Below are 72,089 nucleotides of genomic sequence, written 5' to 3' on the forward strand. Positions count from 1 at the left end.
AATTTTGAGCATTAAACCCAGGATTTTTCAGCTATTTGCGTGAAACTGTATCATCTGTGTCATCTCCTTTTTCACAGTTACTTGTCTGTTGGGCCAATGGCGTCTCCCTTAAATGAATGCCTCACAATCTCAAGGTCGCCAGTTCAAGCCTCACTTGATGCAGACTTAATTTAAGTTGAATTGCAAACAACATGACTGTATCAATGAATACATGTGCAAATGGTAAAGATAACCTGAAATGCTTATTTGAGAGTACGTTTTTTCAACGTATGACATACTTCATTCTGAAAATAGCTGATCTACAATCTCACAATTTTTCATGGTTTGTGAGCTTGTAGATCGGCTACTTTCACTAGTTTTGGTTCTGAGGAGATGTACAATTTCTTCATTGGTAAATGGTTTGTGAACGAGTGATCTTAGTGTTAGTGAAACAGGGGCTTGCTTCATGAAAGAAGGCAAGAGTTTATGATCTTGCCTTGAACTGCCTGTTAATGGCAGTAGGTTGAGATGTCCAATCAAACCATTATTATTTCCATCTCTCTCTCTCATCAATCTATTGTTTCCATGTCACTCTCTCTCTCTTCAATCTATTCCGTTTCCATGTCTCTCTCTCTCTCTCTATTCACTGGCCCCGTATTATCGCTGCTTGCAGCTATATTATGTTAGTTATAATGTGAAGGTTTGAAGATCATCTGTACAATGTTCTCCCTGAGACCCAATGTCAGTGGATTTGACTGTCATTATCAATAATAGTTTAATTTGTGTGGGTCCGGTGGTTACTGGTTACTCTCAACTCACCAGGCAAGTCCTGGCATTTTTTAACAGAGCAGTACGTTTGTAGCTGAGAGCACTGGAGAAGACGGAGAAATCTGCACCAGCCAGCTCTTGGAAATAGGCTCTGCAGTTCGCCGGTGGCATCCCATCATAGCCCATAAGCCGTTGGTTCTCAAAGTGGGGTCCGGGGACCCCCAGGGGTACTTGAGGGGGTTCCAGGGGGTCCCCAGCAAAATGTGTTAATATAGCATCACAATAATTATGACCTTTTATACTTTGGCTATTCCTCCTCAGCGTCGCAACGTTTTTCCTTCTTTTTAGTATTTTTAAGCCTTTTATTTTTTTACATGTACTTAAAAGACGTATGAAAAAATTGCCTTTCCCTGTTCTCAAGTAAAATATTGATATGCGATTAAAATGTGATTAATTGTGATTAATTCATTACAAAGCCTCTAATTAATTTGATAAATGTTTTTAATCGAGTCCCAGCCCTAGTTCTTATTGTATATATTTATAATGTTCTTACCCTTCATCACAGACACCTGTAGCAGAGTCTCCAAACTTTGATCCGGTGTACACAAACTGACCGTTGGAGATTTCCCCAGCAGAGCCACATGACTTCCCTGTGGAAGAGAAAGAAATATCCTTCAATACACTGGTATGAAATATCCAGTGGTGTAAAGTAACTAAGTACATTTACTAAAGTACTGTACTTAAGTACAATTAGAAGGTACTTTTACTTTACTGGAGTATTTCCAATTGTCTATACTTTTACTTACATCTCAGAGGCAAATATTGTACTGTTACTCCACTACAATTATTTGAAAACTTTAGTTACTAGTTATTGTAGATATAAATTATTATATTATAAAAACATACATTAACCACTTGCCTTTCCCAGATGTACAACCACAAGGACGCACGCACGTACGCACGCACACGCCACTAACCTGTACAACACTCGGGTCCAGATTGACAAAGGTATCCAGGTCCATGTTGACATTGGAGGCAGCGGCACTTCTCACATAGGAAAGAGTTGCACCACCTACAGGTCATAAAGAAAATACTGAATTTATCCATCTCTGAAGTGTGTGTGTGTGTGTGTGTGTGTGTGTGTGTGTGTGTGTGTGTGTGTGTGTGTGTGTGTGTGTGTGTGTGTGTGTGTGTGTGTGTGTGTGTGTGTGTGTGTGTGTGCGTGCGTGCGTGCGTGCGTGCGTGCGTGAGACATTTGAGACATTGTGAGGATCAGGCCCGGAGCCAGGATGAAATGACTGAGGGGGCAGTTGAAAATTGTGGGGGGGCACACCAGTCGCGCAGCATGCACGCGCGCGCATCGCGCGTGCATGTCGCGGGACCCGTGCGCAAAATTTTGCGGTTAATTGCGCGGATTGTGGACGTTTTTGGGCGTTTTTTTGTTACTTTATTTCGGGTTTAGGGTTAGGGTTAGGGTTAGGTTAAGCTTATGTTATTTAATTCTTATTTTTGCCTGATTTCACCGATTTTTTTATCAAAAAAATAATTATAAAAAAATACATTTTCATTTTTTTTTCTCCCCAAAATAAATTGAGGGGGCACAATTTGAAACTGAGGGGGCCATGCCCCCTCAGGCCCCCCCGTGGCGCCGGGCCTGGTGAGGATTTTTGAGTTAGGCTATTATCACTGGTATACAGTACAGTAGAGACAGTTGTGTATGAACTTGGGGTCCTTGACATGGAAATGTTTGAGAACCACTGCAATATACAGTATGTGTTTGTACGCATGTACATGTGAATGAATGCTTGCTTACCCAAAAATGGCTCTGTATTCTGGAAGCTGGTAGTGCTGATAGCTGTAGTGCGGCTGAGTCCAGAGAAGGCTTTTTCTGCGATGTTAAAGAGCACTTTCTTCTTCTCCAGCGTACAGCTGGACACTACCAGCAAACTGGAATTACTGGAAACACCAGGAGACACACAGCACACATCTCAAAAGAGTGCTACCACATTTTCAACCACAAATGTAATGTATTCAGTCTCTAAAATTCAGTCCCTTACATATCTTATTTACCTTTTGGCTAATATGTCATGGAATCACACACATCACTCTTTTATAATTTGTTGTACGATGTTGCTTGTAGAAATGTATGCTAATTTTACTACTTTCTTTTTTATTTGTGAAAATGCGTGAATTATTATTATTTGGACTTTTATTTCTATAAAATAATAATTGATTCTTATTTTTGCCAGCCCAAAATACGGATGCCAGGGTTAATTAGGTTAAAAATAGTTTTGGGTGGGGCGCCCGTTGGCCTAGCGGTCCAGGCGCATACCATATATAGGCTCTAATACAGTCTGACAGAGTGTCGCGAGTTTGAATCCCAGTCCCGACAACCTTTGCTGCATGTCATTCCCCATCTCTCTCTCCCTGTTTCCTGTCTCGCTCTACTATACACTGTCAATAAAGCCCACAAATATTCCCAATTTATTTTTTATAATAATAGTTTTTTGGATTAATGTCGATGTTCAAGTGTGTGCAAGTAGTGAAGAAATACTAAAGTAAACATGATTTACGATACTACTGGCTCCCTCCCCAACACCCCTCACCTGAGGGTGTCCTCTGAGATGGTCTGTAGGACACTGGTATCCAGGGAACACAGGTTGGGTCCCTTGACACAACTGAGCTCTGCACTGCCAAGACTGTTGCCCGCCTTAGTCAGATACTTGGAAATGATGGCCTTGGCCTTGATGGTGACAAAAAAATGTGTTAGTGCCATATACATGTACTGCACACATTTACGAACACACATGCAAAAACATGTAAATATAATCACAACGCATTATGTTTTCTCACTTTTACACTGATTACACTGCCTGCCAGCCAGCCTGCCAGCCAGCCAGACAGACAGACAGACAGACAGACAGACAGACAGACAGACAGACAAACAGACAGACGCTCTACCTCCTGAGCCACTGCCGCCCCCATGTATATTTGTCAATAACACCATCAATCAATCAAAGATCATTTGTATACTTACCAGAGCTGAATCCCACTCCCCATCTGAAGAGTCCATTAAAGAACACAGTGTGTCAATCTGTGTGATGTTCCACATGCTGATGTCATCAGTAGTGGCGTTGCGTGACGCAGGCCCTAGCTCCTGGACTTTCTCTTCTGGGATGAACGACTCACTGACATAGGCCTGACGTTGTGGATAGAGACATATTAGTGGATAGAGACATATTAGATGGGACACCAGATCAGAAATGCAACTGGAATCACTTTATTTGCGATACCTGTTCATTCATGCAATACATTTACAAGACTTTTATCTTGGTGGTAATGTGGTCAGACAATATTAAATATTATGGTAAAAGGACAACAGCCTCACATGCAAGAATACAATGCAAAATACATTGGAAACAGACTTTCCAAATGTCTTCATGAAGTTATCATTTAATTGGATGAAATACGCCAGGCGCACAAGAAAATACCAATTGTTGACCTCGGGGTTGTTGGGGGGCAATATTTATATACAATATATATTTTTTTTACATTCATGGTGTAGCCCCTTTAAAATGTAAGCCATTTAACATCATCACAACACACTCACATGACTTGGTAGACATCACAGGGTGGCTTAACCTAAGAAATAAAATAAAAGTCCATGCATTATAATAATAATAATAATTATTATAATTACTATTATATTTTGCTGTACGTTTTTTAAGCTGTCATAAGACGCTCTACAGATGAGGTTACCTCTCTAGCGAGCAGAACCAGGTGGTGCAGGAACTCAGGAAAGTCTCCTTGAGACTGTGTCAGATGGTCAAACACTGCATGGATGATGACGTCTTTCTCTGGAGGAGTAGGCACCAGCAGCATCTCTGCAGTCTGCTTCGGAGTCAGGAGGAACCTCCATCTGGACACGTTTAAGACAAGAGACAGACAGACAGGACATAATGGGAGAGGGCAGGATATGAGATTTAACCACTGAAGCCCTATTTTATACGTAATCGAATTATAATGTCACACTCGCAAATCAGCTATTACGTTTTTGAAAATCTTGCAATCCTGTGATGACATGCCCAAAATATACGCCAGGTTGAAAGGTTATTAAGTTACTGAAATTGAAGTGTCAAGTACAAACAATCAAATCAATGTTTTCAGTAAAAATGTTCAGATTATCCACACTCACTCCAGAGAAGTCACGGTTGAGGTCATAGAAGTCTGTGATGGGGGCGAACATGGAGAAGAATCCAAAGTTCTCCTCCAGCCATTCTGCACTATGGCTGGATGAGGAGACACACTGAGGATCTGAAGATAAATACACAAGTCAGTGTAGGCTATAATAGTATAGTATTAGAATAGAGTAATATTTTACTCAAAAATGTACCCTGAAAGCAACAGAAATTCCTGTACATCTGCAGACAAATGGTCCTCTGAGCTTGTCTCTAGCTATGGCTACTTGGTTCACTTACCGGACGTGTTGTGATGTAGCAAGAAGGAATGGATGAAGTGTTCGTACATCACTGGGCTGTGGTTGTGATCAGGATCCATGAGACGCATATAATGACTCAGGTCTTTTACTCTGGACCCAGCAATGCAAAGAAATGTATCATTATTCCGGGACTATTTTGTGTATTTCGACTATAAGTGTTTTCCAAACGTAGGGTCTTACTCTTGACCCATTTTTGGGTCACAGACCAGGTTTTATGAATTAAAGTAAGGTAAAGTAAATATCCTGCTTGTTTTTTGTTTTTTTAAAAATAAACAAAGTCCCACAATCTTTTTTTTTTTAAATCAACAGATTTTCAGAAATTAAAGAAAAGGAAAAGGAATACAAAAGATTTTCAGAAGATTTTAAGAAATACATTTTTTAAATATGCATACTTTATAATTCATAATGATTTTTCTTAAAAGTTTAGGTCTATGGACGTATTATGTGGCGTGTACATGCCAGCCAGCTCAGCTAGGGTCCAGTTCAGCAGGGTCTGGGTCAGAGTCATGCTTCCCATCTCGGATACATTTCTCTGGAGAGCAACAGATAGTTAGGAATGTCAGGGTCATGTCAGGTTAGCAGATGTAATATGCATAATCATAATAAACTAGTCATATAAAAACAAGTAATTGGCTTCTCATATATGCATATAGTATATGTATGTACGCTGTATGTACCTCACGTGTGAGAGACACAAACTCACTGACGAGGCTCCCAACAGGTCTGAAAGCTCCCATCAACCCATTCACCACCTGCAAGTGTTTCAAAAAGAACAAAATAATATTGTTTAAGGTTATGAAGATTACCATCAACAATCTGGTAAAAGTTTAATTGGATGAAAGAAATGTATAATATTTAAAGCTATGCAACCTCTCTGAAGCTATTCTGTGGTGGTGATGGTGGTGAGTAGGGGCTATGTGAGGTGTATGTGTATCCGGGGGTGGAGGTGGGGGTGGGCCCAGGACCACCGGTCATCAAGCTGTGGAAGACCAGGCTGAGGGTCCCGTTGTCCAGGCCTGCAACCTCAGGCCTCAGTAGCAGCTCAGCCTTCTGTTCTGGAGACAGCAGGTGAAGAACCTCCAACTGCAACCCGGAAGACACGGAGAGAAGGAAGGTCAATTCATAGACAGTGTAGGGGAAGTTACTTTTAATTATTACACATGGCTTTCAATTAAAAGTAATCATCGTCTTCACTTGGACCACAATAACAAAGGGTGGGTGTAAAAATCTATCTGTCACCCCCCAGACGTTACGTTTCGCGTCCGGAGGAGCAAGCCGGAAATTCAAATTATACCGTTGATGTTTAATTGTTTTGTTTTAGTTTTTTTTATCCCAAGAGAACAGTCGAATAATGACAGTTATTGACCCTTATTTTTTTTTTAACTCTATGCTCTTCATCAATCATTATGGACGTATTAAACATTAAATTAAACGTGTGTTCCGATGCTCAATAATATAATTTTCCATTATTAACTGTCTTGGTTGATGGGGTATGATTTGGGAATCATGACATTTTGCTAAACATTTGTGGTAAAATATATACCATACAAATAAAAGGCCCTGTTACAATGTTGAGCAGAAACAGGAGCACATCTAGCATAAGACTGAACTAGAATTTTCACAATTCAGGGCAATTGCAAAGTGTGGTTGCGCCGACGCAGAGTTCTGGGTTGCGGCCATGGGGGTCCAAGGAATCCATCGTCACATAGTAGTTCACAGTCCAGTCCCCAGTGGTGTTGAAGATCTCAAAATAAATTATTGTTAAAGCAAACTTGCCTGTTTTTTTTACCTTATTGTTCTGATTTGAGATATTGAGGAGACAATACCCTGTGTATATAGAGTAAATGGCATATCTGCTATTTGCAAACAAGTTGTAAATACTCAGAAGACATTTCACGTTTTCCTTATATTATGATGTCATGTTTTGTGAGTATAAGATTCAACACCTATTTTCCCCAGCCTGATAATAGATATTAAATACCTTGTAATGTACTTGGGAATGTCTTACCATATAATACATGTGGAACCATTACGATTCATGTCGACCTGGCTAGTAGCTGGGTTGAAGCCATACCATTTTGTATATTGTAAAACAGATACTCCCCAACATATCAGGCACATCAATGTTACTGAATGGCGTCAATACCACAATGAAAAAATATTGTTTAGCCTACATTGTGACAGGCTTGTCATCACCAGGCAGGAGTTTTGGTTAAGCTCTAATGTCCATGTAGATTGCTTCACAGTTTTACACACAGTAGAGGGATTGAAGTCCATTTTGTCCAGCAGGCAGAGATTATAGTCTGACAACACTTTCAATTACAAGCTTTGACTCTTGCATGGATCAAACCGTTAAGTGGATAAGTTGGTCAAATAAATTAAAACACCAGATTGTAGAAGGCAAAAATTATTGTCAGTTAAACAACTTTTGTGTATTATGTTCATATGTGTATGGGCTTAGGTATTAAGAGATGTTACATTCCAAAGTTTCACTTTTTGTTCAGCTTTAGTAGTGAAGAACCCTTCTGATTATGAATAGTAATTCCAAAAAAAATAAACACACATCTGTATTCATTGTAAATGTTAAATACATGTGACTAAATACATTACCAAACATATAGATTCACTTTTCAAACACATGGTAAAAAGAATAATAAGTAGAGACAAAGCAGAGCAGATATAGTTTAAAGTATTTATTAACACAATTGTATTATTGGTACCTTTACTGTAAGCAACACCATCAATATATTTGGTATAATGTCCTATCAATTATTGTTATTATAGTTGTTGTTACTATGATTATATATGTAATAATAGTATGGTTATATTTTATGATTCTATATATAGGTTAATTATAGTTATTAGTGATAATTATACAATTATATATTATGGTAACTATTACAATGCCTGTAAACAGTTCATTATTGACAGATATATTGTTGATGCTATAATGATTATTATTACTACTATTACTGTTATTATCCAAAATTATATTCTAACTTTTAAGTAAATTCAATATTTTCCAGGGTGAAGCAAAAAACCCGCCTCCTATTTCAGCCAATTTAGGAGTGCACGGGGAAAAAATTCTTGCACCGACCCATTTGCTAAAAAAGGGGATCAAGCAAGCTCCTGGTAAATATATTAATATATTATTAAACATTCTGTAACATTCTGAAAAATAGGTACAAATTGTAGGGCTGCAACTATATTGATTAAGTTAATTATCTCAAAGTGTATTTTGTAGATATCTAATTTTGTATTTATCAATGAATCAATGTGTAACATTTTCCATAATTATTTTGGGATTACATTTATTAGTTTAATTAAGAAATTAAGTCCTATTTTAATAAGTGTATATTGGCTGTTTGAATAAAAAGAAATGTTTTTGTCAAAATGAATTAAAAAATAATTTAGTCCTAATAAGTGTTACAGTCTTACAGCCCTAAAAACAAATGGTGAGTTAAACATTTACAACATGCACATGTAAATATAAGGTAGTGGGTCATGAAAAGGCAGTATACAATCCAAAATAGTTTGTTATGCATTTGTTAGAATTGATTATTTCATGTGTGAGTTTGTTATTAAATTCAGGGATGGCCAATATTGTGTTATAGAAATTGGGTACTACCGGTTCACGAGCCACAACATAAATGGAATGCAATTATCTTAGAAATATGACAATTATTCACAAAGAACATTCCTGAAAAGTAGAAAAAGGTTAAAGGCAAAAAAAAATGTCAGTGCTGGACGGCTTCTGAAAAACAGGGAAACAAGTGTTAGTGTTCTTTTCAAACAAATGCTTCACAATCAATAGTTATGAAATAAGGCAAAACAATGCTACAATATGAATAATACTGTGATTTATGCCTTGATTTCATGGATTTATTTTTGTTTTTGTGGCATTCCTAAGACAAAGATTTGATGACCGTGTGTATTTCCGGTAGGAGACACAAATAATATACTTTGTGTCTCCTACCGGATACATTAGCTGGTAGGAGACGGGAATCAAATTATTGGCTTAGGAATGCGACAAAAACAAAAAATAATCCATGGATTCAAGGCTTCATAGGGTGTGCAATTGATAGAAAATAAGTAATTTTTTGGGTGAACTCCTCCTTTAAACACTGGCCCTGGAATGACCCAAAGACACGTAGGCACACAGAAGTGAGCATGTTTGTATGCCAGGTACTTATTAAAGCATACTTTCAAATGGAAACGAATATACTAAATAATACATTGCATCCACGACGTGAAAACACAGCAACTATACCAGTTAACTACACCACTGTACCAGTATGCAAACACAGTCTTACTTAAGTAGGGGTGCGACTGCTATTATACTGCTTCTGGGTGAATACAGTAACTGCCTTTAAAACTAAATTGTGATTTTGAGAGACCAATTTCATCCAATCAGGAGAGAGAACTCATACAGGACACATCCTATACAATCAAGTTGTTGATTATGGTTGGATGAAATTGCCAACACACCCTTAATTTTCTGTTTAAAAAGGACCTGTAGAGACAGGCTGTTCCCTGTTACTAAACAAACACAAAGCAATGATGGCTATCAGCATATAGCTTTCTATAAACTGGACAATAGCAAAGAAACAGTGCCAAGATCCATCTTGAAAACTGTCATATTGTGCTGAAATATTGGCCACATATGGATAACCACACCTCTAATCACCCCCCTATTATCACCTTTCAGTCAGCTGACTCGTCCACGCCTTTATCTCCTCCAGGCTGGATTACTGCAATGCACTACTCATCGGGATCCCTAACAAGAGCCTCCAAAGGCTCCAATACATCCAAAACAGCGCTGCTAGGGTCCTGATGAGAGTGCGAAAATATGACCATATCACACCCACCCTCCGCTCACTTCACTGGCTCCCCATCTCCTTCAGGACCGAATACAAGATTTCCCTTCTCACCCATCAGTGCATTTACGGCAACGCCCCCCCCCCCCCCCCCTACCTCAAAGAACTCCTCACCCCAAAACCTGCCACCCGAAGCCTCCGCTCCAACAACACCAACCCTCTTGTCGTGCCTGACACCAACCTCCGCACCATGGGCGACCGGGCCTTCTGCCACACAGCCCCATGTCTGTGGAATGCCCTCCCAGACCACCTGAGAGCGCCACAGTCCACTGATGCTTTTAAAAATGGACTAAAAACCTACCTTTTAAAAAAAGCATTTTTCTAATTTTTCATGGACTTTGTTTGTTTTTTCGTATTGAGTTTTAATTTCTAAATGTTGGCCCTTTAGTTTAGCCTGGTTGGGTCTATTGTAATTGTTTTGTTGCCTATGCTGTTTTTATGCTCTGCTTTTAATCTGTAGCACTCTGACATCCGTGAGAATGTAAAGTGCGTTATAAATAAAATGTATTATTATTATTATTATTATTAGCTGACAACTATAGAAAATCTAAGCAACATATACTTGTCACCTGAATACCAGTGGTTCTCAAACTATTGTAGTGTCAAAGAGCTTCCATTTTTTAGCCTATGCATTAAACCACAGACCCCCACAACCTAGTATTTGACCCCAAGACAATGTCAATAAGCCAACATTAGATAGTTACACACCTTGCAGTAGGTCTGGGATGGTGTGACTGTCACCTGGGTCCGCAGCAGGAGCTGTAAAAAAAAGAAATACAATATTTTAGACACAAAGCTATGAAAGTACATGCATATCAATAGACAATAGCAGATCTACAAGCTCACAAGTGTCCAACAAGCTGACAAGTGAGCTTGTAAGCCTACAAGCTCACAACATGTTGCATTGTGAGCTTGTAGATCTGCCATTTTCAAATAGCCAAAGTTTAAATGGGGCTGAAGTGGTTAATGTACCCTATGTTTTTTTAAACAATAACCAAAATCTACAAAGTAACTAAAGTTTTCTAACAATTGTAGTGGATTAAAAGTACAATATTTGCCTCTGAGCTGTAGTGGATAGAAGTACAAGTACAGTATTTTTCTATGCAAACTGATACAGTAAAAATCACTGTTTTTGCTGGCAGCAGTGGCACGCTATTACACTGTTCATATGGCAGTCAAAGAGTTAAGCTACAGAGTATATATATTGGCAATGCCTCCTTAAAAACGGACAATGGACTGACCACAAGAAAATGTCCATATGCTAACATTAGATAGTTAGATCTAAAAGGTTTTGATTTACACATGTGTCATGTTATGTTAAACAAACCTTGCAGTAGTGCAGTCTGGGACGGTCCCCTCAGTCCACAGCTGTGTTGGCCAAGATATCAGATCCGGTGTACAGCCACGCCACAGCTGAAAATTTCAAGCAAAAATACTGTATTTTAGACACAAATATATATTTGTCACTATATAAATATAGTGACAATAGCAGATCTACAAGCTCACAAGTTATCTACAAGCTGACAAGTGAGCTTGTCGATCGGCTATTTAAAATAAGGCAACAAGTTTACAGTGAGCTTGTAGATCTGCTATTTTTCAAACATTAAACTCACAGTGAGCTTGTAGATATGGAGAGAAGGAGAGAAGGGGAGAGGAGAGGAGGGGAGGGGAGAATAGGGGAGAGGAGAGGAAAGGAGGTTAGAAGAGGGGAGAGGAGGGGTGAGTCCAGGGGCGTCAATTGGGTATGGCAGGCTATTGCAGCTGCCATACCCTGGCTCCAGGGGAGAAAAAAAAAAGAAGTACTTTTTTGATAATAAATCGGGAAAATCAGGCAAAAATAAGAATTAAATAACATAACCCTAACCTAACCCGAATCCTAACCCTAAAACCGAAATAAAGTATACAAAAACTGGAAAAAAACGAACCCAACCCGCCCAGAACCGCACAAAAATTTCGGGGGTGACCTCATGCATGTTGCCATACCCTAGCTTTTGCTGAACTGACGCCACTGGGTGAGTCGGGCAGGCGTTAGTGTCAACCCTTGGGTGACTTTACAAGGGATTGCACGTTTGTCAATCACAATGAAGTACTTCATTGTGAATCACACTCTTCTGGATACCCACAGCAAGCAGATAGGGTTGAAGGCTCTCTGTGATGCTGTCCAGATGCCCATGGACACTGGTCCCAGTCTGTGAAAAGAGAACTTTATTAGTCTTTCTATTAAAATTAGTCACCGTTTGCAAACAGTTTAGAGCCGGATCGCAATGGGATGTTTTGGTCACGATTAGGTAACCTCCAGAATCACTTTTATTGCCACAATATGCAAGATGAACCATAAGGACATTTTCTGCTGTATAATTTATATTCTGCAAAATGTAAAGGACCCCCCAAAATGATATGAATTTGGCCGCGGACCCCCGTCTCAAAATATTTTGTTCCATGGACCCCCAGAAGCAAAGATTTGAGTTATTGTTCGCTTTAAAAGAATATATATTTTCAAAAAATAGCAGATCTACAAGCTCATAGCGCGGCACTCGGTGCCGCGCTATGAGCTTGTAGATCTGCTATTTTTGAATAGTCAAAGTGTAAAATAATGCTTTTTAGCTCAAATGAAAAAGTGACACAGACGCTTCCTCAGGTCTTAGTGGGTTAATGCAAGTCAGTTGAAGAGCCACATACATACATACATACAGCCATATACAATGGCCTCACGACACTGGGTTTCTGTGGTTAGCTGGTTTTCCTCACAGACGGGAGCTCTGTCGCCAGCATTTGGACCACCTGTAACAGTGTAGAAACCACATATACTGCTGTAGCGGCTACCGCGGCCACCGCCTGCTTCTGTTGCTGCTGCTGTTGCTGCTGGTAATATGTGGAGGCAGCAGAGTACACGGCAGCCTCGTAGCCCGAGTAAGACGTACCTATGGAGCAGGAATAGGGGCAGTGATGAAGAAATGCATTTCAATAAAATATATTTTTTAAAGATACCAATAGGCTCTATTCACAGCAGCCATATCATGAAGACATTCACAGGTGTTACCAATGATACTAATGAAAGCTCTGTTCCATTCTGGTCAAACAGAGTCAGGGTGCTGATATTGTGCATGTTGGCTCACTGGAAACACTCTGTTACACCAGTGGGTCTACAGTTGGGGTCCAGGGACCCTCATGGGCTTCCAAATGGCCCCTTGCAGGTGTGTAACTCTGAGAGTGTACAAATGTATGTAAATTTGTACACTCTCAGAGTTATGGGGGTTGTGGGAAACCACTGTGCTACACTAAATGGAACGGAGCCTTCATTAGTATCATTGGTAACACCTATGAAAGAAGTGATAATATGGCTGCTGTGCATAGAGCCTATTCTAAGTCTACAAGCCACAGCATCTCAGAAAGAAATCAAATGCGGCACGAAGTGATGACTGTGAGATTGTACATCTGCTATTTTTTAACATTTATTGAGAGATCTTTTAAGTGTTCTTAAAACGTGTTTTGCTATACAGCTAAAATCTAAAATGACAGATGCTTTCCCGGTTTTAATGGGTTATTATAACGATGGCACCCAGATCAATTAAATGTGTTTCTGCAGCTCACATTCTACTATATTGCTCGACTACGTTTGGGTTTAGCGTGTGGGTAACTTGTATGTGTGGGTGACGGCCGGGCATTTCCTTACCAGAATATGTGACAGCGTTGGTGCTGTAGGTCGGGCTCTGGGAGTACGACGGCACTACGGATGCTCCAGCAGAGGGTACGGGCTGCACGGTGGACGACACCGGGCAGATGGAGAAGGTGGAGGTGGCCTGGCTGGGCGTGGCCGGTTTGATGGCAGTCACCTGGCGCGTCTGCTGGGTCTGGGTGTACGGCGTCATACATTGCGTGTACGCTGGTTTGGGGGCTATGTGGGGAAATAGAGAATAGTACAAAACGATGACTTTTTTTTTTAAAGGTTGCACAAAACACAAAACATATCCATTATCCAAAAACCATGTGGGATATAAACAACACATGTTTTTGTTGTTCTCTTGTCCTTAATAAACTGGTTTGGCATCAGCAGCCATGAGTGTGCCGTGACTCTTTGATGTTTTAAGAAATAAATGTTTGTTGTGGTCGGGTCATTGTGAAACATTTTCAAAAGTAGCCGAGTATACAAGCGTTGTGAGAACCACACTTATTGACCTTTTTTTGTACAAATGGAAGCAAATGGACCCTAATGCAGTGGTGGGGTCCAGGGACCCTCAGGGATCCTTGAGGTGGTTCCAAATGGACACGTACAGGTCTGGAACTTTTGAGAGTGTACAAATGGAACCAAATGGACCCGTACGGGTCCATTTGGTTCCATTTGTACACTCTCAGAGTTATGAGCGGTCATTGAAATTAAAAAGTTTGAGCACCACTGGCCTAATGCACACCAAACTGGAGGTCATCAAAGTTTTTAAAAAGCTTTGAGAATGACAGCTCTAGGAGGACTTTTCTTCACCATGACGAGTCCAGTCAGTGGCGAGTTGAACGTACCTGTCTGATAGTAGGACTCTGCCACTGTGGGCTGGGGCTGTGCTGCGGCCACAGCTGCTGGTAGTATTGCTTGGGGTCATAAGCGACAGCCGAGGCTGTAGACCGCACATACGAATATGTGTCCTGCAGAAGACAAACACCACAAGCAATGTTTATAGTATAGGCCATTTGAAAACCATACCTGCGCTGCTAGATTTCATAGCACAGTCAAACAATCAATTTATTATTATTTTCAGAACAAACAATATTGGACACAAAATCAATAGCTGAATGGCAGCTTTTCCCTTGCTGTTGATTTTATTGTTATCTTGTTCCAAGCAGCGATCCGCCTCATGACAAAAGAGAGACGGCCGTTACCATACCACTTGAGAAAGAGGTACTCTAACCCACCGTTTCCCAAACAGTGTGTTGGGACCCATATGTGGGTCGTGTTGTATGGGTCACGCGAGTAATATGTTTATTTTGTGTTTCCTAACTTCCTAATTTTTGTATTATTTCAAAAGATTATCAAAACATTCCCAACAAAAAACTTTTTTTTCGAAAGCATACTGTTGATGTCTTGTGACATTATCTATGCATAATTTACTAATAAAGCTGTGTATTATAAGACAGCCCTGTGCCTAACAGAGAGTTAAAGGTTGAGGCCTGACAGGATAGTCAGAGGTTGAACCTGAGGAGAACAACAGTGACTTAGCAATTCTTACTCAGGGCTATTACGGTCCAGCAGGTTGTCAACGTGACGTCACTGCTTAACACATTGACTGCCTAGATCGAGTTATCTCGATATTAAGAATCCAGCGCTTGACTGCCTAGATCGAGTTAACTCGATATTAGGTCTTTTCATTGGTATAAGGTAGATTGCAATCTTCCACAACCTGTGTATTAATATTAAGCTTCTACGACAAAAGAAAAGTCACATGATCGCAAAAGTCACATGATCTGAGCAAAACACTACAAATCCGGGTGCAGAACAACAGTCCCTGTGGCATTCTAAACAAACAGTGAGCAGAGACGGACGGACAGAGAAATAGAGTGAGAGAGAGCGAGAGACAGCGACTGAGAGACAGAGAAAGAGCAAGCGATCGTTAGTTAGTTAGTTAGTTTGGTAAAGTTAGGAGAGGTGCAAGATATATATATATAGGTGAGAGTAAGACGTTTATATAGTATAGTAGTACATAGATATATAGGTGAGAGTTAGGTGTACATATTTATAGGTGGGAGTCGGACTCGGGAGTATAGTTTTTAGGCGAGATGCGAAGAAAAAGCAAGGCCAAATGGCCTCGGAGAGACCCGACCCAAAGAACTATTTTGGAGACAATGTCCTTCACTGCTCCCCCGGGACCCCCATCACCACCGGGACCACCATCACGACCTGTGGAGGAACCACCACGACCTGAGAAGAAGCCGTCGGCGGTGGCGTCTTTCACCGCTCCCCCGCGACCACCTTCGCCACTAGCTGGGGGCTCCAAGGAGGTGAAGCAGGCGGCGTCTCTCACTACCCCCGAGGGATCTGTTGACGTGAAGCCATCTCTATCGGTGAAAGATACCTATGTCTTCACGTCAGCAGAACCCTCGTGGCGACCACCTCCGCCGCGACCACCTCCGCCGCGACCACCTCCGCCATTGGAGGGATCCGAGGAGGCGAAGACTGCTCCCCAGGGATCTGAGGAGACATCGGTGTCTTCGACCGTCCCCCGGCGCGGGCGGCAACGACCACGGAGGCCTAAGAAGCAACCACCCCCCCCACCACCTCCCCCACCACCTGCGGAGGTATCTGAGCCTGAGGAGGACACGAACCCACCGGTACCAGACCCCGATCCCGGGCACCGATTGCGTCGTAGCAAAAGACCGACTCCGAGGACCGTGTCATATCGCCCAGAACCAGACACTACTGACGGTGAAGAGAGCTCCGATTCGGATTGTTCTGGCAGCTGGGAGCCAAGCGAGCCAAGCCCAAGGAAACATTGTCTGGATCCGTTTACCAGTGGTAAGAATATCCTATATATATATATATCTTTTTTTTTATCATATTTTACCTTTTGGTTGTACTCTGAAAATAGCAGATCTACAAGCTCACAACGCCTCGCGCTGCGACGCGTTGTGAGATTGTAAATCGGCTATGTTTTACCTGATATTTGTATAAAGTCTGTGGGGCACTACTTACTTATATCAACATATAAAATGGCACCAAACCATTCAATCGCATCACAACGTAGTGCTTTTATCTTGTTATGATCATTGAATGGTGCCATTTTATATTTTGATGAATTGAATACCTATGAATGGTTTCATCCTTTTTAGACAAATTGTTTGACTGGGCCTCTAACAACTGGAGGTGTGTGTAACACCTTATTTATATATGGACAATGTAGAAGCCCGGTGTGGATTTCTAGGATATTGCACTCTGGGTCAGCCAGTTATAAAATATGTATTTATTTTATTCTGTATCTATTTATATGCATGTGATTTATTTGAATATGTTGACGATGTAGCCTATGAATTTGTTGACTTGTAGATCTGGGGTTTTTTTTTGGGGGGGGGGGGGTGGCATACTTCAAAGGGAAGAGGTCATGTCATGTCATGACAACAAATGTTTTGATTTTGTTGGGGGTCGACATGAGGCCATGTCAACAAAGTCTTTTGTAGTGTTGTGGGTCACATGAGGACATGTCAACAATGATTTTCAAATCCCTTTGATGGCTTTAGTTTTTGGGGTGGAGGCCAGGTGCACCGAGGCCCCCACCATCATAATAAATTTCATCAAAGGTCCCCTTATGTCCACAACATCAACAGTGTTTGATCTTGTTTACTTTCAGACGACGAAGATGAGTCTGATGAAGCAATGGCGTCGTCATCTCATCATAGGCCTACACAGTCTGCTAGGAATGGTAAGTCTGTTTCAAACATTTTCATTAGACAGTTGGTTTTTATAGATGCCATTTTCTTCATCACGTGTCCATTTGGTTCCATTTGTACACATCGTACTGTAATGGTAGCCTTGCCTAACCAGGCTACTGTATTTGGTCATTTAGGGCTAAACTCTGTTTGTGTTTGACACAGTGTCATACATATAATCTGGTCATACAATATAGACAAACACATACAGAGCCAGCCCTGGCTAAAAACCACACTCTGCAATGATACATGTCATTCATTCTAAGTTGCACAAAGTAATGCACCACCACCAGTGAATATAATTGTATATCTTATTTACCAAACTATTTTATGTTTTACTGTGATTTCAGACATGATGGATGTCGAGGAAGCAGGACCATCATGTTCAACCGCAGTACCAAGTGTCCGCCGTGAAAGAGGTGAGACAGTTTTCACAGCTGTACCACACAACAGGATTTTGACAGTACATCATACAACAAACACATACAGAGCCAGCCCATGTCATTCATGACATGATACATGTCATTCATTCTAAAGTTGCCATGCTGGCAGTGAATATAATTGTATATCTTATTTACCAAACTATTTTATGTTTTACTATGATTTCAGGCATGATGGATGTGGAGGAAACGGGACCATCACCTTCAACCGCAGTACCACGTGACGGGCGTAAAAGAGGTGAGACAGTTTTCACAGCTGTACCACACAACATGATTTTGACAGTACATTTTGATTCAGTTTTAGTCATAGTCTGTTGAATACAATTCCACATAGTGTCATAATCTGGACATACAATATAGACAAACACATACAGAGCCAGCCCTCGCTAAAACCCCACTCTGCAATGATAAATGTCACAAAATCATGTACCACAACAACATGATTTTGACAGTACATTTTGATTCAGTTTTAGTCATAGTCTGTTGAATAAAAGTCCATTTAGTTTTAGTCATATTTTCATATAAATCAACACTGCCACACAAACAAAAAAGATGTATTTTATGGTAATTGTGTATTTCTGTAATTCACAGGACATGGTGGGAGGCCGTCAGCTGTAGAGCCTGTGTGGAAGGACACAGATTGGGAACCTAGGGAGGACATCCCTTTCACTGCTAGTCCGGGTCCTAGAAATGCTGCGGCGGAGCTACATTCCACCATGCCTGTAGACTTTCTTTCACTTTTCCTCACTGATGAGCTGCTAGGGATGATAGTAGAGCAGACCAACCACTATGCTGACGTGTTCATCCAGGCCAGGAGTGAAGAAGAAGTGGCGCAGCATCCACAAAGCAGGGTGAAGGACTGGAAAGCGGTTTCAGTGGGGGAGCTGAAAAACTTTTTGGCCCTGTTGTTCCTCACTGGCCTTGTTCGAAAGCCTGTACTAGAGTACTATTGGTCGACCGATGACCCTGTACTCACTTCGTTCTTCGGCAAAAAGATGCCACGCAACAGGTTCCAGATCATCTGGCGGTTTCTCCACTTCACCAACAATGAGGCTGACGCTGCCGCTCACGCCGCCGCCGCTGCCGCCGCCGAAGCTGCTGGTGAGGTTGCTGTTGTCGACAGGCTTTGTAAAATCAACCCGGTCTTGCTGTACCTGACAGACAAATTCAAGCAGATGTTTGTTCCAGGTCGTAACATCAGCATCGATGAGGGGATGCTTTTGTGGAGGGGACGCCTATCCTTCAGAGTGTACAACCCAATGAAGCCCACCAAGTATGGAATAAAGTCCTACATTCTGTGCGATTCTGGAACGGGGTACTGCTACTCAATGAAGCCATATTCTGGACAGTACTCTTCCCTACCAGACACAGTCATCTTTCTGTTGCAGGGTCTTACAGGGTACGGGTTTTCGTTGTTCATGGACAACTATTATAACTCCGTGAAGCTGTATGAACTCCTCCTTGAGAAGAACACCCATGCCTGTGGTACCATGAGGCTAAAAAGAGGAGAACCACAAGCCATGAGGGATGTGACGATGTCCAGCCTGAAAGTGGGACAACGTAAGATGCTTCACAATGGCAAAGTGATGTTATTGGCCTGGCGAGACAAACGCATCGTTCGATTGATCACAACCCAGCACAAGGATGAGATGGGCACCCAGATGGTGAGGCAGAAAAAAACACAGCGACAAAGTGCCACAGGAGAAGCCAGTTTGTGTCCTTGAATACAACAAGAGTATGAATGCAGTTGACCGACTAGACCAAAACCTAAGCTATTATCCCTTCATCAGGAAGACAGCCAAGTGGAGCAGCAAGTTTGTGGTCTATTTATTCCAAATCGCAATGTACAACGCATTCGTACTCTACAAGACAAGGAATCCAGGTGGCGACTGTAAGTGCATGTATGACTTCATCCTCAGCGTTGTCAAGTCTTGGACCGCTGTGAGACATGCCCCTGTCCCAGCAGACCCGCCTGTCCCCCCCCCGGCCGCCTGTCAGCAGCAACCTCACCAGCAGCAACCTCACCAGCAGCAGCCTCACCAGCAGCCTCATCCTGCCCGCCCCTGCCGTCCCCCGGCCTCTCCGCCCCCCCCTGCCCCCCCCCTGCGTCCTTATGCACCAAGAAGTCGCGAACCTTGTGACCGATTGAGTGGCGATATGAAAGTCCATGAGCTTGTCTATTGTCCCCCCACTGCCAAAAACAAGCACCCAACAAAATGGTGCAGAGTTTGCACCAGGAGGGGAGGGCGGAGTGAGACAAGGTATCAGTGCAAAAGCTGTTTGGTACCCCTCCATGTTATTGATTGCTACCTTGATTACCATACTAAGGAGAAGTATTATTGAATCATTTTGATTGTATTTGTTTGTTTTATTTTCATTTTGTATTTATTTTGACTTTGATTTATTATGCTCTGAGCCAGCCAACAGTTGGCAGTGAATGTGCTGCTAATGTTTCTCACTGCCCCAAGGGATCTGAGTGCGTGATGCCATCTTTGTCGGTGAAAGACATCTATGCCATCACGTCCTCAGACCCTCACGGGGACCACCTCCACCCTGAGCGATCTGAGGAGACATTGATGTGCTGGCCAGCAAAACACACAATGATGATATATTGTATTTTTTGTATGTTTTTTGTATGTTGTACTTTGTATGTTGTACTCCACTTGAAAGACATATAAAGTGTTCAAATGTGTCTGCCTGAGTCGTTTCAAACTTTTTCTGTAGACTGTTGGTTTTATATCATAGATATACAATGGCAAACTAGCAGGTCTTGTGTGCACAAATGGAACCAGTGAAATCAGTATCCTAATCTGAAGAAAACCTGGACATAGAATATAGACAGACACATACATAGCTAGCCCTATTTGACCATTACTGTCAACCCTACGGGTCCATTTAGTTCCATTTGCACACAATCAAGAGTTATGGGGGACTGATATTCAGTAATTGGGTTCTGTAGACTGTTGGTTTTATATCATAGATATACAATTGAAAACTAGCAGGTCTTGTGTGCACAAATGGAACCAGTGAAATCAGTATCCTAATCTGAAGAAAACCTGGACATAGAATATAGAAAGACACATACATAGCTAGCCCTATTTGACCATTACTGTCAACCCTATGGGTCCATTTAGTTCCATTTGCACACAATCAAGAGTTATGGGGGACTGATATTCAGTAATTGGGTGTTGTGATAAAAATAAGGCTGTATATAAAACTGTTTCACTATCTAAAAAGTCAAACATTTTCTGATTTTGCTTGGTTTTATGTCATAGATGCTATCTGGATCTCAGTGCTTGTCTGCATGGCATTCACAGAAAATAATTCCTCCTCACTTACCTTGCATACAGTCTATATGTCTATATGGTTTCTATCAGGGGGCATCAATATGTCTGTATTGGATGGATGGATGTGTCACAATGTAGGGATTTATTTTGACCACCAGAGGGGGACAGTGCAAAATCTCTCCCTGTGTGTGCGTGTGTGTGTGTGTGTGTGTGTGTGTGTGTGTGTGTGTGAAATTATAATGGTGTGTAAAACAAACTCAAACAATTGGCACAGATAATGCCAAGTCTTGACACACACACACACACACACACACACACACACACACACACACACACACACACACACACACACACACACACACACACACACACACACACACACACACACACACACACACACACACACACACACACACACACACTTCTTTTGATCTTATAACTTTGAAAAGAAAAACGTTGAAATGAGCTTGAGATTTGTTTATCAACAAGACACATGTTGATAAACGTTGATGTGAAAAAGCTATATAAAAGTATATTCAAAAGCACTTTCTCAGTGTTGTTAGTTTGAAAACAACAACTGTGCAGATGTCTGATGTCAGTAATGTGTCACTGAAGGTGAAAATATAAGGGTCTAATCACTGTTCTGCCTGAGAGAGAATGTTTCACAAAAGCCTCATTATCTCAGCTTCTAGATCCAGATAGCTGATTTTGGTGAAACCAAGCTATATTCAACTGCCAATAGCTAAAGAACAGAACATGCTAGGAACTCACTTTTTTTCCTGGCGAAAGTAGAGATTCTGATCTTTGTTTTGAGGTATTCCATGTGTTCATAGTCCTAGCACAAAATGTTCTGTGGGCCTAGATAGACTGGCCAGAAAGCTCAAAAATGGCTGGCACAGGCAGCTATGGCTGGTGTTTTAACTCTGGCAGTCAATGTGTTAATGACTATAACAGCTTTAACCAGCACTGGGAAGGCATCCCTAAGTTTCGCACAAAGCATCACACACAAACAGACCATTTACACACTCAGCAATTTGGCACCGTGCAAAGAAAAAATTGATAAAATTAGCAGATTGATGTAAAAAATCAATTGGTTAATCAAAAATCAATAACTTGGCACCGCGCCAACTTTCTAAAAAACAAAATATATATATATATAGTATCAGGATATTTATCATAACACCCACTTGGGGTAATTTACCCACCCAAAAATCTGGTAAAAAAAATATTTTCTAAAGTGTTAAAAGTAAGTCTGACACATAGATGCTCTGTAATTTCATAAATAAGGCATTACTGCCATTTTCGGGACATTTAGAGCAAAAACACAAGTTTTATCAGCATTTATTGATAAAAGGAACGAGCCTGCTATCTGCAGAAATCAAGCAATCAAGCTGCTCTCTAGGTCTGACATTCCATGTTTATAAGTTATACAATGTCACCATCTGATGGACAAAGTTAGGAACTGCACACCTAACATTGGCAATATGGTCACTGAACCAATATAAAGGCAAAGTGTTACATGTTACAACTGCTTATAGCTAAAATGAAAATATGCAAAATACAGATAACAATGTACTCTTCAAGCAGTAAACCATTGGGTTTGGGTGCCCATCTTTTAAGGACATACAACACGTCCCAAATAGTGTGGAAAGGTCATCATATACAAATTATGCTTCTGGCTAACAGGTTGGGGCTATGGTAGTAAATCCCGTGTGAGGATAATATTTTTACATAGGTTGACAAACATAGTCTGTATATAAAAAACTGTTAACCGCTTGTTCAAAAATAAATAAATAAATAAATCAGGTAATGATTAATAAGAAATGTAAAATAAACTGAGTAATTGTCCTACATTTAAGAAACAATGTTATAAATTAATAATAAATGTATATTCTGGATCAAGCTAAGTGTGACAAAAATGTGTAGATATTGCAAGAGTGTAATGTTTAAGCTTTAAAAATGTTTTAACGACCAAACTTACATGCATGAGACATTCCTAAGTATATATGTGACATTCCTAAGTAAAAAGAAATACATAAATATTATAAATATTTCCTGCCCATAGAATAAGAAAGGAATAATCTAATGTTCTAACATTATTGCCAATAATGCAGGAAAAAGGGGCTGACCACTTTTTGTAAAAGACACAACTCGACCACATAAGTGCACATTAAAGGTCGTGAGTATAAACAGACAGCAAAATAATAAAAGAAATTAAGATAAATAAAATTAAAATATGTGTATTTTCACCTACAGGGTCGGGGGTAGCTGGCATCTGAAATAGGCAAGAAAGAAATACCATCCCACATCGCAACCACAACAGCTAAGTTACACACACATAAAACGTTAAGATAACTTCAAATGTATGCATTTGACTCTTGTAAAAAATACCCACAAAAAAGTCTGTCAGGGGTACGGTGTTGGAAGTGTCTAAAAATAGGCCATACATTAAAAAATTGTAGGAAAAGAATCACACCAGTACAGGACACCAAAGCTAGATGGGAATCTAAAGGTTTCCCTCAAAAAAGTGTTACGTCACAACCGGCTCAATGGGAGTCTACATTTTTTCCTCAAAAAATTGATACGTCACAACCAGATACAAAGTGCTGCTGCAGCTGTAGGGAGGCAAATTGGGAAATTCATCGGAATAAGCCAAATATAATAATAGGGGATGTAAATGTTCTAAATATAACGACCCCAAAAGATTTTGGAAACGTTCAAATCCAAGCGTTTATTGGAATTACGTTCCAAAAACTTGTAGAACTGTTAAAAAACACTAGAATAGATCCTAACGCAGAAACAGTTGTGCTATCAGTAGGAATTCATGATCGTAACGAATCAGCCACACTCATTTGGGCACATATAGACGATGCTCACCGCCAGGCGAGAAACGTCTATATAAATGCTGTAATATATATCCCAGTAATTAATTACAGTAACGCATTGTCACCAAAGGTTAAAAACACACTGGATCAGATCAATTTTCATATACAAAGCCATTACCGATATCTCACTCAACTGCCCACAAGTGAAGTGATAACAAAGCCAGATAACATTACGTGGACCCATTCGACGGCAATACAAATTTTCATACATTGGGGTCGTCAGATCAATGCTCTAAGATTTTCTTTTAACCCCGTTTAAAGTATGCCTCACCACAGGGATAGGACAGGCAAATCTCGTAGAAAAAGAAAACATGTACAGCAAACAACAGCCAATTGGGATCAAATTGTAAGTGAAGTCTATACATTATGGGGGAATGAGGAAAATGTTCATCTACAAGACTATTGCTGTGCAGAAAGGTTTCTTGAAGCAAATATGGCCAAGCCCACCACTAACGGTGAAACCAATACGGTTGATTCCACCACCAGCTGTAACTGTCAAATACCAGAGGGTTCTGAACTTCAGGACAGTCTGCAAAATGAAAACTTTGTAGAGCAGTATGCTGACAAACTTAGTGATGTTAATATCATATCATATCATTCAGCAGCTGATGTTATGAAACAAGAAAGGGGGGTAATGCTCGTGGCAAGCACAGACGGGTCGGAGAAAAAAGCAGTGATGTTCAGGGAATTATGACAACACATCAACTGTTCAATACATGCGACTACATGATAGCCAACTGCGTGACAGAAACAAGAGATTAGAAGCAATAATTAACTGTTGAAATGTATACATTTGTGTAAATCTCCCCAGATTATAAAGACCCTTGAAGAACAAAGAAAGAAAAAGACAGCGTCTTCTAAACAGTAAATTACCCCAAGTGTCTCTGTTAAAAATGGAATGGGTGTTATGTCGCAAAGCAAATTTTGACTTATATTGCTGGTACTGTGGCGAAAGGGGGCATATACAAAGGAATTGTCGGAGCAGGAAGCCTCCTAAAGTAGATAAAAAGGGGGGTCTGAAATGTATTGAAACTAGAAAATCTGGTATCATTGATTGGAATGTGGTGGGTCCTATGGGAATATTATCCGTCAAATACATACCTCTAAATGACAAATTAAAGTTACAACCAGGTTTGTGTCAGCAGGAAGCATTAGAAAGCATGAAACGGTTAATGGATAAAAAATAGAGAAAAGTAGGAATACCTTGCGATACCATACAGGTACCGGAGGAAGAACAGTCATCAGTGGACTCTACTGAATGTAAGAAAGTCCATAAACAGTAGGATCAATGATCGTAGATACTGTTTAAATCCCAGTAAGGTTTATAAATACAGAGGCCACCACACAGCACATTAACACTGTTTAGGTAAAAGGTATAATGACTAAAAGGTAAAATAATACAAGAAATGCATGCATCGGCGTTAGTCCCTGATAGATATATAGGCAATAGGATAATTAAATCAGACTAAAAATATCAGTTATAACTTAATTAGTTATAAAGGAGGGATATTAAGGTAAAACATTTTGTTAAATACTCATTCATGGAGCACATTAGCTGCAGAACTTAAACCAGGGCTCAATAAGGGGGATGCATTCATCTGAATGCCCTTGGTTGGCGGACATAAAATGTCATGCTGCTAGTGTAAGTTAGAGATATTTGTTTGTTTGTTTTTTGATTTATGTTTTAAGAAGTGTTCATAGTAAGGTATTTCCGGGAACTTTGCCACATAACAAGGCTAAGTATAATAAGCAAGCCCAGGAACATTAACACCTCAATGGTATTTCCGGGAGCACAGCCAAAAGACATAAGATACCGAAGAGATATATATATATATACAAGCGTGAATAGACGATAGAATTGTAAAATGCATTGATGTATTTGACTGAAAACTGTTAATATTAATTGAAAATGGTATAACATAATGTTAGTAACTCTTTCTTTGTCCTCTAGAAAATCTGGGTCAGAGGGACGGTACAAAATGACTAAGTGAAAAATTATTGGTGTCCAATACAACATTTTGAGAAATATTTAAATAAGAATAGAGACTAACAATGTTTGTGATTTGTTTAGGAAATCATCATATGGGAGAGGAGCTGTAAAACCAACAGACAGACAGGAAACACAATATTCACCAGGAATAAGTAATATCCAATTAAGCAAATCAAATACAGAAGGTATATTAATTAAAATAGGATAATGGATCTCTCTTTCTCTCTCTCCCTTGTGTTGTTTTTGTTTCTAGATGGTGTCCATACCTCTAATGTGCCACGAATCCTCAAACAGCCCCAGAATGTCAAGGCTTCCCAAGGCTTCCACAAAAGTAGGATAAATATTTACACCCAATATTGGAAGCATTCAATGCACACAGAATAGCGTAATATTTAAGGAATATATATTATGATATTTAATGAATTTGGAAAGGTTGTGAGTCAAACGCCAGTTTTCCACCTGCTGCCTATAGGTTTTCAAACTATGAAAATCAGACTGCCTGAAGAAATGTAAAGCTGTCTACTACCCAGCGGTCAAGGCCACGTGCAATGACCCGGGAAGCACATCAGCAAATCACGTGCTGTTATAGGCATCCGACGGAGGAGGTTCGTTTTTAGCCAAGTTCCGTCAAAAGGGGGGCTGCCAACATAGCAAGTCCGTCACTCAAGGAGAGAGTGGTTGCACGGGTGGGGAGGAAGAAAGGCCCAAATGATACGGGGGAGGGGGAAGAGGAGGGTAATGCACAATGCAGGGTTCCCTGGATCACGAGGACTATATTGTCCCACGTGATCATGCCCAGATTCCCGCCTCTGGCCAGACATACCTGCACAGCCACATGGTATCCATTACACTTGCTCAAAGCCGGCCTATATAGACAGGTTGATTCTCAGGCAACAGACAACCCACTGTCATGGTTTGGGCAGTTTGACAGAAAACTGGCATTTTGAAAACACCATATGGTAAAGAAAAATGATGTGTTTTTCGTGAAATAAAAAGCATTGACCAGGAGGGTACCCAATTGACACTAGGAGGGTGCAAAGTATTGATAAAGATATTTAGGATTATTGCGGAATTGTGTGTGCATTGATAGCAGTGGTGTAAAGTAACTAAGTACATTTACTTAAGTACTGTACTTAAGTACAATTTTGAGGTATTTGTACTTTACTTGAGTATTTCCAATTTCCAATACTTTTACTTCTACTCCACTACATCTCAGAGGCAAATATTGTACTTTTACTCCACTACATTTACTTGAAAACTTTAGTTACTAGTTATTTTTCAGATTTAAATTATGATATAATGAAACATACATTAACCACTTTAAACCTATTTCATACCTAGGCTATTTGAAAATAGCCGATCTACAAGCTCACAACGCGTCGCATCGCGACGCGTTGTGAGCTTGTAGATCTGCTATTTTCAAATATTTAGTACTTTTACTTTAAGTACTTTAAGTACATTTTGATGCCAATACTTTTGTACTTTTACTCAAGTACATTTTGAATTCTGGACTTTTACTTGTAACAGAGTATTTATTATTTTGCAGTATTGGTACTTTTACTTAAGTAAAGAATTTGAATACTTTTTCCACCACTGATTGATAGGGGGCCAGAGTTATAAATAATATGATAACATTAGGTAAACATCTGTGGAATGGCACACGAGCTATTGGGTTGGATTAAGGGGAGGATGGGAGAGCAAACTAAGAAAGCAAGAGAAAACCTAGAAGAAAAAAAAGAAAAACAAATAATAATAATAATAATCAATATATATATATGGGACATTAGCTTGTAACATAAATAATGTTTTTGTTGTTTTTCTTTAGTTTTCAGTCAAAAGCTCACAACGCGTCGCAGCGGGACGCGTTGTGAGCTTGTAGATCTGATATTTTCGACATGTGCGACAGTGAAACGTGTCTGGGCGGAAACAATTGCTTGACAGTTTGGTTCCGCATCGACAGTTTCTCCACAATTTAGAGGCAAATGTGGACACATAATCATAAATATGATGATCCTAATATGCAATTGAGAGTGGCGCGCATGCGCGACCGACACGGTACGACCGACCGTGTACCGTCTACTCTCATTACGGTCCTTTTCAACCCCAAAACAAGCCCCAAAAGAAGCGCGACCATCCGCTTACAATAAGCGGACATGGCAGTTGCCAGGTTCAGCGAGAGAAACAACAACAAACAACAAAGCCACGGCGTCCTCTAACATTAGTCAACCCAGTACAATGCTCGGTGCAGATAAACACTTGTTGAACCAAACAGTGCGTCAAATGAATGTCTATTTACTGCTAGTAAAACAGTCAAATTACAACAGCATCTCCTTCTAGAGTTAAACTCATGTTACTCTATACTGAGTCAAAGTCACGTTGTTTGCCATTGTCTCAGTAAAGTCCACCAACATATAAAATATAATTGTTCTGTCTCCTGTACTATGTCTACTGGTCTTGTATGGTATTAATACAACCGTTTTTGTATGGATAGTTATATCAGCACTTTTAACAGCCTGCTCAGGGACTACAGATGAAAGCTAGCTTCTGGCTAACTCTGGTTCATTACACGGATGTGAAAACCAACATGTTGATTAATGTGCACTGTCCCTGGTAAATACATAAACATGATAGCAATACTGTTGATAACGTAATCATTTACGTCACTGCCACGCAGAAGTTGCAGGCATACGTTTATAGCCGTTAGCACTGGTTAGCCTAGGTTGTTTTAACCCAGTTTCAGAGGCTGCTTAAAGTTAGTTTTAGCAGATCTACAAGCTCAATTTTAACAGACAAGATATAACAAATGCAATGTTGATTAAAAGCTGCATTCTGCGTTGTATAATGAATTGTTATGGACAGGTCGATTGTGACATAAGTTTATGAAAACAAACCAAGTCCTGGGGCCTGAAACAAACGTAGCCTGGCGTTTGCACTTAATTCATTTAAGGCCCGTACATGTACATAAACGTTCAAATTTCAAATATAAAGTTCTCACCTCACGGCCACGGATGTGACAATTCTGTTCGAGCCCTCAGAAGTAACCGTATCTTCAGTATTGTTCAATAAAAAGCATTTTAATCCGATCGGTGGCCATTTTCTCAGCATGTCCGCCATATGCTTTCAACTGCATTACCCATCGGTTGGTAGGTGTACTGCACTCTGATAGAGTGGTGCCAGCTATTAGCAAATGGCCACCGATCGGATTAAGATGCGTTTTTATTGAACAATACGGAAGATACAGCTACTTCTGATGGCCCGTACATAATTATAACATCCGTGGCCATGGGGTAAAAACTGCGTTTGAAATCTGAACGTTCATGTAGTCCAAAAAAGGCGGGGAAAAATAAAAATAAAGTAATAAAGGCGGGAAAAAAGTATATATCAAGTAATATTACTCACCTCAGAGAAAAGACGACGAAATGAAAGTAGATCAGTGATATATGAAGCGAAGTCAAGTAGAACAGTTTCCAATAGTAATCTATCATCGACCGGAGAGACCTAGTATCGAGCGACCTAGCAGCCGCTGGAAACTTTGAGAAATGAGCCGAGCTCTGCAAGAACGGCGTAGTTAAGCGGAGGGGCAAAACAACAAGGGCTGTGATTGGTCTGACAAGCAGACATGCGTACATGCAAGAGGGCATCCCCGGGAATGCCCTCTCGCATGTACGCGAGCACAAACCCCCCCCCCGCCCACACACAACACACACGCTGTTACACGCACGCACATGCGCATGCACCCAAACAACTCTATGACGTGCACACACAAACACGACACGAACACGACACAAGCCCCGCCCCCTTCCCCACACACACACACACACACACACACACACACACACACACACACACACACACACACACACACACACACACACACACACACACACACACACACACACACACACACACACACACACACACACACACACACACACACACACACACTATTACAAGCACGCACATGCGCACGAACCAAAAATAGATACATTTGTTTTCAATGCAAACGTCATTTCACTAATTTAAAAGTTAAAGAGAAGAAGTTAGCGAAATATATAACAGCAATAATAATAATAATAATAATAATAATAATAATAGACATACATTGTAATATTTATTTAACAATGAATATCAATGAATCAGTTATATATCAATACTGCAATTGTAGAAACACTCTGTTACAAGTATAAGTCTGGTAATGAAAATGTACTTGAGTAAAAGTACAAAAGTATCGGCATCAAAATATACTTAAAGTGTGGTAGATTGTTGATAGTATTACATTCTTCTCAGTTAGTAAAGTATGTTTACTAACTCTCTCTCTCAGCTAGGGGGTCCTTGTGGACACTGAAAAATGTGTGTATAATATCAATGATAAATGATAAAATGTGTGTTTTTCTTGCGTGTATTTTTTCTTTCTTTTTCTAAATAGAACCAATGACACAGCCCATGCTGTCCTCCTGCTCCAAACGCCTGGTCGGGTGTCGTGTCTGTATTGCAGAGCGGGAGAACGGGCCTTGCCCAAATGCAGAATGTCAGAATGTCTGGAAATATCTGTACATCTGTAGAGTCAAGTGAAGAGACCATAGATCATAGTTATACTGCCACTACTTTCAGCTCATTTGCATTACAACATACCATTTGTTTATCGCAAATGAAATTGTAATCTCATAAAACTTTTAGTAACCAGGTTAAAGTTAAAAAAGATGGCATTACTTGGGTGAGGCCTTTACTTAAATTTGTCAAATCTGTCCCAGCAGAGTGATTGAGGTCGCCCACATGCTGCCTCAGTGCCTGCAGTTCTGGAACTGAAACATTTCACAAATCATTAGCAGATCAAGGGTATTGAGCTCATACCATACCTATGACATGGACTGTCAGGTGCTGTCGCTCCACCCTGAGTTTGAAGTGCTGTCCGTCAAGTGTAGGCCACCTGGTTGTGCCTGAGCTCATAGGAGGGCAGGTGGGAGGCTATCAGCACCTGGGGGAGTGTAAAATAATTTGGGCATCAATTATTTTCAGTTGGTCATGAATTAATATAGCATTAATATAGCATAGATGCATTAAACCTTAATGCATCCTGCTAAGTCACCCCTTAATAATTAAGTGGTGACTTAACGGTTTCACATGGGGCATCTTTGTATGTGTGCTGTAGCCACATACCATTTTCATTCAGCTGAATGGCGTTGGTCGTCTTGCTGAGCTGGGTGAGCTCGGTCAGGATGGTCATCAACGAGGGTGGGATCTCGCCCACACAGCTGGTCCTAGGAACTTGGGCGTGGGAGAATATGTAGTTGAGCACGTTGGCCATGTCAGCTTTTTTTTCTTCACGAAGTGCAAATACACACTTGAACACTTGAACAACACTCAACAGGTCTTCAAATTGCCCCTTGGTTAGTCGCCTAAGTAGCCTAAGCTTCAAAACGATGATATGTGAAGGGTGGAGGATGACGGGCAGAAAGAGCGCTAGTATATCCTAGGATATACTCACTTCTGAACTGCACAATGCTCTGAGTGTTCATGAAGAAGACCTCTCTCTCTCTCTCTGACTTCCTGTTCAGAGTAGCAGCATGGCTGTCGAGGATGTTGGCGATCTGGAAATGAGGGATAACATTCCATGTTCATAATTAAACCATTTGTCTTGATTTGAAGTAAGAAAGAACCTGTCTGAATCATGTGAATAAATATATAGCCTCATTTAGAAACGAGCGCTTGTGACCAAAAAAAGTCACTACAAAGTACTACAGTACCAATCAACTCTAAATTACCTGAAACGTACTCCTAACAGGTTTTTGGGGGGACGATTTTGGCCTCCACACTTAGTGATTTTTTCGGGTTTAACTTTCGTTTCGGTGGTGACCAACCTTCGTTTCGGTAAATGGTGAAAAAATAAATTTACTAAGTCCAGAGCTCGATGAATGTTAGGGACCAAAAAAAAAGTTTAAAGGAAGCTTTTCGGGGTAAAGAGCGAGTGGGGTTTGAACCCACAATCTCTGGAACATGTTGGCAGCATTGGCAATGACTTTACCCACTGTGCTACCAGCTGCCTTGCTATGAAAGGTCTTCATTCCTGTTTGTAGAACAACACACAACAGTACTTTAAAAAAAGAAAAGAAAAAAGAACTTTACAGCATATTACTTTGTCTATGGTTTGCTGTGCTGTTACTTGTCTAGATGTTTCAATGTTAATGAACCCCAATGGAAACAAGCCTTTGGCTTTTCTGTCATTATTTATTTGGCCTTCAAATTTAGGCTTGGCACAGTGGCCAACTGGATTAAAAGCCTGCTTGAGAAACAGAAGGTTGTGAGTTTGATTCTTAATCCTGACATTGTGTGAAAATAAAGACACATCAAAAGATGCAGTTAAAATGATTTAGTTTAGCTTAGATGTTTCAATGTTTATGGAAAAAATCCTCTGTCTTTTTTTGTGATCAATGTATTCTATTTGGCTGTTCTAGCAGTCAGCACAATAGCTCACTGTGAAAAGACTCTTTCTGCATGTCCAAAAGGTCCTGGGTTCAAGTCCCACAAATATCAGAAGAATCTTGACGTTTTAAACAAATCCTTATTCTTGCCACCCCAGCACAATCTTTTCAGATAGAGCCAGTGGCTCACTGAGTAATGGTACCTGCCTATGGTACGGGAGGTTGCAAATTCAAGTCCATGCTCTGACAATGTACCAAGCTGTACACAATGTCTTGCCAAATTTGGAACACTCTTTTTTTCCCCTCCAAGTTATAAATATAAATCTTTCTTATGGGGGGTCCTCGCACTACATCTTTTGACATGGGCGTCCACGGCCATATACATATCAATTTGGGGGTCCTTGTCATGAACATGTTAGAGAACCAATCTGACAAAAGAGACAGCCATAGCTGAATGGAATGAGAGACTACCCGGTAAACAGAAAGTCACAGGTTCAAGTCCCACCCCATTAATATGTCTGAGTGTCATTTCCTCTGAGAAGGTGTGGGCAAAGGGACTTTAGATGCACTGTTGCAGATGGTTTTGAACTATACAGTACATTAAAACACAAACATATTGATGTAGTAGAAAGTAAATGTTTACACCTAGAAGCCTTAGTTAACTTAGTTACTATGTATAAAGTAAGTTTGAATCAGGCCTAAATCCATTTAAATAAAATGAATTTCACTGGTGGAAAAAGTACTCAAATGTTTGACTTAAGTCAATACTGCAATGTAGAAGTTTACTTGAGTAAAAATGCAAAAGTATTGGTATCAAAATGTGCTTAAAGTACCAAAAGTTAAAGTACCAAAATGTTTGAAAATAGCAGATCTAAAAGCTCACAACGCGTCGTGTTGGCACTCCCCTCTAACCTAGTGTTACTAGCATAACATTACTGCATGTGGAAAGGACCCCATCATTGCATGTAAAAAAAAACCTGAACATTCTGAACACAGAACAGACTGTAGGTCTGAACAAGTGTCTCAGGACATGGTGATGGAAGGTGCAGTGCGAGGCTTCATAGCTGAATGGAGAGAGAATCCACCTGGAGAGTTCATCGGAGTGTGTCATCGTGTCTATGAGCAAGGCATTGGACCCCTAACTGTGGTAAACCATCAGCTGGGTAAAGCTGGAAACTGAGTCTACGCCACAGGATCAAATAGGTCAAATTATTATTATTAGGGTGATGTAATGGTATTTTTTATTCCCCTAAATGCACAGGACAGCAGTTTGTCTGGTTTCCTCCTCTCTGTAAATTAAAGATACACACACACACACACACACACACACACACACACACACACACACACACACACACACACACACACACACGATATGTTGGGGTCTTGTAGATCGCTTATCTCTGCTACTTTTGACACTAAGTTTTAACTGACCATGATACTGACCATGTTACTGACATATGTCATTGAGTGAGTGAAAGTGTGAGGAGGGATATACACTTTTATGAGTATGAATTTATCTTGATTTTGTTCATCTGTGTGATACTCATAGCTGCACGTTATTATATGGGCATACCTAACAATAGATGCCCAAAACAAATTAAACTAATTTTTGTGTATTTTTGTATCAAAAGTCCCTAAAAAAACAATCTTAATTACTCAATCTTAAAAACGTGCTCCTTGTCAGAATCTAGTTGTATAAAAATATCAGAAAATGTCATTGCACCGGACCTTTAAGATTCAAACCCCCAATCATCAGATTTGTGAAGCATCTCCACCTTCTCTTGTGCAGCCAGGCCTTTCACATCGATGAGATGTTTAAGGGCATATTTGAGGTTGAAGGGGGAGGTCAAAAGATGGTTTGTGTGGATCGGCAGATTCGTCACTCGGCTAAATAATTCTAGATGTAAACTCCCGACAATGGCGTTGAGTGATGCTAGCGGCGGCGATGATATTTTGACTGTTTTGACTGATGTTCTCTTTCTGTAATCAAACTGGGGAGGTTGTGGCTTCATGTGGTGTTGCTTTTACACTATGGAAATATTCCAACGTAGTATGACAGCATATACTTTCTTTTACAACATAATATAGTCTTGACTTACTTGACTTAAGTGTCCTCCATTTCACTCGGTTCTTAGCGGTTCTTTCAAGATCTCCCCAGTTGAGCCCACTCTCTGTAATATAGTATTAGTTGTTAATTCTTCATTTTTTTGATTACATCTCATAACTTTTTGGACAACATAGCAGACTTGTCATTTTTACCACTTATAGGGTGAATTTGTCCTTGTTTACATTTTTTGAAATTCCTTTTCATGTTTTTTGATGCAAATGATTTGCTCATTTGATCTTTTTGAAATGTGTACACTTCCAGGCCACTGTAAATTAACCATCTGAAACTCATCAACAATGTAATGTGCAATGCCTTTTTAACACTCATGTTTTCACCTCTTTCTTTCATCTTCCCATCTTATCTCCATGCTTTTCACAACCTCGCATTTTCTCCATGCTAATTCACACTCTTTCTATGCACATGTATGATTGTTTTCTAAACGGATGCTGCTTTTTTCCCCTGTATTTCATGACTGCTAACATTAATGCCATAACATGTTTACAAACCACCTCAGCACACTGCTCTTTAACACACTGCCACTACAAATGTTTCACATGCTATCACGCCTTCACATACCAACAATGTAATGTCATCTCATGCCAAGGCAGTACATCATCCAATACAACTTCTTCACACACAAAACTATACTAAGGAGCCGTTGCGCACCACAACTGCCACCATGTCTCCATCTAACTGAATCACAACAACGCCATACACACCCATCACCTCACACGCTGTCTGTGGCCCCACTTACTGCACGTGTGTTTCTAAGCACACGCTGACACTTCTTCCTTCACTCTAGCACTCAGTTCCATTCCTCTCTTCCCACTCTCTATGTTCTAATTCATCTCTTCACTCTTTGCCTCACTGCCTGTTATGTTGTCTTGGACCCATTACTTTCAAGACATTGTTTTCTTCGGCCCTCTTTTACGTTGTCAATCCTATTGTGCCTTTTGCTGCTTCTCGCTGGCCACAGCACTTTGCACAGCATGTCTATGAGGAACGCTGCTGTATTGTACACACCATTATTACATTATCATTTGCCCTCACAAGGTGTCACACCACACTTACACTGCCTCACAATGTTCCCTACTTCACAGTTTACCTACAACCACCCCACTCCTGCTTGGGACCGTCACATTGTCTGGCAGTCATGAAAAGGAAAAGGCCTGCATTGGCTAGACGACGCAAGCGGCCACGCTTGCCACACACATCAGGTAATGCAGCACTTCCATTTCACCACCTTCTCTGTACGTCTCTTTCACTATGCAGTCCCCTCCATTGCATGTCCTTAGCTCTTCCCTTGCGCATAGCATTACACATCATGCCACAGCCACTATGCATACATATGTGTGTGTGTCACCACACATGCAGTCAATCCTATTCAACACCTATTAACATGCATACCTCACTTCTCAGCTGACAAGCACGACATCACATCACCAGCCCTACCTCCCACACCTTCACCGCAGCAACCTGACAGCCAAGGTAATGACTTCTGTTGTCCTCATCCCTTCCATGCAGTCTTTCCACTCTACACTATTTCCCACCTATAATCTCTCATCACCAACATATGCTCTGCCCAGCACAACAACACACCACCACTTCTTTTGTCTCACTGATTCACATATATCGCATTACTGCTCATTACTGGCGCACGCTTTCCCATCATGACCACACTCCCCTTCTTGCACATTCTATGTCCACCCAAAGCACGCCACGTCTCCCACCTGCACTTAATCCTTTTCATCCAATGTGTACCTCATATACTGTACATGCCACATCACTTCTCAGATGCCGGTCATGATGCCACACCACAACGCCAGCTTCACACCCCTTCATTGCAGCTGCCTGACAGCCAAGGTAGACTTTACTGCATTCCCAAACTTCCAGCCATTCTCTTCGCAAAAGCATATGTACAGCCTTTTCCCTCACATCACCAACATGCACACAGAGGAACACTGCCAGTCTGTGTGTCTGTCTATGTGCGTGGCCCTTTATCGTCTGCAACACGCAGCCGTCCTTGCAATAATCACATCCACATGCCATTACTGCTCATTCCACTACCTCATCTCTAACTATCTTCACTTCCCAGCTCAACTCCTCGCAAAGGACACACACCCGCACGACCAGCAACAGCCGCCAGACACACGGACACGCACATTCACCCAGCCCCATGCCACAGGTGATGACTCATGCTATTACATTGACCCTCCAACACATTCTCTTCACTTCAGGGACATCTTTATTTCACATCCTCACCACATCACCCTCACCTACTTCTCTTCCACAGTACACCTACCGTGTCAAAAACACATTGCTCATTGATGCCTTTACTTGCCTTTCCAATGCAACAAATATATCCACCTCAACTGTCTTCCATCATTCTTCCATTATTAGGTGCAGACCATCAACCCAATCGCCTCAGCACACACCTGCCTACTGGCACAGAACAACAACAACACCATCAACACAGTCACCACACACCGGAGCACGCTGCACACACAGCAGGCCCTTCCTTGCAGCTGCCTCACAAGCAAGGTACTGCCTAATGCAATTCTCATTACTTCCACTCATGCAGTCCACTGTCATCCATGTACTACCTACTCTTTCACATCACCACCATGCACACACAACTACAGCCTGTGTGTCTGTGTGTGCGCGTGTGTGTGTGGCAGTGTCTGTGTGTGTGTGTGTGTGTGTGTGTGTCTGTGTCTCTCTGTCACACAGAGTGTCTGTGTTTCACTCTATTGTCTGCACGACACAGACGTTCTTGCGCACATCTGTTGTCCTCAGGTGGACGTCCTCTGCTGTTGCATTGGCCTTCACATCACACCCCTCGCCACACTCTTTGCCCTCATTGCCTTTCACCTTCACATTGCTTCACCTCCACAAACAGCACCACACACTATATACACCACAACATACATGTGTGTGCAATTCTTTCAGTCTCCACCCCACATTCCTATGTACATCTTCACACTGAACACTAGCTACCTACTACACCAGCCCCCAATATCTATCACTTACATCACACAGACTGCCTTACTGCCAATTCACGCACCTCTCATCCACACTGCATAATTGCTCCTCACACTACTTCATAGCCAACTGTCTTCACTTCTCAGCTCAACTCCTCGCAAAGAACACGCTGCCAGCAGCACCAACCGCAGCCCAACACACCGAGACGCTCCTTGAGACTTTTGCGCCAGGCTGCAGCCACAGCACAACCTTCCTTGCAGCTGTCTCCCAAACAAGGTAATGACTTATGCTCTTCTCCACTCTTGCACACATTCTCTCCACTGCACTGTCATACACCCTATACTCACACACCACATAAATGCTCACAGTCTGGGTATGTGTCTCCCTGTGCATTGCGTGTGTGTGCGTGTGCATGTTCTGTCTGCAACACACAGCCCTCTTTGCCCTTATCTCTGCTCCTCAGTTGCCCCTCCTCTGCACTTCCATGCACTTCACATTCCACATGACGGCAGAGTCATTTCACACATGCCCTATAACTAATACACTGCTTCCCCCTCCACAAACAGCACACCACACTACATACACACCAACATGCAACGCCAGCATGTACTACTCTCTCCACCCACACCCCTATCTACATTTGCCTGCCCAGCTGCACATACCACCAACACCACAGCACATCATTTCTCCCATCCCTCCCAAACACACTGCACATTATTTCTCACATCTATCCCAAAGACAGCATTACCGTTCATGACCACACCTCACATGCATATAGCAGTACTGTGTTTTTTTTTCCCCTCACATCCAACTATCTTTACTTCTCAGCTCGACTCCTCGCAAAGAAGACACACAGGCGGGAACAGCAAAGCCAGGCACAGAGACGTAGGCGCTCATTGCGACAAGCTGCGGCCACTGGTGAGTTATGCATGCATTCACATTCATCGTCAAACACTATACTATGCATCCACTACACTGACATGCCAATTCACAACCTCACCACTAAAAAAAACACCACTCTCATTCTCCTCCATACAACACCTGGCCCCTTCATGCATTCATTTCACATTCCACTTATTAATCTAACTCCACTGTCTTTCCTTCTCAGCTGCACACCAGGAACACACACGCCAGACACCGGCCCAGGCCACTGACATGGAAGCACAACACAGCCAACAAAGGCCACACCAACCACGCAACTCAACTACCCGCAAACAGCCACAAAGACAACAACCCCGGCCTCATCTCAAACCTGCAACTAAGACTTTGCACTTTCTCAATGGCAACCTACAAATCCCTGAACTCACACGCACAACTTTTCAAAATATCCATTCCTATGCAAGGCCCAATAGCAAACAAAAAAGCACACAACCCCGCAAGCTATTCCGCCCTACGTACACACAACACTCACTCACACCATCAGGTGGCAATAAGGTGAGTCTGCAATGAGCCAATATTCACAACGCCTCTTTGCAAACAACAGAATCCCACGATCCACCTCCCTTAAAGGAGCATACATCCCATCTTAATGCCCACTCTGTGCTACAGCGACACAAAGACAGACACGTAGGCACCAGCGAACGCAAAGCCCCACGCAGCGGGGATGGATGAAGTGGTTAAAATGGATGAAGTGGTTAAAATGTTTATGATGCTACCTTAACTACTTTAGCTGGGAACCCCCTGAAATCCCCCCAAGGACCCCTGGGGGTCCCCGGACCCCACTTTGAGACAGGCTAAGAGCTTGTAGCTGCGTTAGCATTTGGAACCGTATCCATCACACTGTCAGAGCTGGTGTGTGGACTTCACGTCTGATAAACCATTACAATACCAGTGGTCCTCAAACTTTTACATTTCAAGGACCACCATAACGGGTCCATTTGTACACTAAAGAGTTACAGACCTGTAATGGTTCATTTGGTCATCAACAATTATAATGATAATGAAGGATCCCAACCCTACACAATGAACATAAAGAATAAAACAAACCATGTAAGGGTAAATACAACATTATGAACATAAAGATAAAATAAACCACATAAGGGGAAATACAACACTATGAAATAAGAATTAAACAAACCATGTAAGGGTAAATACAACACAATGAACATAAAGAATAAAACATAAAACAATAAAGGGTAAATACAACACTATGAACATAAATAAAACAGACCATATAAAATGGTAAATACAACACTATGAGTAGGGCACTGCAGGGAATTGAACCCCATCCCGGTAAACCAGGAGAACCACACCAGAGCCTTTGTTTTTATGTTGTTGTTTACAAATCACATGGTAACATTCACTCATTTACATTTCAACAGTAAAGTCACTTCACAATTTTCAATGTAGATAGTGACTCACAATAAACAAGGTAAACACATACATAGAATGCAGAGACAGTGTAGTGTCTCAGTAAACTACGATCACAGGTAAACAAAGAACCTAGCATCAGTCTAAACGGTATAATAAATAAATAATCTGTACATAGAAACTATAGGATGCCAGGTCAACAAATGAACCCAGCATCTGAGGTATTTTTTACTTTACTGGAGTATTTCCAATTTTCAGTACTTTTACTTATACTCCACCACACCTCAGAGGCAAAGATTGTACTTTTACTCCACTACAATTATTTGAAACCTTTAGTTACATGCACGGAGCAGATGCGACATATTGGAATATTGTTGCTGTCCCAAAAACATGAAAAGTGAAAATAGCCGATCTACAAGATCAATGTCACGAAAATAATCAAAAACATTCAAAAGAATGTATTTTAAGAAAATGGCAAATAAGAAATTCCATAAAGAAAAGAAAATAGAGTGAAAATCTCCAAGAGTGAAGATCTACAAGCTCACAAGCGCAAACACAGACCATAAATGTGAAGCCATGTTAACATCTTTATACAGAAGGAAAACCGGTTGAAGAAAAGACTCACTCCACAAAAACCTTAAGAAAAACACCTTAGACAGAGACTAAAAAAATATATTAGTGTTTTATTTGTTCATGCTCATAAAGAGCTCCAAGTGCTAAAAGTGAAAAGTGCAGCAGCAAACGTTTGGGTCAAAGGACCATCGTCAGTGCCTCGCCTATTGACCGGCATGAATAATGAAGCTTTACCCACAAATGACAACACATAAATCCACATCACATACTACACTACTACACTACATTACGGTCATTATGTGATGTGGACTGATGTGATGAAGCTTTAATTGCAAATGATTACATCTGACGATGGTCCTACGACCTAAATGTGTGTTGCTGCACTTTTCACTTTGAGCACTTGGAGCACTTGATGAACATAGAAAAAATAAAATAAAAATATATGTTCTTAGTCTCTGTCTGAGGAGTTTTCCTTAAGTTTTTATGGAGTGAGTCTTTATTTCTGCCAGTTTTCATTTGTTTTTGAGATCTGTCAGTAAATATTCCTCTTTCCTTTTAGTATCCTACATTTGTTTTACATGAATAAAATAAAAATATTTAGAGTAGTAAAACGTTCTTATGTTTCAAAAGAACCCGATACATTTAAAAACTAAAATCAAAGAAATTCAGTTACAGATAATGAGCCTATTGAGATCAGATACGGTAATGTTTAGTGATATAGCGCCTTTATAAAAAAAAGGCAATAAATAAACAAATAAATACAATTACAAAAAAAACATCACATTCAAATACGGTAAATGGAAGTTTAAACAAAACATACATTACAACTGAAATATTTTTTGTGCAAATATTACATAATTTCCAATGATATTATCCATCAAAGACTAATGCTATTATGTAATTTTGACAAGCCTATGAAGTCATGACGACCAAGAAGAAAACAGGAAAACAATAACCCAAAATACATGTCAATAATTAACATTACAACAATAAAAAAGGAGAAAAACTAAAACAAAATACAGATAAGATGCAATAAACTAACAGATATTCAAATTAATATTTGCACAAAAAAAGAACTCTTGCTGACCTCCCTCATCTATCCCGTCACAGTTCATCCATTTAACAATTTAGTTTATCCACTTAACAAGGCTGCCATGTTAAAGGACAAGTCCGGACTAGAATAACAGCCTTTTTTCCTACTTTTATTGTATTCAATCAAAGCTTCCAGCAGGTGATTGGCCTGTGGATTACGGTTCATTGAGCATTGCAATGTATTAAATACATTTGAAAATGACATTGGTTTGTTCTGAATGGAGCAGATATGACATATTGGAATATTGTTGATGTCCAAAAAACATAAAAAGTGAAAATAGCCGATCTACATGATCAATGTCACAAAATAAAGAAAAACATTCAAAATAATGTAATTTAAGAAAATGCTAAATAAGAAATTCCATAAAAAGAAAATAATGAAAATCTACAAGAGTGAAGATCTACAAGCTCAAACTAATTTCATAAAGTAAATAAAAAAAAGAAAAGCAATTCCATAAAGTAGGGGAATCATTTGTTTAACATACAACTTACATTTAGTTGAAATTTAAACCAGTGGTTCTCCTCCTAAATATTTGGCAAAAACATTAAGATTTAATATAAAAAAGTTATACTAAATAAATAATTTATACTAAGTTAGTACCAATGGATTGATTGGTCTTTAAAGCATGCTGTGAAAAGGCCCACCCATCTGTCCACTCAACACGGCTGCCATGTTAAGTGGTCGGATCCAGAATAAGGTTGAGAACCACTGATTTACACATTTCAAAGATCTACAACTACAGCAGAAATGAACATTTAATTAAAGATCTACAACTACGGCAGATGAAAACCTAACCCTATGGATTACATGAGCAACATGTAATTAAGTTTCACAATTAAGATTGTCATTTTTAGAGGAACTTTATTCTATTTAACACTTTTTTGAAGCTCTGTGGACATTGTTTTAATAAAAACCTGATAATGCTTTTAATCAGGTAAACATCATTTAGATCATATTTGTTATCAAAAAACAAAAATGTCCACAAAACTTACAAGTGTGAAATAAAATCTCGACTCCTCCAACCAATTTTATATTTTTGAAAATTGTAATAATGTAATCATTTACAGACCATAAATGGGTAGCCATGTTAACATCTTTATAAAAAATAAAAACCGGTTGAAGAAAAGACTCGCTCCACAAAAACCTTATGGAAAACTCCTTAGACAAAGACTAAGTAAATATATTAGTGTTTTAATTTTTCATGCTCATAAAGAGCTCCAAGTGCTAAAAGTGAAAAGTGCAGCAGCAAACGTTTGGGTCAAAGGACCATCGTCAGTGCCTCGCCTATTGACCGGCATGAATAATGAAGCTTTACCCACAAATGACAACACATAAATCCACATCACATACTACACTACTACACTATATTACGGTCATTATGTGATGTGGACTGACGTGATGAAGCTTTAATTGCAAATGATTACATCTGATGATATAGCACTGACGATGGTCCTACGACCTAAATGTGTGTTGCTGCACTTTTCACTTTGAGCACTTGGAGCACTTGATGAACATAGAAAAAAATAAAATAAAAATATATGTTCTTAGTCTCTGTCTGAGGAGTTTTCCTTAAGGTTTTTATGGAGTGAGTCTATTTCTGCCAGTTTTCATTTGTTTTTGAGATCAGTCAGTAAATATTCCTCTTTCCTTTTAGTATCCTACATTTGTTTTACATGAATAAAATAAAAATATTTAGAGTAGTAAAACGTTCTTATGTTTCAAAAGAACCCGATACATTTAAAAACAAAAATCAAAGAAATTCCATTTAAAATATTAAAATAAGAGTAATGAAAATAGCAGATCTACAAGCCGAGCTTGTAGATCTGCTATTCTCACTAGGTCCCAGGGAGACATCACATTTCTCTTTTGGGTCTCGAGCTAAAACGTTATGAAAATCTTTACACTGAAATGTTTACATTCCAGTGTGTTTTTGCCATTGCTTGTTTATTGTTAATTTCAGATCCAGATTCAAACAGTGACTATTTTTCCTGGGGTCAAATAGTAAAATTAAAATGAATTAAAAGCACATATAAGAAGCAAGCAAAATAGAACATGTGCTATTTTGTGAAAACAACAAATCTAAGCAATAAATTAGAAAAAAAGAAAAAAAAAGAGTTTGTGAAAATAGATTTACATGCTCGTTGTGAGCTTGCAAATCTATTATCTTCACTAGTTTGGGTCCTGAGCTAAAAGGTTTGGGAACCTCTGCAGCGGCACAATGCCTGGTAGCTGTTAAGTATAGAGCTTAAACATTTTGATGTCCAAAAAACATAAAAAGTGAAAATAGCCGATCTACAAGATCAATGTCACAAAATAAAGAAAAACATTCAAAATAATATAATTTAAGAAAATGCTAAATAAGAAATTCCATAAAAAGAAAATAATGAAAATCTACAAGAGTGAAGATCTACAAGCTCAAACTAATTTCATAAAGTAAATTAAAAAAAGAAAAGCAATTCCATAAAGTAGGGGAATCATTTGTTTAACATACAACTTACATTTAGTTGAAATTTAAACCAGTGGTTCTCCTCCTAAATATTTGGCAAAAACATTAAGATTTAATATAAAAAAGTTATACTAAATAAATAATTTATACTAAGTTAGTACCAATGGATTGATTGGTCTTTAAAGCATGCTGTGAAAAGGCCCACCCATCTGTCCACTTAACACGGCTGCCATGTTAAGTGGTCGGATCCAGAATAAGGTTGAGAACCACTGATTTACACATTTCAAAGATCTACAACTACAGCAGAAATGAACATTTAATTAAAGATCTACAACTACGGCAGATGAAAACCTAACCCTATGGATTAAGTACATGAGCAACATGTAATTAAGTTTCACAATTAAGATTGTCATTTTTAGAGGAACTTTATTCTATTTAACACTTTTTTGAAGCTCTGTGGACATTGTTTTAATAAAAACCTGATAATGCTTTTAATCAGGTAAACGTCATTTAGATCATATTTGTTATCAAAAAACAAAAATGTCCACAAAACTTACAAGTGTGAAATAAAATCTCGACTCCTCCAACCAATTTTATATTTTTGAAAATTGTAATAATGTAATCATTTACAGACCATAAATGGGTAGCCATGTTAACATCTTTATAAAAAATAAAAACCGGTTGAAGAAAACACTCACTCCACAAAAACCTTATGGAAAACTCCTTAGACAAAGACTAAGTAAATATATTAGTGTTTTAATTTTTCATGCTCATAAAGAGCTCCAAGTGCTAAAAGTGAAAAGTGCAGCAGCAAACGTTTGGGTCAAAGGACCATCGTCAGTGCCTCGCCTATTGACCGGCATGAATAATGAAGCTTTACCCACAAATGACAACACATAAATCCACATCACATACTACACTGACTACACTATATTACGGTCATTATGTGATGTGGACTGACGTGATGAAGCTTTAATTGCAAATGATTACATCTGATGATATAGCACTGACGATGGTCCTACGACCTAAATGTGTGTTGCTGCACTTTTCACTTTGAGCACTTGGAGCACTTGATGAACATAGAAAAAATAAAATAAAAATATATGTTCTTAGTCTCTGTCTGAGGAGTTTTCCTTAAGGTTTTTATGGAGTGAGTCTTTATTTCTGCCAGTTTTCATTTGTTTTTGAGATCAGTCAGTAAATATTCCTCTTTCCTTTTAGTATCCTACATTTGTTTTACATGAATAAAATAAAAATATTTAGAGTAGTAAAACGTTCTTATGTTTCAAAAGAACCCGATACATTTAAAAACAAAAATCAAAGAAATTCCATTTAAAATATTAAAATAAGAGTAATGAAAATAGCAGATCTACAAGCCGAGCTTGTAGATCTGCTATTCTCACTAGATCCCAGGGAGACATCACATTTCTCTTTTGGGTCTCGAGCTAAAACGTTATGAAAATCTTTACACTGAAATGTTTACATTCCAGTGTTTTGCCATTGCTTTTTTATTGATAATTTCAGATCCAGATTCAAACAGTGACTATTTTTTCTGGGGTCAAATAGTAAAATTAAAATGAATTAAAAGCACATATAAGAAGCAAGCAAAATAGAACATGTGCTATTTCGTGAAAACAACAAATCTAAGCAATAAATTAGAAAAAAAAAAGAGGTTGTGAAAATAGATTTACATGCTCGTTGTGAGCTTGCAAATCTATTATCTTCACTAGTTTGGGTCCTGAGCTAAAAGGTTTGGGAACCTCTGCAGTGGCAAAATGCCTGCAGCTGTTAAATATAGAGCTTACCCATTTTGAATGACATCAGTTATGACTGTAATGTTTAGAATGCAATCACACAGTTATGACTAATGTTTATTTTATTTTCCAGGAGTAATACAGTCTACAGTGACTGAACTGCCTCTTACACAGTGTCACAGTGGCTGCTAGCGGATGCCTATGAGTTCAATTCAAAGTTTACAATTTAAATGGTGCATTTATCTATAGTACCTTTAACCAAAGCACTTTGTAATGTGCATTACATTCATCAACATACATACCAGGGGGAGAGATAGAGATGAGAGGAATAGAGAGACAGAGAGAGAGATAGAGAGACTCGTATAATTTACATCATTTGTGTACGATTGACATAAATTATACGAGGCGCATATGACGCAATGGCAGCAGCATTCTTTGCTTCATGTTCTCTGCATCAGTCTCAGTCCAAAATCAGTCCATTTTCTTCATTATTCTCCTGCCAAATGACGAGCATTGTACGCAAACAACGTGAAACGAAGTCCACATCACATACTGGTCATATGTATCGTTTATATTATTATTATTATTATTATTATGTGATGTGGATTGACGTGATAAAGTTTTACTCGCAAATGACGGCACAAATAACGAGTAACTACACGTGATGCACATGCCGACATCCGTCACACACCTTCACATCACATACTGGTCATATGTGATGTGATTTGGCGTGATTAAGCTTTAACGCAAATGACGCAACCTAAAATCAATTGTGCCAATATTTGTCAGCAATACAGCAACAGCATGAATGACATTAGTACACAACATACAACAATATGAATGACATTAGTACACAACATACAACACTATGAATACATTAGTAAACAACATACAACACTATGAATAACATTAATACACAACATAAAACACAAGCAACAGGAATAACCAAAGTCATTAACCCTTTAAGACCTGAAGCCGATTCTACATGTCTCCTAAATCCCGACAGTTTTCTGAAAAACATAAGTTTCTATATCAGTGGTTCTCAAACTTTTTCATGTCAAGGACCCCCAAAATGATATGTATTTGGCCGTGGACACCCATCAAAATATTTTGTTCCAGGGATCCCCCCAGAAGCAAAGATTTTGAGTTAAAAAATATTCGCTTTAAAAATATATTCAAAGATTTGCACACATTTTCAAAAATGTTCAAAAATAACAGATCTACAAGCTCATAGCGTGGCACTCAGTGCTGCACTATGAGCTTGTATATCTGCTATTTTTGAATAGCCAAAGTGTAAAATAAAGCTTTTTAGCTCAAATCTAAAAATGACACAGTTTCAGGTCTTAATAGGTTAAATGCATATGATATGAATGATGGCCCTACATCTCTTCCTGTTCTGACCTACTGTAAACAACGGCGCGTACCTCGCCTAAAAGAAAAAAATGCCGACCGATGTGAATGACGAGCTATCCGCAAATGTCGTGAAATAATCACAAAATCACATAAATCCACATCACATTAACTGACCAGTAATGTGATGTGGCCTGACGTGATTTACTCGCAAATAACCTTAAACGGTACAACGCCAAATTCATATTACGTTAAACGACACACGACGTAAAGGACGACATGCATCACATACCTCCACATATGTTCATATGTGACGTGGACGTACCGTGATGATGTTTTACCCGCATATGTTGTGAAATGACACAACACAACACATACATCACATCAATGCACATCACATACGGCCCCCCTGTACGGTCATATGTGATGTGGGCTGACGTGATGAAGACTTACCTGCATATGACGGAAGCGACGTGAAATCAAATGTAATTTTTACCCGCATGTGTTGTGAAATGACAACACATACATCACATCAATCCACATCACATACTACACTACACTACACCATGGACTTATGTGATGTGGGCTGACGTGATGACTTACCTGCACGGATGTTACGTGAAATCCTGAGACGCGACGCAAATCAAAACGCTGGCCGTGACCCAATAATAAAAAACACTGGTCCAGTCCCTTCTTACTTATTCTTCACGAATGACGGGCATTGAACGCAAACGACGCAAACCGCTGGCCCGCCACCCGTTAAATGACGCAACGCAAGCAACACTAAAAAAGGTTTACTTGATACTATGACATGGCAAAAAAAAGCTATATTTTTAACTTTATCAAAAATAGATAAAGCGCAAATAGGTTTAACTATGTGAGTTTGCTATGTGACCAAGAGCCACATATACTATACCCTGTCACTATATTATACAACCTAGTATACATATACTGTACCCTGACACTATATTATACAGCTTAGCGTGAGCCTACATATACTGTACCCTGTCATTACATAAACAGCCTAGTATACGTATGCTGTCAGTACTACAAATGGAACCAAATGGACCACGGGTCCATTTGGTTCCATTTGTAAAAAAACACACAAAGACACACTAGGGGGAAAAAAAGTAATAACTTTATTAAAGCAAATAATAGAGAAGAGAAAAGAGGGAAAGTTAAAGTATGGAGGTCAGGTAAGAAACCTTTTATGTCCAAAACTGTTACTTTTTAACCCATTGAGACCTGAAGCCGATTCTACATGTCTCCTAAATCTCAACAGTTTTCTGAAAAACGTATGTTTATATCAGTGGTGCTCAATCTTTTTCATGTCAAGGACCCCCAAAATTATATGTATTTGGCCGCGGACCCCCATCAAAATATTTCGTTCCAGGAACCCCCCAGAAGCAAAGATTTGAGTTAAAAATGTTAGCTTTAAAAAAATATATATATATATATTCAAAGATTTGCACACATTTTAACTATTTTTGAATAGCCCAAAGTGCAAAATAATGCTTTTTAGCTCAAATCTAAAAATGACACAGTTCCAGGTCTTAATGGGTTAAAATGGACACAAAAAATGAACTGTGTTCCAATGGATCCTTTGTAATTATCATGATCTTTGCTTTGTGAGCTTGTAGATCGGCAGTTTGTACTGCTTTAGTGTGTGACACTGTAGTATGACCAAGTAAAGAAATGTATTTACAAAAAATAATGTTTAAATATGGAGATACAAGGTTTCTGCCCGACAACCAATGATAGACCGTGTCACTACTAGCACTTACCTTCAACAGCAGCCACGACTCAAACAGCAGCAAATGGAAAAAAAAACACTAAGAAAGGAAGCAAATGACACTACGGACATCATTTGCTTTCTCTATTAGTTTGCACAGACCTACAGCACAGATGGATGTAAACACGGTGTTAATGGGGCTACATGCTACCATAATGATACCAGACATAAATCACATAGCTCCACATCACATACATTTGTACACACAAACCACTAGTGAACTAGTGCAATAGACAGGCAAGAAGAAACAAATGTGTTTGTGAAAAGAAGTAAAGACAAAAATAAAAAATCGATCAAATAACTCAGACACAAAAGTGAATAAAAACAAATCATTTTTCTATTGCTTTATTAAAGCAAAGAATAGAGGAAAAGAGGAGAAGTTACGACCACATATGGTCGTATGTGATGTGGACCGATGTGACCAAAGCTTTAGCCGAACAATTACGTGAAACGATAAATAAATCACATAAATGTGATTTGGACAGACATTTGTGGCAACGCAAATGACGTGAAACTATACGATAGACGACGCGAATGACGACATACATGGTATGGTAGCATGTAGCATGTAGCGCCCTTAACAAGCAGCAGCAGAAATCAAAAGGTTCCTACCATCTACAGACGTCTTCTTCTTGTCAACTTCATGTTCTGTAAAGACACAAGAAAAAGAAAACAAAAGGTTGAGTTGTGCCGGCCCTACAGGGTGACATTTTGGAAGCCATAGTGACATGTCATAACCTAGTCACTGACAGGCTGTGTCACCATTATGACATTTTACTTCATTAATTGTCACAAATAATTGCAATTAATGATTTAATTGTGTTTGTTTGGCATTGAACATAGAAAATATATTTTTGGCTGGCTTTTAAACTTCGTAAACAGGGCAGATATGACAAATAACTTAAATGAATTACCCGACTTGACTTTCTAATGTAAAAGAAAAAGCGATCTACAAGCTCACAACGTGTCGCGATCACGGCACGGTGTGAGCTTGTAGATCGGCCATTTCCTCCATTTTATGAACTGGAAACTATGACGATTTTATGCAAAATAATTGCAATTACCTCAAATAATTTGCGATTATGTAACCGGAAGAGTGGGCACCTGGGAAAAGTGGGCACTTCAATGTGTAATTGGCCATTTATTTGGGTCACGTGACGTCTGTTTACGTCCTGGTTTCCATTAGGAGGGGATCAGTCTATTTTCTCCATTGACTTACATGCATTCTGCTCATCAGACACAAGCCAACTAACGTCTTATTTCGAAAGGTAAAGTTATTCTAATACTGTGTGCTGTATTATTATCTTGTTTTCTTGATGATGATGTTATTGTTCTTTTACATCTTACCATTTGGAAATTGACTTTAATAGATAGATTGCGAATTCTAGCAATGTTACCTGCCTGTGTAGAACACATCACCATACAGTGGTGTAAAGTAACCAAGTACATTTACTCAAGTTTTACTTTACTGGAGTATTTACAATTTCCAGTACTTTTACTTCTACTCCACTGCATCTCAGAGGCAAATATTGTACTTTTCACTCTACTATTGCATTGTGAGCTTGTAGATCTGCTATTTTCATAAGATTTTTTATACATTTGAAAACTGGGACATTCTACATAATAATTACATTCTACTTTGGTACCTTAAGTAGCCTACATTAACATTTTGATACCAATACCTTTTACTCAAGTTCATTCTGAATTTCTGACCATACATACATTCATACACACACACATATGCTACAAGTGAAAGTCAGAAATTCAGAATTTACTTGAGTAAAAGGTATTGGTATCAAAATGTTAATGTAGGCTACTTAAGGTACCAAAGTAGAAGGTACGCATTATGTACATATGTAGAATGTCCCAATTTTCAAATGTATAAAAAAAATCTTAAGAAAATAGCAGATCTACAAGCTCACAATGCAATAGTTGAGTGAAAAGTACAATATTTGCCTCTGAGATGCAGTGGAGTAGAAGTAAAAGTACTGGAAATTGTAAATACTCCAGTAAAGTAAAAAATACCTAAGAAATCGTACATAAGTACAGTACTTGAGTAAATGTACTTGGTTACTTTACATCACTGTATGGTGAGTATATATATTGGTATAAAAAGGAAATGCTAAAATAAGCCTATGTGTTCTACACATGCAGGTAACATTGCTAGCATTCTCAATCTATCTATTAGTCAATTTCCAAATGGTAAGATGTAAAAGAACAATAACATCATCAAGAAAACAAGATAATAATACAGCACACAGTATTAGAATAACTTTACCTTTCGAAATAAGACGTTAGTTGGCTTGTGTCTGATGAGCAGAATGCATGTAAGTCAATGGAGAAAATAGACTGATCCCCTCCTAATGGAAACCAGGAAGTAAATAGACGTCACGTGACCCGATGTGAATAAGGCCTAATACAGCCACTGTGGGCATAAAACAATACGTTGAAGGGTACGCTTAGGTCTGATAATGATGTACAGTAAATCACTTAAGACCATTTAGCAAATTCTTAATTTGTTTAACATTTGAGAAACAAAAATAGCCAATTTAACAAAGACGTGCCCACTATTCCTGTATCAAACACCATTTTCAAGTAAATATACAATGCTTAGCATTTAATCCAGTTTTAGAAACAACTAAACATTGGCTCTCAAAGGTTTTCATATCAAGGACCCCAAATGAAAATGCATTTGACCAAGGATTGGGCCTCTTCCGTACTTTCCTTCACAGGTGTTAGAAATGATACTAGTTAAGAGTGTACAGATGGAACCAAATGGACCCGTAATTTGTTTCCATTTGTACACTCGGAGTTAAAGGGATATTTCATTTTCAAAAAAACTTTGGGTCATTTTATCGTCTACTCAGGCTTTTGTGAGCCCCCCAGACCGTTTTTAAGTTGCTTGATTCAGTATTTAGACATTTGATATTCATTTTATCAGACACGCCCCCTTCCTATACAAACCCATATTAACTTCAAACTCCATTTTTAGCATGTTAGATAGGAAGGGGGCGTGTCTGATAAAATGAATATCAAATGTCTAAATACTGAATCAAGCAACTTAAAACGGTCTGGGGGGCTCACAAAAGCCTGAGTATACAATAAAATGACCAAAAGTTTTTTTGAAAGTGAAATATCCCTTTAAACACCCGTGGGCCGTTTGGAACAGAGCCTTCATTAGCATCATCGGTAACACCTGTGAAGGGAAGCGTGCCCAATTTATTTCCAATATGGCAAACTCCCAGTTTTTGCCCCCCTCCTACAATGGTGGTGTTAGTGAAATGGGTGACCTTCAGAAAACATGCGACCATCTCGTTGGACTTCACATAAAGATCAATGTCCAAATCTAAATAACCACCGTTTTGTTTATTAACCGAGCAACTGTTCATAAACAGCAGTGATTTACTGTGTGTGTTTGACATTATGTGAAGTCCACAAGATGGACACATCTTTTGTCAGGTCACCAATTTCTCCATAACACTGGAGGCAGAATTTTGAGGTTTGGAATTTGGCTTGAAAACAACCACAGACAGTCTTGGTTCACCTCTCAGCCGTTTGACCAGTGATTCTCAAAGTGTGGTCTGATAACCCCCACAGCTTATCAGTCATCAGTTACCATGAGTATAAACCCTAGGGTTTATACTAGACCCGTCACAATTATTACGTAAATGCCTAATTGCAATTATTTTTCGATATCAGAATTAAAAATGTATTTTGCATAATCGTCATGATCATTACCATGTTAAAAATGTTCATATATTTTCAAACATTTTCCAAAAATAGTGGATCTACGAGCTCAAAATGTGTCCCATCGCCACACGTTTTGAGCTTGTAGATCGGCCATTTCCACTCGGCTAATTCCACTATTCATTTATTTTTTTGTATTTGTATTTATAATGTACCAATGTTCAACGTCAAACACAATTAAATCGTTAAATCGCAATCATTTGTGTGACAATTAATCATCAACTTCTCTAATGGTGACACAGCCCTAGTTTATACTGGCCAGGTGTGATCCAGGTACGTACCGTGTGGGGCCTTCCACCGCTCGGTTGAAGATAGCTGGTATTAATAGAGCCGCGTAGGTTGTATGGCACCACGTCCCGAGCACCGTACGCCTTGTATCTCATCGGAGAGCGTTCGTTGGCACCGTTATACGTTTCAGCTCTCAGGGCTCGTCGCTGCGTAGACTCCGTCGAGGTTCCATCTTCCTGAACCCTTTGTCCGAGTTACAGACACTCTATTACCAGCTATCTCCTGATGACTCCATCCGTCCAGGACCTTCACTGTAGAACTCATACAGCGAGTCAAACCCTGAGTCATAGCTAGGAGTCATGACTCAGGGTTTTTAACTCGCTGTATGAAGTAGATTTAGTCCACTCTGCAGGAGGTCACATGATTAACCTGTAAGACACACATATATACACCAACATTACACTCTTTTCCCCCAGATTTTATATATTGTAGAATTCATAAATAAGATTGTTTAAAAAAATTAATCTACAAAAACGACATTTCTTTTGTTTCCAGTTTTGTTGGGGTTATATGTTAGTTTGTGTTGCTATTAATTTGTTTTTAAACTCACTATTTTTCATGTATGTGATGATAGAGATAGAGACTTAAGGAGTAGTTCACCCCCCCAAAAAAGTCTTATTTTCTATCAATTAAACACCCCATGAAGCCTTGAATTCATGGATTTGTTTTTGTTTTTTTGTCGCATTCCTAGGCCAATAATTTTATGACAGGGTGTATATCCGGTAGGAGACACAAAGAGTCTACTTTGTGTCTCCTACCGGATACTTTAGCGTCTTTCCACCGGTAATCAAATTATTGGCTTAGAAATACGAAAAAAACAAAATAAAATCCATGAATTCAAGGCTTCATGGGGTGTGCAATTGATAGAAACCAAGTCATTTTTTGGGTGAACTACTCCTTTAATACTGCAACACAACTGACAATAATAATAAAATAATCTACATTGTAAGTATGATACACACAATAGCAACAAACATATTACGTTCGCTGCCGTCAGGGTAATCGCCATATTCTAACCTTGTGTTTTTTCATAAATCAACTCCCTACTTGATCATACTACAGCGTCACATAAAAGCAGGGACGTGCACAGATAGACTCTCGGTGGTGCTAGAGCACCTGCCCTTTGCCCTCTTGACCAGAAATGCCATTTTGAAAAAAAAAAGAAAAACAAAGTTTTGTTTTTTTCAGTTTACAGCAGGGGTCTTCAATAGGGGGTCCGGGGCCCCTAGGGGTCCTCAGAGTTACTACAGGGGGTCCGCCAATTCTTTATGTGATATGATTTTTCTTTTTACCATAACCACTCGAAACCTAGCATCCCTTTTCTGAGGAGAACTTAGCCAAAAATAGCAGATCTACAAATTTTGGCAAAGAGGTATAGGTGTAGAGGGAAAAAAAGAGCAGACCAAGTCAACAAAAAAAAGTATAATTTACTTGAGCACCTGCCCCTCAAAATGTCTGTGCACGCCACTGCATAAAAGCATCAAAAGCAGCAGATCTACAAGCTCAAAAGGCAGCGCAAACATGGAATAAAGATAAATAAAATCTCATGACTGAAACTGTAATGAATTATCATTATCGCGTGTTGCTGCTGTTTTAGAGCCGACCGGTTGAAGAAATCACTGATTGAGGCTTTAAAGGGATAGTTCACCCCCAAGGATTTCTATCGATCAGTCACCCCATAGAGACTTTCATTCATGGATAGTTTTTTAGTTTTTGTCTCATTCTCTAAGCCAATAATTTGATGACCGGCAGCGGTTCCGGTAGGAGACACAAATAGTCTCCTTTGTGTCTCCTACCGGAACCGCTGCCTACCGGTCCGCTGGTCATCAAATTATTGTCTTAGGAATGAGACAAAAACAAAAATATATCCATGAATTCAAGTCTCCATGGGGTGACTAGTCCATAGAAAAAAAGTAATTTTGGGGGTGAACTATCCCTTTAACCTTTGCATTATGTTTATTTTACATTCATGTTTATGGAAGACGCTTCCAAATATACATTCTATTGCAAGGTTGATCACTTCGATCTTAAAATAACGGGGAAAAAAACGAAAATATGCATTTTATATATTTAATGAAAAGTATGAAATGTGAAAAGTGCTATACAAATAAAGTTTCATTATTATTATCCTCCATCTTGACATTCTTGAACACTCCACACAAATAGTGTTTGGCATATTAGCTCCATGTTAACCTCAAACATAAATGTATAAATTCTAAATATAAAGGGTGCCGAGTTCTTTGTAGTTTTTCTGTAACGCCCTTACTGCTCCATAAATATACACACTAGCAACACATTAAGTATTTAAGCCCGAAGCCACGGTTGTTTACCCGACCATACGGGTCGTTTGTGTTCCGTAATATTACGTACAGGTTTAATAAATAAGTGTTTTAATTCCATCTGTGTCCGAACGCCGTTCTACTTCTTCGTTTACATGGAGTGCAATACCTGCGCTCGCCTGCTGCTGCAACAGGTTGCAGCAGGTGAACGCTGGTATTACACCCCATTGTCAACCAGGAAATACAATGATGTTCATTAACGGACGGAATTAAAACATGTATTTATTAAATAACACGCATTATTAACTAAACACCAACAACCCGTATGGACGGGTAACATCGGTGGGTTTTAAGATAATCACTTCATAGTAAGAATGTATACATTAATGGAGACGCACGAACATAAATGCAAAACAATTCAATATCTGCTGTTGCAGCAGCGGGCGAGCGCAGGTACTGCACTCCGTGTAAACGGAGAAGTAGAACGGCATTCGACGGAATTAAAACACTTATTTATTAAACTTTTACGTAATATTACGGAACACAAACGACCCGTATGGTCGGGTAACAACCGTGGCTTCGGGTTTAAACACTTAATGTGTTGCTAGTGTGTATATTTATGGAGCAGTAAGGGCGTTAAGAAAAACTACAAAGAACTCCGCATCAATCAAACAAGTCCCTGACCGTCTTGGTCCGAGGCTAAAGTTTTCTTATAGATTCAGTGGTGGAAAAAGTAATTAAATTCTTTACTTAAGTAAAAGTACCAATACTGCAATATAAAAATACTCTGTTACAAGTAAAAGTCCAGAATTAAAAATGTACTTGAGTTAAAGTACAAAAGTATTGGCATCAAAATGTACTTAAAGTACCAAAAGTAAATACTAAATATTTGAACATAGCAGATCTACAAGCTCAAAACGCGTCGCATCGCGACGCGTTGTGAACTTGTAGATCGGCTATTTTCAAATAGCCTAGGTATAAAATAGGGCTAAAGTGGTTAATGTATGTTTTATAATATCATAATTTAAATCTGAAAAGTAACTAGTAACTTAAGTTTTCAAATAAATGTAGTGGAGTAAAAGTACAATATTTGGCTCTGAGATGTAGTGGAGTAGAAGTAAAAGTATTGGAAATTGGAAATACTCAAGTAAAGTACAAATAGGCCTACCTCAAAAGTGTCTTAAGTAAATGTAATTAGTTACTTTACACCACTGTAGATTATAAATGCACAGAGTCTATGGCGGGGTTAGATCTACAAACCCCTCACATGTGTGAGAGGTTTGTGAGTGTGGTTAGGTTTAGTCAGTGATCATTTGGAACAATGTGTGTTTGATGCGTTTCATCCTCGGTTGTAAAACAAGAATATTCCAAATGTTTGGTCCATTTGGTGTCATAATACACAAACAGCCTTAAAACCCCTAATTCTTAACTAATAATAGTGCTAATTATCGGCGGATAAAACCGTGTCATATGTTGATATAAATGTAAACCAAACATTAGTAAAATACCTGCAGCAGCGTGGACACGCCGGTACAAACTGAACGAAGCGGCCGTTGTGCGCCTGCCGTCCTATTTAAACCCGTATTCACGTCCGGTCTGGAGCCCCGCCTACTGGATCCGGTATGTGTTGAAACCAATGTACATACATGAACGCATCGTTTCCGTTTCCGTTTTCTGACCGGATCTTCATCCGGCAGACAATTGATCACAATCAGTTTTCAATCATCATCAACACTGATCACAGGCAGCTGATCTCAACAAGGTTGCGTGTGTGTGTGTGTGTTTGTGTGTGTGTGTGTGTGTGTGTGTGTGTGTGTGTGTGTGTGTGTGTGTGTGTGTGTGTGTGTGTGTGTGTGTGTGTGTGTGTGTGCGTGTGTGCGTGCGTGCGTGCGTGCGAGCGTGTGTAAGGTATTAAGGCAATAAAAAGTGCCTTTTTATAAATAAATATTGTATTGTGTATATCCCAGTGTTTCCCAAACGTTTTAGCTCGAGACCCTAAATGATACATCTCTCCCCAGGACCCAAGCTAGAGAAAATAGCAGATCTACAAGCTCTTGTAGATGGGCTATTTTCACTGCTTCTTAAACATTTGTTTTCTAATTTATGTAATATCTTTAACTCTTTTTTTTTATTATTCATTCATAAAATTATTGAAAAATCCAATTTCGTGGCCTTGCTAAACTAATGGCCTAAGTCATTTTTTAAAGTTTTTCAGGAAAAATAAAAAACTGATCCAAAACAAAACTATATGATATATTTCTTAATCATTTCACCCAAAATGTTTATAACACATTATGACTATTTAAATAGAAACAACACTGTCTGTCAGTTATGTAACATAAGAGATTTAAATAGGTTTAAATAGGATTAAATCTGACTTTTAAAAAAAAGCAAAAAACAGCAGGCATACATTTTCTCACTGTGTGCTTTGAACACAAACCACCATCAGAGGGCGACACCACTCCTTTAGAATCTATCTTAAATCCACTTGAAGCTGTCTTCACCAGGCCTGCTTCATGTAGGACCCTACAGCCCTGGATCTCAAAGGACCCCCACATTGATACATATATGGCCGAGGACCCCCGTCTGAAAAGGTTTTGTGCCAGAAGAGAAGATCTAGTTCTATCTAGTTTGTTTTTAAAAAGTAAAGTGATTCAAAACTTTCCAATATATTGTCGATATATTAAAACATAATCTAAAAAAGCAGATGTGCAAATGTACTTTATTTATTTATTGTTAAAGCTCACTACAAGCTCACAACATGTGAGCTTGTAGATAGGCTCTTTTAATTATTTTAGATTTTGGAAATAAAAAAACTAAGATTCCCTGTAGGTAAAAAGGGTTTATTTACCTGTGACCCGTAAAAGAAGAGTGTCAAAGGAGCTCTGTAGACTCAAATAAAATGTATAGAATAAAAGTATCATTAGTACGTTCACTATAGATCAAAACCTGCAGTGTGAAATGTCTCCATAGACTGTTAGAATAGAAGAACAAAGCAGTGATCAGAGACACTTTATTCACAACAAGTCTATTTATACTGTGTCTTAGATCATCACAAACCCTCCACCACACATCACATCACATCCACTGGCTCTCTGTTGTTCACTACACTGTCCATCTATCACTATGAAGATAGAAAGTACACTACACTACAATACAGTGTCCAGTGACACTATAAAGGCATAAAGTACACTACAATGACACAATACAGACAAAGTATACACTACAGTGTCCAGTGACACTATAAAGGCATAAAGTACGCTACAATGACACAATAAAGACATAAAGAACACTACAACCCTACAAAAAGTACCCAAATAGACTAATTGATATGCTGTGTTTGGATCCAGTGTGATTGGACATGAATTTTGTAAGAAATCAGCTCTGCGTGGTCCTGGGCTCCGGTGATGGCGACAGTCTATTCACTGTCTCTGAGACGTTTGTCCCTAGCCGCCTCTTTAAGGACGTCCTCTAGTTTGTCTCTCATCTTGGACACAGCAACAGTCACGTCTTCAGAGTATCTCAGAGGACGGACATTGCTGCTGACCGGGTGTGTAGACTCACTGATCGTTGAGAGGGAGGAGGTGTAACTGTGTAGAAAATGGATGTGATCCTCTGTGAGCGAGAGCTGCTCCAGCTCAGCGTGTTTCCTCCTCAGGTCAGTGACCTCCTGCTCCACACGCCTCCTCAGTTCTTCAGCACGACTCACTTCACGTTCCTGCTGCTCTCTGATCAGCTCCCTCACCTCAGATCGTCTTCTCTCAGTGGAAGAGAAGAGCTCAGTAAAGATGGTGTCACTGTCCTCCACTGCTCTGTCAGCACAGTGGTTGATGGACTCCACCTCCTGGTGAAGCACCTTCACGTCTTTCTCTCTCTCCTGGATTCTCTGCTGGATGTTCTGCTGACTCGTATAAAGTTCTCTCTGTCTCTCAGTCCATTCTGCTGCAGCTGAGATTATAGTTTTATATATTTGGTGGCTAATGGTGCTATGGCACCATTAGCTGGTGCCATAGCAACCAGCTAGTCTTCCTGGGGTCCACACAAAAAAACATACAAAAACAACTATTACAGTTGTAAATATAAACGTATTAAATGTCAGTACTCAACACACGATACATTATGTAGCTAACAAATAAGATCGCTAAAATTGCATCTGAGCAAAACAGAAAACAAAAAAAAAAACAAAAATACACAAAAAACAAAACTAAAAAAGCTGTGATTACATTGTGACCTTTGTGTTCTTCCACGGAGCTCAGAGAACAGACAGGAGGAACATCCTGGAGGCCTGTCTTCTTCAGGCTCTCCACCAACTCAGCCAACATGGTGTTTTTGTTCAGAACGGGTCGTGGGTTGAACGTCTGTCTGCATTGTGGACAGCTGTTTCGCCCCCACTGATCAACCTGGTTCCAGAATCCCTCGATACACCCACTGCAGTAGCTGTGTCCACAGGGAACAGTCACTGGATCCTTCAGTAGATCCAGACAGATAGAACAGCAGAACTGTTCCTGAGCCAGTTGAACTCCTTGCTGCGCCATTTTAGTACGACTGACTGACTGTTGGACTAACATACAAGTTTAGTTTGGTTTCATTTCCTCAGGAAACACATGACAAGGGAGGTTCTTCCGAGTATTGCCTCTCACACTAGAGGCCGTCCCTGAATCGATAAGGGCCAATGGTAGCACACACTGAAAAACTCCCTACTGCGCCATTTTAGTACATCTGACGGGTTCATGTCCTCAGATATCACATGGCATGGGAGGCGTGTGTGTGTGTGTGTGTGTGTGTCCGTGTGTGCGTGTGTTTGGAGGGGGGGGGGGGGGGGGGGGGGGGGGTCTAAAGAGGTAGTAGTTCACTGTGAGTCACTGGTAGAAAATGTTTTCATCCTGTTGAATTATCAGTCAGTAGTTTTCTTCTTGTGTTCCATCTATAAAATAAACCTCAATTAAAACTTTGTTGAACTTTTAAAGACAAAACACACTGTAATATACAACCTAAATACGTCTAATAGAACTGTAAATAAGGAAAAGAAAAAAAAGACACACACATACACACACACACACACACACACACACACACACACACACACACACACACACACACACACACACACACACACACACACACACACACACACACACTAGGGGCCGTCCCCAAATCTAACTGGGCCAATGGCAGCACACACCGATAAGCTCCGCCCCTTCATATACCCACACTGTAGCTATGATCCACAGTCAGTTTGAAAGACAATCTGAGAGAGAGCAGAGCTCACAACAGCAGCAAAGACAGAAAGAGAGAAAGAGAGAGAGAGCTCACAACACGACAATACATTATATACACTACTACACACACTACCAGTGGTGTAAAGTAACTAATTACCTTTACTCAAGTACTGCACTTAAGTACAATTTTGAGGTACTTTTACTTCAGTTGAGTATTTCCAATTTTCAATACTTTTACTCCACTAGGCCTACACCTTAGAGGCAAATATTGTTCTTTTTACTCCACTACAATTATTTGAAAACTTTAGTTACTAGTTACTTTGTAGGTTTTGATTATTATTACAAAACATACATTAACCACTTCAGCCCTATATAAACTTTGGCTATTTGAAAATAGCCGATCTACAAGCTCACAACGCGTCACGATGTGAGCTTATACATCTGCTATTTTCAAAAGATTTTAATACATTTTACACGTTGTATGATACCCTGTGAAACGGGACATTCTGCACAATGAGTACTTTTACTTTTGGTAATTTAAGTATAGTTTGACGCCAATATTTTTGTACCTTCACTCAAGTCAATTTTGATTTCCGGGCTTTTACTTGTAACAGAGTATTTCTGCATTGCAGTATTTATACTTTTACTTGGCTTGGCTGTTCAAAAAATAGCAGATCTACAAGCTCATAGTGCGGCACCGAGTACCGCACTGTGAGTCTTGTAGATCTGCTATTTCTTTTTAAAAATAGTGGAAAAGTTGTGCAAATCTTTGAATGAATATATGGTTTAAAGCGAACATTTTTAACTCTGATAGCCTATGTGCATCTGGGGGTCCATGGAACAACATATTTTGAGATGGGGGTCCGTGGCCAAATACATATCATTTTGGGGGCCCTTGACATGGAAAAGTTGGAGCACCACTGATATAGATACTGTTAGGATTTAGATCTGCTACTTTTGAATAGCCAAATAAATCTAAAGATGCGTTCCCGGATTGAATGGGTTAAACAACAACACAAATATAAAGTGAGCACAAATAAAGCAAGGTTTGCAGCACTTTAATAAAACATAAACACCTAACAATAACCACAGTGTAAAGCACACACATGTGTACACGAGCACACTAACACAAATATATATTTAATGTCATTGGGTATTGTATTGTAGAGATGTGTATTGTTTCATGTTTTCAACCAACCTTTGCCCTATCAGTGCTACATGTAGGTACTTATTTCAGTCATTATTTTCCCAGCACACAAAAGGAGCAGAATAGCCCCCACCTTTGCAAAAGCAATGCACTCAGGGTGACACTTTATATTGATTTAGTCTTTTTCAACAGATCAGCCAACACCCCTATATGGAACACCCCCAGTATTAAAACACTGTATAAAGAATATTGTGTTTTAGCAATCTTATGTTTTTATGCCCAATGTTATAATGATCGTTATTTTCAATATATATTTTTAGGATCAATATGAATTATTCTATTGTTTGCTACGCAGCACAGACACAGTACAGAGAGCAGAGCTCACAGACGCATGAGGATAAACTATAACATTGCATCACAAATGTAATGATTTACACTCATGTAAAGTGAATTGTAAATAAAATGCATTATTATAAAAATAAGGTCAAATAAATCATTTGGTTGTCAACAGAAAAGTAAACTTTTTGGAGGCTGACAATGTTGACCTTTAGAGGAAAAGAAACAAACATCATCATCTACTTGAGGTAACACAACTCAGCAGTGTTTCCGTCACAAGAGGAAAGCCAAAGTCCAGCATGGAGGCTGTGGGTGAACGTGGTCTGGACCGTGTGGAGGAGAGTCATGGAGTCACAGTCAGACACGCTGTAGAAGGACAGAGTACCTGCACTGTGGTCCAGGTACACTCCTACTCTGGACGACACACGGCCTGGGATGGGAGTTTTAACGTCGCCGTGAATGAAAATATAACGTTGTTTGGTACACTGCAAAGACCACGACTTATAGTTGAATCCAAATGCACTTTGCGTCCCCGTTCTGCTGATATCTTGATATGAGACCGCTACGCTGACGTAGTTCCCACGCCACTCTACCTCCCAGTAACGGCGTCCAGTCAGACCGTCTCTGCTCAGAACCTGACACGTTTCGGTGAATCTCTCTGGGTGATCGGGATATGATTGGTCTTCGGGCGTTCTTGCTACCTTTCTGTCCCCGTTGGACAGAGACAGGCATTGATATGCTGTGTTTGGATCCAATGCGATTGGACATGAAAATTGTAAGAAATCAGCTCTGGTCTTGGGCTCCGGTGATGGCGACAGTCTATTCAGTGTCTCTGAGACGTTTGTCCCTGCCTCTTTAAGGACGTCCTCTAGTTTGTCTCTCATCTTGGACACAGCAACAGTCACGTCTTCAAAGGACTTCAGAGGACGGACATTGCTGCTGACCGGGTGTGTAGACTCACTGATCATTGAGAGGGAGGAGGTGTAACTGTGTAGAAAATGGATGTGATCCTCTGAGAGTGAGAGCTGCTCCAGCTCAGCGTGTCTCCTCCTCAGTTCAGTGACCTCCTGCTCCACACGCCTCCTCAGTTCATCAACACGACTCACTTCACGTTCCTGCTGGTCTCTGATCAGCTCCCTCACCTCAGATCGTCTCCTTTCAATGGAAGAGAAGAGCTCAGTAAAGATGGTGTCATTGTCCTCCACTGCTCTGTCAGCACAGTGGTTGATGGACTCCACCTCCTGGTGAAGCACCGTCACGTCTTTCTCTCTCTCCTGGATTCTCTGCTGGATGTTCTGCTGACTCGTATAAAGTTCTCTCTGTCTCTCAGTACGTTCTGCTGCAGCTGAGATTATATTATGACCTTTGTGTTCTTCCACAGAGCACAGAGAGCAGATACACTGCTGATCGGTACGACAGAAAAGCTTCCTCACCTCATGGTGACGAGGGCAGATGTTCTCCCCAAGCTCGGGGGAGGCGTTGACCAGCTTGTGTTTCTTAAAGGCGGGAGACTGATAGTGAGGCTGGATGTGAGCGTCACAGTAAGACACCTGACACTGAAGACAAGTCTTCACAGCTTTTCGTTTTCTTCCAGTGCAGAAATCACAGGCCACATCTCCGGGTTCAGCGTAGTAGCAGTGATCAGGAGGAACATCTTGGAGTCCCGTCTTCTTCAGGCTCTCCACCACCTCAGCCAACATGGTGTTCTTCTTCAGAACGGGTCTCGGGTTGAACGTCTGTCTGCATTGTGGACAGCTGTATCTCCCTCTCTGATCATCCTGGTTCCAGTATCCCTCGATACACCTCCCACAGTAGCTGTGTCCACAGGGAACAGTCACTGGATCCTTCAGTAGATCCAGACAGATAGAACAACACAACTGTTCCTGAGCCAGTTGAAGTCCTTGCTGCGCCATTTTAGTACGACTGACTGTCTGTCTGACTGACTGAGTAACAGAGTGAGTTTTGTTTCCTCAGAGATCAAATGACATGGGAGGTTCTTCCTGGTTGTGTGTGTGTGTGGATAGGAGGGGTGTTTTAAAGAGACAGAGTCTAGTTTGCCGTGATTCATCGGCAGAAAGTCCATTCACCCTGTTATGAGTCATGCGCACACGCGCGCACACACACACACACACACACACACACACACACACACACACACACACACACACACACACACACACACACACACACACACAGTCCTGTGAGTTGGAGTTGGGTGCAGTGGTGTAAGGTAACTAAGTACATTTACTCAAGTGCTGTACTTAAGTACACTTTTGAGGACTTTCTACTTTTCGGGAGTGTTTCCAATTTTCAGTAGAGGAAAATATTATACTTTTACTCCACTACAATTATTTGAAAACTTTGGTTACTAGTTACTTTGTAGATTTGATTATTGTTACAAAACATACATTAACCACGTCAGCCCTATTTAAACTTTGGCTATTTGAAAATAGCAGATCTACAAGCTCACAACGCGTGGCCATGCAGCGCGTTGCGAGCTTGTAGATCTGCCATTTTCTCAAATATTTTAAATCAATTTCATACACGTGATAACTTGTGAAACGTCAGGAGATTCTGCGTAATGAGTACTTTTACTTGTGGTACTCTACGTATATTTTGACGCCAATACTTTTGTACTTTTACTCAAGTGGGGTTTGACGTCAGTAAGGGCATGTGGTCACAACGGGGTTTCTAGCGCCAAATCAAATGGGTTCAGATCTCCTGAGGAGGCGCGTCCGAAGCCTGTCCTGGACAGGGGTATAAAAAAACACATACAATACTCAAAGTAAAATTTTAATTCCAGACATTTACTTCTAATAGAGTGTTTCTACATTGCAGTATTGATACTTTTACTTAAGTACAGTAAAACAATTTGATTACTTTTCCCACACTGGTTGGGTGGAGGTGTGTTTAGCAAGAGCTTGTGGGAGGGTATTTGGCAGGAGTAGCAAGATGAAGCTGTTATGAAGATTACCATGTAGGCATTAAGCAGACGCCCTTTATCCAGAGTGACTTACAATAAGCAAGTTAAACACATACAGTACATCAAATGCAGAGAGACAGTGTGGTGCCTCAGTAAACTAGGATCCCAGGTAAACCAAGAACCAAGAAGTCTAAACCAGTGTTGATTTCGTCGACTAAAACTATGATGTAAAATGTCCGTCGACTACCTTTTTTCACTGACGAAAACGAAATAAAAACAAAATAAAAACTAAGCTATATTGACAAAAACTAAGATATATATTATATTGACAATTTCATCAATACATAAAAACTAGACTAAAATGTTAGTGAGCGACTAGAGGAAAAGAGATCCAGTAGAACTAAAAGACAAGTCATTTTATGTTTGGTTGCACTCGGGTGTTGCGCTCTGAAAATAGCCGATCTACTGGCATGCAGAAACACATGTTTACATTTCCAAAACAAAACTATAGACATCTAAAATGTATGTACAATTAAAAGAGTGTAAAAAGATATGTGGACAGAGCTGTGTTACGTGGCAACTAAGAGAACGCAGCTTTACAAACCATAGGAAATATTGTGCATCTGCTGTTAGAATAGTTATATATACACATATCATACGCAACGATTAGTTGGTATAAAGCTTTTGAAAGAAAGAGCAGCAACATTTTGCAGTCAAAACCTTTGAGATTAGAAGTAGTTTGTCAAATGTATTTAAAGTAGCACACAAATAGCAGCGCTTTTTTAAATGTATTTAAAGGTAGTTGCTCTGTTTGTTCAGGAGTTGTGTGTACTCTGAGATCAACAGGGTGAGTTGTGTGTACTGAGATCAACAGGGTGCAGCAGATTATATGTGATTAGTAGACCTTTGGGTGTCATTATATGACTGACAGCTGATAGTGGAGGGGCGGGGCAAGCATTAGCTGACATTCTTGAGTAAAAGTACAAAAGCATTGGTATCAAAATGTACTTCACGTACAAAAAGTAAAAAGTACTCATTAAAGTCACATCGCGATGCATTGTGAGCTTGTAGATCTGCTATTTTCGAAAGGCCGAAATGTATATAGGGCTGAAGTGGTTACTTTATGTTTAGTAATAATACTCAAAATCTACAAAGTAACTAGTAACTATAGTCTTCAAATAATTGTAGTGGAGTAAAAGTACAATATTCTCCTCAGACATGTAGTGGAGTAGAAGTAAAAGTACTGAAAATTGGAAATACCCCAGTAAAGTAAAAAAAATACCTCAAAATTGTACTTAAGTACAGCACTTGAGTAAATGTACTTAGTTACTTTACGCCACTGGTCAGTGCTTGACTGTACCGTCATGGCTGAACTAAATCATTGCTTTACCGTTTTATACAACAATGTCCCAGTACACTTTACACTGATAATGAAGAACGTCAGGCAGCAGGTTACAGTACAGTCATACATAATTAATACAAACACAATACACATGCAGTCAGACAAGAACATTTAAGCAACTAAAGCCATAGTTCTCACACCATGGACCCAGGCCAATGGCAGCAGGCTGATAAAAAAAAAAAAAAAGCTTTTCTCCTCAAACAATGAATCAGCTGACCAAGCTGACATGAAAGAGCTGACCAAGAAAAACTTTAAAGGGATAGTTAACTCCCCAAATTTTTTTCCCCCATCGATTAGTCACCCCATGGACACTTGAATCAAATGGACTGCTAATGGCAAACCTGATGGCGTTGGTCTTTGCACCCACTCAGTGGCACTGAACAACATACAGTATAAGTGTATACAGGGTATCTGCACAGTTCTAAAGTTACAATTTAATTACTTTTAAGATCTTTTAAATGCCAAATTGGCCAAATTGTCAAATATTACATAAGAAAGGGGCAAACATTGTGAAAATAGCCGATCTACAATTAACAACGCCTTGCAGAGCGAGGCGTTGTTAGCTTGTAGATCGGCTATTTTTCACAATATTTATCTGTGCTCTTGTCAGGGTGGGGGTCCCCAGTTCACGTAGGATTATTTTGGGGATCGCAGCTTGAAACGTTTGGGAACCCTTGCTTTAATCCACTTTAGCCCTATTTTGCATTTTAAACAAATCTGTAATAATTAAAAAAGATATATATTTAAAAGGAACACAAATCTCTGCCACAAAATCTTTTCAAATGGTCCGTGGTCAATTTGGGACCACTGTCCTGTACAACTTTCCCTCCTTCAGTTCCAGTGTTTCATCTATGTTATTTGCTGTCTGTCTTTCTTTCTTTCTTTGCTGCTGTTGTGAGCTCTGCTCTCTCTCAGATTTTCTTTCAAACTGACTGTGGTTCACAGCTACAGTGTGGGTCTATTAGGGGGGCGGAGCTTATCGGTGTGTGCTGCCATTGGTCCGTTTAGATTTGGGGACGGCCTCTAGAATGTGTGTGCTTTCAGATGTGTGTCTTTTTCCTTTTTCTTATTTTGTATGGTTGTATTACAGGATGAAAACTTTTTCTACCAGCAAATCACAGTGAACTAGACACCCCCGTCCCGCCCTCACCCAAACACACACTAAACTGGGAAGTGCCTCCCCTGTCATGTGTTTTCTGAGGAAATAAAACCAAACTAAACTTGTATGTTAGTCAGTCAGTCGTACTAAAATGGCGCAGCAAGGAGTTCAACTTGCTCAGGAACAGTTGTGTTGTTCTATCTGTCTGGATCTACTGAAGGATCCAGTGACTGTTCCCTGTGGACACAGCTACTGCGGGAGGTGTATCGAGGGATACTGGAATCAGGATGATCAACGAGGGAGATACAGCTGTCCACAATGCAGACAGACGTACAACCCAAGACCCGTTCTGAAGAAAAACACCATGTTGGCTGAGGTGGTGGAGAGCCTGAAGAAGACAGGACTTCAAGATGTTCCTCCTGATCACTGCTACTACGCTGGACCTGGAGATGTGGCCTGTGATTTCTGCACTGGGAGGAGACTGAAAGCTGTGAAGACTTGTCTTCAGTGTCTGGTCTCTTACTGTGACACTCACCTCCAGCCTCACTATCAGTCTCCTGCCTTTAAGAAACACAAGCTAGTCAAAGCCTCCAGCGAGCTCCAGAAGAACGTCTGCTCTCGTCACCATGAGGTGAGGAAGCTTTTCTGTCGTACCGATCAGCAGTGTATCTGTTCTCTGTGCTCTGTGGAAGAACACAAAGGTCATAATATAATCTCAGCTGCAGCAGAACGTACTGAGAGACAGAGAGAACTTTACACGAGTCAGCAGAACATCCAGCAGAGAATCCAGGAGAGAGAGAAAGACGTGACTGTGCTTCACCAGGAGGTGGAGTCCATCAACCACTGTGCTGACAGAGCAGTGGAGGACAGTGACACCGTCTTTACTGAGCTCATCTCTTCCATTGAAAGGAGACGATCTGAGGTGAGGGAGCTGATCAGAGAGCAGCAGGAACGTGAAGTGAGTCGTGCTGAAGAACTGAGGAGGCGTGTGGAGCAGGAGGTTACCGAACTGAGGAGGAGACATGCTGAGCTGGAGCAGCTCTCACTCACAGAGGATCACATCCATTTTCTACACAGTTACACCTCCTCCCTCTCAAGGATCAGTGAATCTACACACCCAGTCAGCAGCGATGTCCGTCCTCTGAGATACTTTGAAGATGTGACTGTGGCCGTGTCCAAGATGAGAGACAAACTAGAGGACGTTCTTAAAGAGGCAGGGACAAACGTCTCAGATACAGTGAACAGAGTGGATCTTTTAATGTCAACACAAACAGAACCCAAGACAAGAGCTGAGTTTTTACAATATTCATGTCAAATCACACTGGATCCAAACACAGCAAGTAAAAACGTGTCTCTCTCTCAAGGGAACAGAAAGGTAACACTGATAAAACCACAATCACATCCTGATCACCCAGACAGATTTACTGAAACACGTCAGGTTCTGAGTAGAGAGGGTCTGACTGGACGCCGTTACTGGGAGGTAGAGTGGAGTGGATGGGAAGTTGATGTAGCAGTCTCATATAAAGATTTCAGCAAAACAGGGAAAGAATGTGGATTTGGATACAGCGATAGATCGTGGTCTTTACAGTGTGACAAACAGCGTTATATTTTCAGACACAAATGCATTGAAACTCCAATCCCAGGCTGTGTGTCGTCCAGAGTAGGAGTGTACCTGGACCACAGTGCAGGTACTCTGTCCTTCTACCGTGTGTCTGACACCATGACTCTCCTTCACACGGTCCACACCACGTTCACCCATAGCCTCCATGCTGGACTTGATCTCCTAATACCTGGAGACACTGCTGAGTTTTGTGACGTTGAGTAGACCAGCGCTTCTCAAAGTGGGGTCCGGGGACCCCCAGGGGTCCTTAAGGGAGTTCCAGGGGGTCCCCAGCTAAATGATAAATAGTAACCAAATGAACCCTTATGGTTCTGTAACTCAGACAGTGTACAAATGTGTACATTTGTACACTCTCAGAGTTAAATTAACACTGATTTTACAATATAAATTGGGGTCCCAGAGATATAAATGTCATTACATGGGGTCCGTAGGACCGTAGCCTAATGTATGCATTACAAACTGGGGGTCTTTGAAATTAAAACGGTTGAGAATCACTGCTAGAGCCGTAAAAAACTTCTCTTAAGGGGGTCCCTGGCACATCTTTTCAAATGGGGGTCCGCGGGATAATAAGTGTCAATTTGGGGGTCCTTGACATAAAAAGTTTGAGAACCACTGAAGTAGACCGTCTTTTGTTTTGTCTCTCATGATGAATCATTTCTTTATCGTTCTGTTTTGTGTGTTTATTCTTTTTTTCTCAAGGTCAACATTCTCAGCCTCAAAAAGTAAACTGTTATGTTGATTTAAATAAAACAAAATAGTTTATCTAAGGTTTATTGTATTTATTTGGCTCCTATTTTTTGTATTATTTTATTATTTGTATTACAGCATTGTAAGCCTGTTCATTAGGTGTATTATAGGCCATTGGTTCTCAAAGGGGGGTCCGGGGACCCCCAGGGGTACTTGAGGGGGTTCCAGGGGATCCACAGCTAAATGATGGATAGTTACGAACCAAATGGACCCTTATGGGTCTGTAACTCTGAAAGTGTACACATGGAACCAAATGGACCCGTTAGGGTCCATTTGGTTCCATTTGTACACTCTCAGAGTTAAATTAACATTGATTTTACAATATGAATTGGGTTCCCAGAGATAGATAGGGGGTCCCTGGCTTATCTTTTTCAAATGGGGGTCCGCGGGCTAATAAGTGTCAATTTGGGGGTCCTTGACATGAAAAAGTTTGAGAACCACTGTTATAGGCTATATTGAATTACACTGCATTTCTGGGAGTCTAATGGCATTAATGGAGAGGAGGGGGAGACAAAGTCTTTAATTATAAAATGGATTAAAGTCCAAGACAGATCATGTAGTCTTTCTGTGTGACTGTGATGTTAATATGGTCCATATGAGTTTATACACTGCCCCCTGGTGGCCAATAATGGTCATTAAGGTTCTACTGTAAACTCTTGACACTAGAGTTCACTTTATATCTTTACATCTCTTTTTGTCCAGTACTGTCCTTCACTGGTTCTCAATGTGTGGTCTGGGGACCCCCAAGGGCCCTTGAGGGGGCTCCCAGGGCTTTCCAGCAAAAGGAGGAACAGTTTAATCCAGTGGTTCCAAAAATGCGGGTCCCCAAATTATTTTAGGGGGTCCCATGATCAGCTTAATGTGCAACATTGTTTTCTCACTCAACAGTAAACAAACCAACATACAGTATAAGTGTATACAGGGTATCTGCACATTTATAAAGTTACAGTTTAATTAGAGCTGGCGAAAACTTCTGGGAACTCAGATTACAGTTTAATAACTTTTAAGACCTTTTTAATATCAAATTATCAAAAAATACATGAGAAAGAGGCAAACATTGTGAAAATTGCCGATCTACAAGCTAACAACGCCTCGCAGTGCGAGGCGTTGTTAGCTTGTAGATCGGCTATTTTCACAGTATTTATCTGTGTGCTTGTCAGGGTGGGGGTCCCCTGTTCATATAGGCTTATTTTGGGGATCGCTGATGTGCCGTGGCAGACCTGTCACTCTTGGTTCAATAAAACCCTTAAGTCCAGTTTATAGACGACATACACAGAAACTACCTTTTACATGCGCAAGGCATCTTTATTGACAAACAAGGGAGATTCCCTCTATACTATGTGAATAAAAGAACAGCAAATTAATGATATTAAAACAATACGACCTGATATATCACAAAGGCAAATCGCTCCACATCTAGTCTGCATGCAAACAAGCGTTCGGTTGAGCGCCTGGAGAATTCTGAAGTTCTTATCTATTACATTCAGTATATCAAGGCTGTGGCTGTCAAGGCCTTCCTTCTTACAGCACACTCTACTCTATAAAGTAAAGGTTGACGGCCCAAGGTTCCACAATGGACCATCAGCAGCTTGAAAAGTTCCAGAACCCTTGCTTTAATCCACTTAAGCCCTATTTTGCATTTTAAACAAATCTGGAATAAAACAATATAATAATAATAATCAAAAGGAACACAAATCTCTGTCACAAAATCTTTTCAAACGGGTCCGCGGTCAATTTGGGACAAAAGTCCTATACAACTGTCCCTTCTTCAGTTCCAGTGTTTCATCTATGATATTTGCTTTCTTTCTTTCTTTGCTGCTGTTGTGAGCTCTGCTCTCTCTCAGATTGTCTTTCAAACCGACTGTGGATCACAGCTACAGCGTGGGTCTATCAGGGGGGCGGAGCTTATTGATGCATGCTGCCATTGGTCCGTTTAGATTTGGGGACGGCCTCTAGAATGTGTGTGTCTTTTTCCTTTTTTTTTATGGTCAGTGTGTTTTGTCTTTAAAAGTTCAAAGTTATAAGGTTTAATGTGTAGATGGAACACAGGAAGGAAACTGCTCACTCATATTTCAACAGGCTGAAAGCGTTTCCTACCAGTGAATCACAGTGAACTAGAACCCCCCCCCCCCCCCCCCCCCCCCCCCCCCCACACACACACACACACACACACACACACACACACACACACACACACACACACACACACACACGAAGAACCTCCCTTGTGTTTTCTGAGGAAATGAAACCAAACTAAACTTGTATGTTACTCAGTCAGTCAGTCAGACAGACAGACAGACAGACAGACAGACAGACAGTCA

The 72,089-nt window shown here is 40.0% G+C and overlaps 4 protein-coding genes across 4 annotated transcripts; 2 read left to right on the forward strand and 2 right to left on the reverse strand.

Annotated features, from left to right (window-relative positions):
• Positions 1 to 15,951: 15,951 nt before the first annotated feature.
• LOC311056755 (uncharacterized protein) lies at positions 15,952 to 19,693 on the forward strand (the record flags this gene model as incomplete). The annotated part of the gene is made up of 4 exons (XM_084073561.1): positions 15,952 to 16,621; positions 17,451 to 17,522; positions 17,880 to 17,948; positions 18,561 to 19,693. 4 exons carry the CDS (start codon positions 15,952 to 15,954, stop codon positions 19,691 to 19,693), a joined length of 1,944 nt encoding a protein of 647 aa, XP_083929687.1.
• A 38,704-nt stretch (positions 19,694 to 58,397) lies between these two features.
• LOC311056756 (uncharacterized protein) lies at positions 58,398 to 59,809 on the reverse strand (the record flags this gene model as incomplete). Its single annotated transcript, XM_084073562.1, has 2 exons — positions 58,398 to 59,260; positions 59,586 to 59,809. The coding sequence occupies 2 exons, from the start codon at positions 59,807 to 59,809 to the stop codon at positions 58,693 to 58,695; spliced, it is 792 nt and encodes a 263-aa protein (XP_083929688.1). The 3' UTR covers positions 58,398 to 58,692.
• Positions 59,810 to 61,569: 1,760 nt separating this feature from the next.
• On the reverse strand, positions 61,570 to 63,917 carry LOC311056661 (tripartite motif-containing protein 16-like). The gene has a single exon (XM_084073456.1). The coding sequence runs from the start codon at positions 63,887 to 63,889 to the stop codon at positions 62,216 to 62,218; it is 1,674 nt and encodes a 557-aa protein (XP_083929582.1). The 5' UTR covers positions 63,890 to 63,917; the 3' UTR covers positions 61,570 to 62,215.
• A 3,634-nt stretch (positions 63,918 to 67,551) lies between these two features.
• LOC311056757 (tripartite motif-containing protein 16-like) lies at positions 67,552 to 69,225 on the forward strand (the record flags this gene model as incomplete). The annotated part of the gene is made up of 1 exon (XM_084073563.1): positions 67,552 to 69,225. One exon carries the CDS (start codon positions 67,552 to 67,554, stop codon positions 69,223 to 69,225), a length of 1,674 nt encoding a protein of 557 aa, XP_083929689.1.
• Between the last annotated feature and the right edge of the window lie 2,864 nt (positions 69,226 to 72,089).

The sequence above is a fragment of the Gymnoscopelus microlampas genome (assembly GCF_963454915.1).
Source record: "Gymnoscopelus microlampas genome assembly, chromosome: 12".
Taxonomy (NCBI): Eukaryota; Metazoa; Chordata; class Actinopteri; order Myctophiformes; family Myctophidae; genus Gymnoscopelus; species Gymnoscopelus microlampas.

Bases quoted from the DNA above. Each gene is read 5' to 3' on its own strand.
- LOC311056661 (XM_084073456.1), bottom strand. From the start codon at position 63,889: ATGGCGCAGCAAGGACTTCAACTGGCTCAGGAACAGTTGTGTTGTTCT.